Source organism: Eumetopias jubatus, unplaced genomic scaffold (assembly GCF_037043125.1).
Source record: "Eumetopias jubatus isolate StellerSeaLion01/CBP00866 unplaced genomic scaffold, mEumJub1_p1.0 scaffold_9, whole genome shotgun sequence".
In the NCBI taxonomy this organism is placed as follows: domain Eukaryota; kingdom Metazoa; phylum Chordata; class Mammalia; order Carnivora; family Otariidae; genus Eumetopias; species Eumetopias jubatus.
Window position 1 is genome coordinate 129528544 of NW_028274815.1, and position 70418 is coordinate 129598961.

General features: G+C 52.0%; 2 protein-coding genes and 1 long non-coding RNA gene across 3 annotated transcripts in view; 2 read left to right on the top strand and 1 right to left on the bottom strand.

Annotated features, from left to right (window-relative positions):
• PEDS1 (plasmanylethanolamine desaturase 1) overlaps positions 1-2035 on the bottom strand; it is a 22532-nt gene extending 20497 nt beyond the window's left edge. The window contains exon 1 of the mRNA XM_028125196.1: positions 1821-2035. Coding sequence (XP_027980997.1) covers positions 1821-1944 — 124 coding nt within the window. The 5' untranslated portion in view covers positions 1945-2035. The remainder of the gene's footprint in view (positions 1-1820) is intronic.
• Positions 2036-25782: 23747 nt separating this feature from the next.
• Positions 25783-27777, top strand: CEBPB (CCAAT enhancer binding protein beta). The gene has a single exon (XM_028125229.2). It carries the CDS (start codon positions 26121-26123, stop codon positions 27159-27161), a length of 1041 nt encoding a protein of 346 aa, XP_027981030.1. The 5' UTR covers positions 25783-26120; the 3' UTR covers positions 27162-27777.
• Positions 27778-28498: 721 nt separating this feature from the next.
• Positions 28499-45584, top strand: LOC148163615 (uncharacterized). The gene is made up of 2 exons (XR_015769026.1): positions 28499-28793; positions 32558-45584. It is a non-coding gene; the product is annotated as an uncharacterized LOC148163615 (long non-coding RNA).
• The last annotated feature ends 24834 nt before the right edge of the window (positions 45585-70418 follow it).

Below are 70418 nucleotides of genomic sequence, written 5' to 3' on the forward strand. Positions count from 1 at the left end.
GCTCAGAATGCCTGAGTATGATTTGGTTGAAAGTGGGCAGGGTTTACCCAGGTGGGCAGAGCTGGACACCAAAGGAAGAGGCCTTTGAATCCTTACCCTCGAGTTTCAGGTGGTGAGTCTGACGACAAGAGAGGTAAAACACCTTACTCCAAGACTCACAGGAAATACCAGACTAATGGGGTAGCAATAGGGAGCGCCTACTGTATGCCAGGCACTGCATCAAAGTGGATGATCTCATTTCCTCTTCCCTCAAACACTAAGGAGCAGGTAAACTTTATGTCCATTTTAGAGGTGAGGAAACTGAGGCTCAGGGAGGGAAAGTGGCTTGGCCCAGGTCATACAGCAAGAAGCAGTGGGGATGCCAAACCCAGCCTATCCCAGGAAGTGCAGGAGGTTTTAGGTCTATAGGCTAGGTGCTTTGGGAACAAGCTAAAGAAACCATGGCATCATGCACCAGGTACCCAAGTCATAAAAAAAAAAAAAAAAAAATCACACCCAGAGCATGGAATTGCAAGTCCAGAAAGGGCCTCTGGTGACCCAGGACTCAACAAGAAAGCAAATGGCCCAAGGTCACACAGCCAGTGATGGCAGAGATGGTAATGCAAACCCAGGCCAGTCGGAGTAGAAAGCCAAACGTGGTAGTGGATCCATGCCCACCCCAGGCAAGGGCTGCGCATGGTGGCTGTCCCCTGGCAAAAGGAAAGATGTCAGAATGTTTGACAAACAAAGCTTGGTGTGATGGTGACATCCAGGCGGAGAGGCCTCCTGCAGCTCCCAGTCACCTGACTCGAGTTCTCCATGGCATTTCCTTAACCCCTGGGGACAGAGCGCCCAGGCAATGAGATTCCTTGGGCTCTACTGGAAGTCAGAGAAGAGTGGGAGAGCCGGTGCTTGCTGGAGCATAAATAGTAGGCACAGCAGGAAGGAGCCAGAGACCACTATCTAAGGGCAGAACAGGGGGTAAGGGTCTCTAAACTGTGGTCTGGTTTGGAGAATGAAGGGGGCTGATAATACATGCAATGGGAATGGGGCAAGGGCTGGGCTTGGGATTTGCATACGGGAGGAGCTTAAACTGGAAGATTTACAGTGCCCTCACCACTCGGGATACCGGAATAGAGGAACAGAGTAAGAGCTGAGGCTCCTCTTTGCTGGGGGAGTGGGTGGTCTGTGGCCACTGAAGCTGTAACTAGAATGGGGCTTGGGGGAAGGGCGGCGCCTGGGGCACTAGGTAGCTGGGGGTCCCTGAGTTGCGGTTCCTAGAGCAGGGAGGCTGACGTGCCCAGATTTTGGGGGTGAGGTCACTGTTTGCTGCCCAGGGCCCCGGCTGGGGCACAGATGGGGCCCTCGGGTGTGAATTCCGGATCTGGGGAACCTGGGATGGGATGTGACTTTTAAGAAGCGGGGGGGGGGGGGGTGGGGGTGGTGGTGGCGGGGGGGGGGAAGTGGCAGTGCATGCAGCTGACGGGTTGCCTGGGATGGGGGTCCCTAAGTCTAGGGCGCTCTTTGCAGCCGCGGATGCTTTGAGGCTAGGATCCGGATCTGGGGGTGCGATGGAAGCTCTCTATGTGGCCCGGGGAGCTGATACGGCAGTTCCTTGATATAGGGATTGTGCATCTAGAAAGCCCCATGGCTGGAGCTCTGGCTTGAGCTTGGAAGGGGCCCTGGGGTGGGGTCCCCGGACTTGGGGCGCTATTTGCAAGTTCAGAAGCCGAGGCTGGAGTTCTGCATCGGGGCCTGAGGCTGAGGTTCCGATCTGGGGAACCCGGGGTCGCTGTCCACAGCCCTGCTGCAGGCCCAGAGGGGGGGCCCGGAGATCTTACCTGGAGAATAGAGCGCGGCCAGTTCGCGGGCCCCGGCGTGCTGCGCGCCCCAGCGCCGGCAATACGCCGCCTCATCCTCGTCGAGTTCCGGCTGCTGACCCGGCCCATCCTCGGCGCCCGCCATGGCCACTCACCCGACCCGCCCGGTGCGCTCCGCTGGCGGCGGCAGGGCCGCGGAATCGCGGCGAGATCACGCCGCCCAATGACCGCTCAGCCCCCGGCACGGCGGAGGCGCAAGCGGGGGCCTCGCCCGGCCGCGCGTCACAGCCAATCGGGAAACGCGCCGCGGCCGCGCTGGCCAATCAGCGGCCGCCGAGCCGCAGCCAACCGCGGCTCCGGGGGGCAGGAACGCCCCTGGTTGCAGCTGGGCACGGAAGGGTGGGGTGGCGGCACGTCCCTCCCCGCAGCGATCCGCCCCCGACCCGGGCCCCCCGCCGGCCCCCCAGGAATAGCCGGCGCGGCACCGCCCACCTCGCGCTCGGTTTACCGTCCTGTGCAATGGGCCGAGGTCGTGCGCCGCCGGACCCAGAAACGCGTTTCTTCAGCACGCACTGTCAAGCGCCTCCTGTGTGCGAGGAGCGCGAGTGGAGGGCGCCGGGCCGGGGCCAGGGAGCCAGCGCTTGGTGGACACTTCGAACAGTGCTCCCTGGCTGGGGCCCCCCCTGCCTGGGCTAGCCTCTCGAGCCCTACCGCGTGCAGAGGTTACGAGGACCGTGCGTCCGCCTACTGTGTGCCAGCTGGTGTTGAGCGCCCGCGAGCCTGAGCCCCAGGACCTCCTGTTCTCTAGAGGGAGAGGACAGTAAACTGATGAGAATGACCTTAAGCGTCACTGTAAGATTTGGTGAGCGCTTAGTATCCGTCAGACCCCGGGCCAAGAGCGAGTCAACAGCCTTTCATTGACTCCTAATAACCGGTGATGTTGCCTCCTCAGAGTCCCCTCCTGACTTCTCTGCTCAGAGTTGCTCCCTCCTCCAGGCACTGTGACATCATCATGTTTGGTGTTCACAGCGCTTGTCATGGGCAATGAACTTGCAGTTCATGTGTCACCCAGCAGAAAACCAGTTCCTGAGGGCCGGGACGTGCTTTGTTCACAGCTGAATCCCCATGTCTGGATCAGCATAGGGCACATGGTAGAAACTCAGTAAACGCTTGCTGAAGTGAATTAAGGCTCAGCCCGATGCTTTCATTCAAATCCTTTGCGCATTTAATAATTGGATTGTTTGTCTTTTATTGTTGAATTGTAAGAGTTCTTTATGTGTTCTGGACACTGGACTCTTATCAGATATATGATTTGCAAATATTGTTTCTCATTTTGTTTTCACTTTTTGCATAATGTCCTTTGATGCACAAAAATGTTTTTTTAAAGAAATGTTTTTACTTTCGATGAAGTCCAGTTTTTGTGTTTTTTTCTTTCTTTGTGCCCTAGGTGTCATATTTCCTTGTTTTTTCTTTTCTTTTTTTTTTACAACTTCATGGTATTCCATTGTGTGTCACAGTGTTGGGGGATGGAGCCCCTGCTGGCTTTGCCTCAAGTCAGTATCATGTTGATCTGGATTGCTCCATTCATTTATTCATCAGATCTTTACTGAGAATTGCTGTGGGCCAGATACTGTGTGAAATGCTGATGGTACAGCAGCAAACAAGACATGTGAGGGCCCTGTCCTCAGAGTTGCAAGAGGGACAGACAAGAAACAGGTAAAAATAATTCATTTAGTTGCCTATTGGTTGTTTCCTGTCTTTAGATGTTGTAAACTTTTTATGTGATGTCAGTGTGGCCTGTGAAGGTAGATCAAGAGGACACACTCTTGAAGTGGGATCGCTGTGATAAAGGTTAAATGCCTTTGTCAGTTTGGTAGATATAGACAAACCATCATCAGGTAGGTGGATACCGGGATTAGAATCACATGCTAATATAGACTCCCACAGCTGTGTTCAAGAGTGCTTGCTCCCCACAGCCTTGCCAACAGAGTGTGGCTGTTTAAGTAGGATTAAAAATTCAGCCCTTCAGTTACACTAGCACATTTCAAGTCACCTGTGGCAGGGGGCAAGCGAACTGGACAGTACAGATGTAGAACATGTCCATCATCACAGAAAGTTCTGTGGGGCAGTTCTGGTAAAGAGTTGTGCAGTGACCTTGACTTTACATTTTAATAGGGTCTCTCTGGCTGTCTGCAAGGAATGAACTCAGGGGACCGTGCCGAGGCAGGACACCAGGAGGAGGTGACAGTGATGGCTCAGGTAGGAGCGGATGGAGGGTTAGACCGGGGTGATCGTGGATGTGGGGGAAGTGCTTGATTCTGGATGTGCTTTTGAAGGCAGAGCGGCGAGGCTTTGCTGGTCGATGAGATGGGGGGGTGAGGGAAATGGAAGTCGAGGATGACTTCCAGGTTCCTGGCCTGAGCCACTGGGAGGATGGGGGTGCTGTTGACTGAGCTGGGGGAGAACACAGTGGGAGCACGTTTGGGGAAGGGGGGAGACCAGCAGTTCTGTTTTGGGCATATTGCGTGTGAGATGCATGCTGGATGTTCCGAGCAGAGATGTCAAGTGGGTGTCGAGTTGTTTTTCTGGCCTTGAGAATGACATGCGCTTTTGGTCACCAAGTTAGAGCAAATCCAGAAAGGAGGGAAGAGGCAGAATCACACACCTAAGATGGGGATGGGTGGGCGGGGCAGAGGTCAAAGTCGGGGATGGGCAACGGAAGGAGCCCAGCCTTCGAAACTTGGAGTCTCACACCTCTGTTTCTGAGCCTATGTAGGTCCATTTTCCTTCGTTAAATGGAAAAAGAATGCTTCATAGGCTTTAGTAAGATTCACAGTGAACAGGTAGGCTACCTGGCAGGCAGGAGACACTGCAGAAATGTTCGTCGCCTCTCCTGTGTGTTACACTTGACTATGAAGGTGTTGGGATGAGATCCACACCCTCATCTGACCTTGAAGACCCTGCTGATCTGGGCCCTGCTGACTCTCCAGCCTTGTCTCCTGACATCTCCCACTGTCATCCTGCCACAGGGCCTTTGCACTCGCTGTACCTGCTTCCTGGTGAACGGTCTCCCTGGAGAGGCATGTGCCTGGCTCCTTCTCCTCCTTTAGGTCTCTCTTCTCTGGTTCCTCCTGGCTCTGAGACTCAGGCTGCAAAGCTGCCCATGATGGACACCCCCAAGGTGTCACAGTGTTGGGGGATGGAGCCCCTGCTGGCTTGCCTCAAGTTACGATCATGTTGATCTGGATTGCTCCATCCATTTATTCATCAGATCTTTACTGAGAATTGCTGTAGGCCAGATACTGTGCGAAATGCTGATGGTACAGCAGCAAAAAGATAATCTAATTTCAGGTAAGGACCAATGATGTGGAGAAGTGAAGCAGGCTGCAGAGATGGGTGGAGAATGACAGGGAGTGCTTTATCAGATGAGGAGCAGAGGTGTCAGGAAGGCCTCTCTGAGGCGGTGGCAATTAAGCAGGGACCTGAAGGAAGTGAGGATACCCAGAGAAGATGTGCAGAGGCCCTGAGGCAGGACCATACTTGGTGTGTGCTCAACGGACAGCAAGGAGGCTTATGTAGCTGGGGCAGAGGGTGAGAGGGAAAAAGGTGGGATCAGAGAGGTATGAAGGAGCCAGATCATTATGCATTACTTAGGCCAAATAAATGTTGAGTTAATGCGTGAATGAAAGAGGCAAACAGAGAGCTATGGGAATGCATACGTAATGGCTACCTACCTCAGGGTAAGAAATCAGGGATGGCTTCCTGGAGGAGGAGATACCTGAGCTGACAACTGAAGTAAAGTAAGAACTGGCTGGGGCAAGGGAGTCAGGTGAGGTATGAGGGTCTTCCAGACACAGGGAATAGCATGCGCACAGACCCAGGGGTGAGAGATTGTTTTACTCAATTGAAGAAAAAAAAAAAACAATTGGCGAGGCTGGACTATAGCAGGAGAGGAGAGTTGTAGAGAAAAGTAAGATCCATGGGGGCTTGGGCCATGCTTGGTGCCCTACATAGGACTCTGGACCTTTCCAAGGGCAGCACCAGGGTGCCCCGCAGAGCTGAAGATCCAATTGGTGCTTTGAGAAGCTCCCCCTAGCCGCTGAGAGGGGGTGGATTAGAACGGGGTGAACCTAGTGGGAAGGGCGATGAGTAAGAAGCGTCCACAGGGGTGATGGGTGAGGGGGCTGGAGGTCACGGGAGGCTGCGACAGGGGCTTGCGCCAGCGGGCTTCTTTCTCCCACCTCTTTATGCATCCTCTTCATCCATCTGAGTGCGCTTATGCTGGGTGCACGTTTTCAGCGTCTGCTCCGAGCTGGCCCCGTGCTGTGGGCTGAGGGACCTGTGGGGAACAGAGTCTCCTTCCTGAGAGATGTTCCTTAGTGACACACAGCGCCCTGTGTTGAGCAGAATGTTGAAGATCCTGCCTCAGGCATATTTACGTAGGCTCCGCACAACACAGATTGACTGCAAAAAGGAGCTCCACTCTAATTTTCATTTTTACAATTCATGTATTCGCCCAGCAAATATTTATTGAATTACAGGGCAGGGCCTGCTCTAGGTACTAGAAATGTTACAGGAAAGAAAGAAGACAAAAATCTCTGCCTCCTGGAGTTGACACCTGGGGGGTGGGAAGGGAGATGGACAATAATCACTAAGGACTAAACCATGCTGACATGCTAGGGGGTGACGGCTGCTTTGGAAAAACAACAACAACAACAAAGCCGGGTAAGGAGGATTGGAAGCTGGGAGGATGGAGGGCAGGTTGAGGAGTTAATGAGGGTAGCCAGGGAATGCCTCACTGAGAAGGTGATAAACTAAAGATAGAAGGTGAGCAGACTAAAGGAGGGGATGGAGGGAGCCCTACGAGACTGTAGGGGAATAGTGTTCCAGATAGAGCCAAAAGCCAGTGCAAAAGCCCTGAGGTGGGAAGGAGCCTTACTAGCTTTAATGATTGACTGAATGTATGGGCTGTTAAGAAAAAGTAGACTTGGGGCCCACAGGGACCTTAAAAGTTCCAGGTCATAGCCTGGCGGAAGGACCAAGGGTGTCAGAGTTTCCTGGCTGTGAGAAGAGTCTCAGAGACAAGGGGGGGCTGCAGTGCGGTCAGGATGCCAGCTATCCCGCTACCCCTGGAGGCTCTGTGTGCCCAGCCGGGCTGCTTGCTCCCTAAGTCAGTCTATGGGAACATCTCCTTCCCATTTCCCCTGTTCCCAGCAGGGCCTCCTACCCAGAAGGAAATGCCCCATGCTGTGCTCTGGCCTGCTCCAGGCTGTTTGCCAACACCCTGAAGGTACCTGCCTCCTGACCCTGCCACCACCACAGGGCATGGCTATGGACAGGAAGCCCTCCTTCCCTGGAGGGTCATGGCCAGACTACACTGACCAGTGGTGCATGCCTGTGCTATGGCACAACCATCCCCTAATTAAGCCTTCCTTTTTTTCTACATTTTAAAATGTTTTATTGTATGTGTGAGTCATGGGGATGGAGACATCTGCTTCTGGATTCCCATGCCCATTCCCCCTCCTTCGTGGAAACAATGCTCCGAATTTTTGGAGGAAATCTCTCTTGCCTGCTTTCTCAGCTTGTGGTTTGTATGGGATGGACTCCATTTCTTTAATATAAGCCAAGCGACTTTGTCCAGCCACCTGGGACATGGTGATTGGTTCGGAGATGGGTGTGTGACTTCAGATGGCCCAATCAGAGTGAATTTCAGGATCCTGCCATGGAATTTCATGGATCCAGGAATCCAAGCATCTTGGGACACAGATGCTTTCCCCCCATTGGATGTGAATGAGAAAGCAAGTCTCATCAGACTCTGCTGGCAGCATGAAGGGGTCATCTTTAGGGTGCATTCCCTGGAGCAGGCAGAGAGGAAAGACCAAGAGAAACCAGGTCCTTGGTGAGATCTTTGAGTGGCTGGATCAAGCCTTACCTGAAAGTGGTCCTCCCTTTCCAGTCAGACAGACATAGGTTTATGTCTCATCCCTACCACTTGTGTGCTGTGTGACCATGGGCAAATTATTTATTCTCACAGGATGTCAGTTTCCTAATGTGGAAAGTGGGGATAATAAGATTATGCCTGCTTTGCGAGGTCATTGTGAAGATAAGCTAATAAATACATTGTGGTTAGAAGAGTGCCTGGCAATACATTTTAGCTATTGTTATTGGCATTAAGTAAATACCCAGAGCAAACCTTACCTGAACTGTGTGTGATCATCTTCTGGACTTTACAGTTATAGGAAACCAATACATCCTCTGTTTTTATTTTACATCTTTCTTACTTGCAGAGTGTAGGGATCAAGATCAGGGTGCGATTGGGGAGAAACGGTGGGGGACTGGTGTTTGAAAGTGGCTATTTCTGTGTGCTGGATCTTTTAAGTACACTTGCTCTTTGGCCTCATTTTACAGGAAAAAAACCTGAGGCTCAGAAAAGTTAACTTGCCCCAAGATGAGTAAGATTTCATCAGGGAGAAAAGGTGAGGGACGGTATGTTTGGCAGCAGGTGTGGCAAGATCAAGGGCCATGAGGTGTGAATGTACTCGGTGTACTATTCAGGGAACAGGAGTAATTTGGAGTCCAGGGAATAAAAGATTAAAGCCATGTTTTAAAAACTAGAATAAAACATAGGTGAGTATGACAAGATCCTTTTAAAATCGTAATTTCTAAGATAACTTTAATTTTACAGAGAAGTTGCAAGGAGCAGTAAGCTTCCGTATCTCCTTCCCTCAGATCTCCCAATCATCAACATTTTGTAACACTTGATTTGTCATTTTCTCTCTGTGTGTATAAATTTTCTGAACCATTTTGAGAGTCAGTTATAGATGCGATGTCCTTTTACCCTTAAATACTTCAGTGTGTGTTTCCTAAGAATAAGGACATTCTCATACGTGGCCACAGGTTTGAAACAGGTTTCAAAATGAGGAAATTTAACGTTCGCAGAAGGTTATAATTTCTATTGTCCATATCCAAATACCACTAATTGCACCCATAATGACCTGAAATCTTTAGTGACTACCAAGGTCATTGTACCCCTTCCAAAGGGAAAAAATGTGTGCCTGCCCAAAGAGAAGAAAATCATGAACATCCATACATCTGCTTAAAGCATCTGTGCTTAGACTTCCTACTTGTAGGCTCTGTATATCTCAAGTAGTGGTTTTCAACTGGGGATGCTTTTGACCCCTATGGAACATTTGACAATGTCTTGAGACATTTGTGGTTGTCACAACTTGGGGGTGGTAATATGCTATTGTCATCTCATGGGTAGAGAAGCTAGGGATGCTGCTAAATGTCCTACCATGCACAGGACAGAGAATTCTCCGACCAAAATGTCAATAGTGCTGAGGTTGAGAAACTCTGATCTGCAAGTAAACTGGGGAGAGACACCTCCCTTTGCTGCCATCGGAGCACCCTGTGGGCTTCCAGTTCACCCCAGCAATTCTATTTCTCTCCAGCTATCCTGGAAAACCCCCACGCCTATAGGCGTAGGGAGGCCCAGCCAAGGCTGTTTACGATCGCTCCGAACTGGAACTAACCCACGTGTCCTATTAGGAGGAGACTGATAAAATAAAACTGTGGAGTCACGCTGTGGTCACAGCTCTTCCCTCAGCTCTGTTTGCATTTCTGTAAAACGGGGGTGGGGGTGTGGGATTGGAAGGATGCCAGTTATCTTGGGTCCGGCTGCTACTTTATGACTTGTGGGCATAACTGCTTCTGACTCATGCACAATTGACGCATTGGGATTATGTGCTCACCAGTCTCTGGGCTTTTATTTACAGGAGGCTGCTCGGGAATGTCTCTCCACTGGAATCAAGGGCAGGGCCTCTGCTGAGTCACCTCTGGCCCCTAGGACCCCAGCTCAGGGTCTAGTTCATTGGAAAAGCAGCTGCCGTTCCTTTGGTGCCAACTATATGCTGGGCCCAGTGCTCTCACATGGCATGAGCATACTTCTTCTCTTATCTGCATGTTATAAATGAGGACACTAAGGCTCAGAGAGGTCATGACACACAGCTGGGAAAGGCAGAATTGCGATTCAACCCAAGATGAATCAAATTCCAAAGTCTGGGCTATTTCTAGTCTGCTGCGACTTCTCTTACACGTGGTAGGTGCTCACAAAAATATGGGTGGCAGAGGGTGGACAATATATTCATTGGTTATAAACCCCGAGTTTAGCAGATAACACAGCTGCCCAGCTATATTAGCAACAGACTGCTGTTCCAGCCTCTCTTGCAGCAGTATAGGACATGTGACTAATTCTGGCGAATCGAATAAGAGCGGAAGCGGCACAAAACATTCTGGTTTGTGCCCTTAAAGAGACTGACTTCTGCTTCCTTTTCTCCACTTCCCACTGGCAGGAATGTAGATGTGATGGCAGTGTTAGAGTAGCCACATTGGGCCATGAGATGGAAGCTGCCAGTTGAAGATGGATGAGTTATAAGATAGAAAGAGTCTGGGTCCCGGGGCGCCTGGGTGGCTCAGTTGGTTGAGCATCTGACTCTTGATTTCGGCTCAGGTCATGATCTTAGGGTTGTGAGATGGAGCCCCATGTTGGGCTCTGTGCTCAGCGTGGTCTGCTTGAGACCCTCCCTCTCCCTCTGCCCTTCCCCCCACTTGTGCTCTCTAAACAAACAAACAAATAAATAAAATCTTTTTTTTAAGATTTTATTTTATTTATTTATTTGAGAGAGAGAATGAGAGACAGAGAGCACGAGAGGGAAGAGGGTCGGAGGGAGAAGCAGACTCCCTGCTGAGCGGGGAGCCCGATGTGGGACTCGATCTCGGGACTCCAGGATCATGACCTGAGCCGAAGGCAGTCGCTTAACCAACTGAGCCACCCAGGCGCCCATAAATAAAATCTTTAAAAAAAAAAAAGAAGAAAGAAAGAGTCTGGGTCCCTGATACCATAAAGCCACCATCCAACCCTGGACTGCTTTCCTTCAGATTAATGTAAGAGAGGAAGATAAATGATTTTCTTGTCTAGGAAACACTTGTTATTTGAGCCATTCTTGAACAGTGTGGATCTGGTATCTCACCAGTGTAGTTGTTAAGTGAGTGAACAGATGATTGAATGACAGAAGGAACGGTCAGACACAGGTCCGTACACGTATAAAAGTGTACAGACTGCCCTGTGCTGAGGTGGGAGCATCTGACCAAGTGTAGTGGAAAAATATGTGGCCAGAAGAGCCAGTTTCAGACCTGGCCCTTGTACTAACTTGCCGTAGGCTCCTGGGTAACCCATGTGCCCTCTGTGGGCCCCACCCTCCTCAGCTGTAAACGAGACTGAGCAAGTTCATGGAGTCTGTGCAATTTAAAGATTTTCACTGATCTTTGCAACTCCATTTCTAGAAATCCATTCCCAGAGAAATTCTCACCTCAGAGCTCATGACCACAGGTGCTAGGATATAGCTGCACCTTGGTCTGTGGAGGAGAAACTTGGAACTATCCTTAAAGGTAATGAGATAAACGATGGCACATTAATGCTCTGGGGCGCTGACAGCGGACTGTGTCCACCAAGGAATCTCTGGTGACACCTCCTGGCACAAAATGAAACTGCAGCCCAGCTTGGCAAGGCACTGGGAATTTCCAGAACCAGAGAGATTCAGGGTGGCTGTGAGTGTAGTGTGGGAAGCCACAGAGCAAGGAGAGATTTGGAAGGAAGGCACCAAGGTGAGGAGGCGGCCTGGGTTCGAATTCCAGCTTCACTACTTACTAGCTAGGTGAGCGTGGGCCGAGTTGGGACTTTTTCTGAGCCTCAGTTTCTTCTATAACATATGGACCCATGGGTCCACCTTATGGATGTCTCATGAGGATTTGATGAGAGAATTCATTTATTAGATTAGTTTTTTTTTTAATATTTATTTGGGACAGAGAGAGAGCACGTGAGCATGTGGGGGGAGGGGCAGAGGGAGAGAATCTCAAGCAGATGCCCCTCCGAGTGTATAGGGCTCAAATGACTGAGCCACCCAGGCACCCCCAAATCTCATTCCTTTTTTATGGCTGAGCAATATACCACCATGTGTCTATAACTTGACTAATTTCATGGTTTCTCCCTTTGTATTAAGACTTTAATCCATGTGAAGAGTCTGCCTTTGTTTGCAGTTTTGTTCGGGGCCAGTTTCCCAACAGCATCTCCTGGACCATCTCTCCTTTCCCAGGCAGGCTGTGGTTCCATGCACTGAGGTTCTTAGACAACTGTGGTCGGCTCCAGCCCCCCTGCGTTCCCTCGTTGGCTTGCGTCTCTGTGGGCCAGCACCCCACTGTTTTTATTATACTGGCATGTGCCTTTTTCGGCCTGTAGGGAAAGTCTCCTCTTTACTATTCTTTCTTAAGGTTGCGGCTGTCCGTGCCACCCTATCAAGTCCTCAGAACACCCTGTATCAATGAGTGCAATCCTTTCTCCCACAGGACAGGTGAGAAAATAGGCTTCAGGGAGGGGACGTGACTTGATGAAGTTTGCAGAGCTGACAAAATGCAGAGCTAGGACAAAAGCAGCCCTGGTCCCCAGCCCCCAGCTGCCTCTCCTATCTAAGCCCACCCGGTTTTAGCTTCAAGAAGGGGGAAAGGGCTGCAAAAGCCTACCACGCTGCTTACCTTCCAGTTTGCTCTCAGATCCCTTCCTTGTGGCAGGAAAGGAAACCACTGTGCATTTAAACAGAGAGACTTTCCAACGGGGAACTGGTGACAGGGATGGTGGAGGAGCCCAAAAGTCAAAAAAGAGGGTGTGAAAAAGCTCAGAAATTTGCATCAGAAGTCCTTGCCCCCTCTAAGCTGGAGGGAGCAAGGGAGGAGGAAATGTTACAGTAGCCCAGGGCTTGTGCCACTCAGCAAAACTGGAAACATATCTCTGGGATAGAACAGTGAACCACCATTAGTTGAGCATTTACTATGTGTCAGGATCTTCCACTGCTATTTTACGTGCATTCTATATACACAGGATGCCGCTCCTTCTGGCCTCTGCTCAGACCTCCTCAGAGACACCCTCTAATAATGCTGCCACCCACACAGATCCAACTTCTGCTTTATTTTCCTTTATAGTATTATCAATACCTGAAATTATCCCATACGCATGTTTGTCTGTTGTGTCCCCCCCACCTGCCCGGCCACTAGAGTGTCAGCCCCGTGAGGGCAGGACTCAGGGCTTGGTGTATTTTGGTGCCTGGATGAGATTCTCAATCAACCACATCACAGGTACTCGATGTTCCTCCAATAACTAATCTGGGGGCGCCTGGGTGGCTCCTTTGGTTAGGCATCTGACTCTTGGATTCGGTTCAGGTTGTGATCTCATGGGTCGTGGGATTGAGCCCCGCGTCAGGCTCTGTGCTTAGTGCAGAGTCTGCTTGAAATTCTCCCTCTCTCCCTCTCTCGCTCCCCCTGCATGCATGTGCACGTGCTCTCTTTCTCTCTCTCTAAATAAAATCTTAAAAAAAAAAAAAAAGGGAAAGAGATTTTGACACATGCTACAAGGTGGAGAGATCCTGAAAGTGTTATGCTAAGGGAAATAAACCAGACACGGAAGAACAATGATAGGCAGATTCGTATGGACAGAAAGTAGCATGGTGACTGCTAGAAGCTGGGGAGGGGGAGGACTGGGAGTTATTGTTTAATAGGGACAGAGTTTATGTTGGGAACGATGGAAAATTTTGGGTATTGACAGTGGTGATGGGTACAAGATACTGTGAATGTAATTGATACCACTGCATTGTACACTTACAAATGGTTAAAATGATAAATATTATATATATTTTACTCCAAAAAAGCACTCTCCCATTAGTAAAAGAATAGTCAGAAGGTCACTCTATGCCTAGAGGTGAGAAAGGACTTTTTAAATTAAGTCAGTTTCAAAAGCACAAGCATAAAGAACCTGATTCAGAAATGGTCAAGGAACCTGAATAGACATCTTCCCCCCCCTAAAAAAACAAAAAAACAAAAACCCTTCAGATGGCCAGTGTACACATGAAATGATGCTCAGTGTCATTAGGGAGACACAAGGGGTTACCACTTCGCACCGCATAGGATGGCTCTCATAAAAAAACAGAATGGAAAATAACCCGTTCCGGTGAGCATGTGGGGACACTGGAAACTTGCTCAGTGCTGGTGGGAATGCAAAACAGGGCAGCTTGTGTGGAAAGCAGTTTGGCGCTTCCTGGGAAAGTGAAAACATAGAATTACCATATGATCCGCAATTCCACTTCTAGGTTTATCCCTAAAAGAATTGAAAATGAACTCAGATTCTCATACACCTGTTCCCAGCAGCATCATTCACCACAACCAGAAGGCGAAAACAAAGCAGATATCCGTTGACAGGTGGATGGATGCACAAAATGTGGTTTATCTGAATGATAGGATATTATTTAGCCTTAAAAAGAAGTGGAATTCTGACACAGGCTACAACATGGATGAACCTTGAAGGCATTATCCAGGGGAAGCAAGCCAGACACAAAAGGACAAATATTGTACGGTTCCACTTATTTGAGGTACCCAGAGCATCACGTCCATAGAGACAGAAAGTGGAATAGAGGTTTCCAGAGGCTGGGGCAGGAGGACGACAGAGTTTCCATTTGGGGAGATGAGAAAGTTCCAGAGATGGATGGTGGTGATGGTTGCACAACTCTGTGATTATAGTTAATGTCACTGAATTGTACCCTTAAAAACCACTAAAATGGTAAATTTTATGTTATCTGTATTTTACCACAACAAAAAACCCCACAAATGTATAAAAGGCAAAAAACATTTTTTTTTGCATTACCCTGATAATATCAAAATTAAGGAATTCTGGCCAAAGGATACCACGGACAGAGTAAATAGGCAGGTGTCAAGAGTGTGAAGACATTGCAGTGTCTAAAATTGCCATGCTTAGAATATACAGGAAACTTGCAAATAGACAACAGCGGAAAAGACAGCATCCCCCAAGGAAAAGGGACAATGGATGTGGAGAGCAATTGACAGAAGAGGAAAACTACCAGCAAATGAAGCAGGCTCAAACTCATTAGTAATAGGATATGCGAATGAAAACAACCAGGAAATATCCCTTTACGCCTGTGAGGTTGGTAAAAAATCAAAAAGCTGGACAGCACCCAGATTCTGGTTTCAAAATACCATTCTCCTGTAAAAGGAACCAGGGCTGGGTTAAGACAAGTAGAAATGGAGCCTGGAACATCTTGTCCCAGAAATAAGGGAATGCCCAGAGAATGATGGGGACATGGTGGAAAGACCCAGGAGCCAGTAAAAGGTGACTTAGACTGGCCGAATCTGGGTCACTTTGAGCATCAAAATAAGTAACGGTAGTGATGGATTTATTACCCCTCGGATAACATAAAATCCACGGGTCTCTCCTGATATAAATGAATAAACAAATAAAGTGGGAGTATGGTGATTTTAAGATATGCCCACCAATTCTTTGACTTACTGTCTTATCTCCATTCTTGTCAAGAGGTGGACTCTCATTCACTTTCGCTTGCGTGGGGGCTGGACTCAGTGATCCCATTCGGATGGGTAGAATATGGCAGAATCTATGCTGTGTCAGAGAACAAGGTCAGTAAAAGGCAGGTATTTCCTTTCTCCTTGCCATTCTCTGCCATAACTCTCTCTAGGGGAAGACAGCTTCCGTGTCATGGGGACACTCAGGCATCCGGACAAACAGGGCCACGTGTTGGGGGACCGAGGAATCCCTTAGCAGCCCTGTGAGTGAGTCATCTTGGAAGCAGGTGCCTCTGTGCTGAGCTGTCCCACACAAGTCACTAGCCACCCATGGCTGTTTAGTGCTGGCTATGGCCAGTCCAAATCGGAATGTGCTGTGAGAAATACACACTGAAAAAGAGATGTCAGATACATCAATAATTTTTCATATTGAGAACGTGTTGAAATGCGATTTGAGTTCCATTGAATTAAATACAGTATATTACAAAAATGAATTTTGCCCCTATCTCTTTCTACTTTTTAAACTGTGCCTGCTGGAGAACTAAAAGTTAAGCATGTGGTTCTCATGTACGGCTCACATTATATTCCTCCTGGCTGCCGATGCCCCAGCACCTTTGAGCTTTCAGATAATGGCAGCCCCAGCTGACAGCTTGACCTCCTGAGACACCCCAAGCCAGAACCTTCCAGTCAAACTCCAGATGAAAAGATGATTATTGCCTTAATCTGCTATGTTTTGGGGTCATTTATTACGTAGCAATAGACTGAGGCAGACATCATATGTGATGTTAAAACGTGAAAATCAGTGAGACTGTGAAAAGTTAGTGAACTTTGGAGGATTAACAAAATAGTTAGGTGGTTTAAAAATATCTCCCCACAAGCTACTTCGCATTATAAAGAGAAAATACAGTAACTTCACAGCGGTGAGACCTGGCTGACATCATCTTGACCACGTGATCAATATTGACATCACTAGTAAGGGGTCAATGGCTCTTGGGTGTCTCCCGATGGCAAGCACTGAGGAGGACAAACATACCACCACTTGGGCGGTTCCTGACAAAGGTGCAGAGCCTGAGTCTAACCATGAGTAACTTCAGACAGAGCCATAGGAGGGACATTCTGCAAAATAACCAGTCTGTCCTCTTCAAAAGTGTCAAGGTCATGAATAAGAAAGACTGAGGAATCGTTCCCAATTAAGAAAGCCAGGACAACTAAATACTGTGAGTGCAGACCCCAGCACACCTCACCCCTAAACACTTCAGCGTGCCTATCATCAGCTAGAGTTCAATCTTTGTTTCTGTCTTGAAAACATATGCAGTGAAATGCACAAATCTTAGGTGTACTTTTGATTATTTTTGGTAAGTGCATCTACCTGTGTTGCCCAAACTCTTTCCAAGATAGAGAACATTAAGTGGGTTTGAATCGAGTCCCTCAGAGAGAAATGTTCAAGTCCTGACTCTTGGTAATTGTGAATGTGACCTGATTTGGAAATAGGGTCTTGCAGATGTAACCGAGTTAAGATAAGATCATCCAGGATTAGGGTGGACCCTAAATCTAATGACTGGCGTCTTTATGAGAGAAAGGAGAAGGAGATTTGGACACGGGCACACATAGGGGGAAGAAGGCCATGCAGAGACAGACACAGAGATTGGAGGGATGCAGCGTCAAGCCCAGGAATGCCAAGAATTGCTGGTAACCACCATTAGTTGGAAGAGGCAAGGAAGGATTCTTCCCCAGAGCCTTCGGAAGGAGCGTGGCCCTGATTTCAGACTTCAGACTTGGAACATGTTGTTTTAACCCACATAGTTCGTGGTGGCGTTTTATCATGGCAGCCCTAGGAAACTAATACAGAACATTACCATCACCCCAGAAAGTACCCTCGTGTTTCCCCATTCGAGCCTGCCCATCCCCCAGTTTGAGGCAGCCACTGTTCTGCTGTTTCCTGCCATAGATGAATTTTGCCTATTTTTCTAAAGCTTCATATACAAGGAAGCATGCAGGGCATATTCTTTTGTGTCTGGTGTCTTTCACTCCGTGCACAATTTCGTAGGTGGTTCCAGCTTGTTTGCATCTACCAGTAGCTGGTTTGCCTCTGATTAAAGTCAGTTTGCTTGAGGGGGAGGCAAATTTTGAAGTTGGGGAGGGGAATGGGCAACTTATCTTCAAAGCTGGCCTTGGGGCCCCCTGTCCTGGCCTCTGTGACCTCTCAGCTTTCCAACCTGTGGGGGCTTTCCCAGCTTAGACAGGCACTGGGGAGGTTGGAGGCCGGGCTCTCCTGCCACCTGGTGGCGATTTTGGATAGTGCACCCACAGATGCCTGGCAAAGGCCTAGTGGGGTGAGGAGATTGTGGGTCAGGCAAGTGGTTGGGCCCCCAAATCACTGAGCACCTACTCAGCACCTGCATCATTTCACTGTGTGTGTGTGTGTGTACGTGACCTAGATTAGGCTGACCTTAAGGGGCTGCTGGGAGAGGCCGATTACCCGAAACTAACTCCAGTAGGGGCAGAATGAGATTCTAGAGGCACAAACTGTGGGGAGTGCAGAGGAAACAGGGAGTCATTTGCCTTGGGCGCTCAGGGCAAGTTTCTCCAGGCATCGTCTCAGCTGCAGGTGGAAGGGAAGGGTGTTGAAGTAGAGGGAACAGCACAAGCAAAAGTGTGGAGACAGGACCAGGCAATGTATGACTTTCTAAACTCAAACAGATAATAAGGTAACACATATCCGTCGTGAACGTTTTAAAGTTAGAAAAAAAAAATGTAGGTCCTCCTCCCACTTCCCACGTCAGTCCCCAGCCCTCTTCCCGTGGAAGACTCACTTTAGTGGCTCCCGCCAGTAGGATGAATGGTGGTGTCGGTTTTGGACGTAAGCCTAAAGAAGGCCTCGCATTTTTCATGTTTGCGCTCCGGGGAAGCCAGCTGCCGTACGAGAGGTGTGGTTACTGCGCTGGGGGGACCACGTGGGGAGGGAGAGACTACATAGCGGGGAACCGCAGGACCGAGGACGAAGCGGGCAGACATATGCTCCAGCTGACCATCAACCCATCGGGCCATCTGGCTGAGACGTCACACACGGGGGTAAAGGAGCCAGCTCGGACGTTCCAGCCAGCAGCCAGCACCAGGCAGAGACAAGTTGCCCAGATTTCTGATCCACAGGATTGGGAGCAAACCAAATGGCAGTTGTATTAGGCCACTAAGTTCTGGGGTGGGTCATCACACAACATATTCAGAGCACCCCGGGCCCTAGGCTGCCCCTGGTCGCCGGTTTCTTGTGGCCCTTTCATTGGGAGAAACCTTCTGAAACACACACATGAGTGAAGTCCTGCATCTCCTCTCAGTTCTGTGGGGGTTTGCACACCACACATTCTGGCCTGCACTTGGCTTTTTCCTCTTAATGATAGATCTTGGCTCCAGATGTGTGTTGTTCAGTACGGTACCCACTAAGCACAGGAGGCTATTTACATTTAACTTAAATGGAATAAAATACAAAATTCATTTCCTCCATCACACTAGCCTCAATTGCTTACTGGCCATGGGTGGCTAGTAGGTCCCATATGACACAGCACAGATGTCGAACATCGCCATCATCCCAGAAAGTTCTATGAGACGGTGTGGGTCTAGATCCTCTCCCTCAGCCTCTTCTTCATCCCTCATTCTCAGCAGCGGCATAGTATTCCCCGGTGATGGTAGTCACTGATGCTGTCCACAGGCTCCTGCTATTGCCATGTCCATTTTTCTTTGTGCAGCTGTATCTTTGTAGTATAAATGCCCAGCATTTCTGGGCTCAATGATGTTTCTGGGCCAAACTACAACTAGAGGTTCTACCACTTCACACGGCCACTAGAAGTTTGTAAGAGTGTTTGCCTTCCCGCACCATGGGCACCTCTCCGTGTTGACATAATGAAGATCTGCCTTGTCCTTTTTTTTTTCTTTTAAAGATTTTATTTATTTATTTGACAGAGAGAGAGAGAGAGAGAGAGAGAGAGAGAGCACAAGCAGGGGGAGTGGCAGGCAGAGGCAGAGGGAGAAACAGACTCCCCGCAGAGCAGGGGGAGCCCGATGTGGGACTTGATCCCAGGACCCTGGGATCATGACCTGAGCTGAAGGCAGTTGCTTAACCACTGAGCCACCCAGGCGCCCCCCCCTTTTTCTTAAATTGTAAAATTCAGATAACATGAAATTTACCATCTTATTTGTAAATGTACAGTTCATTACGTATATTCATACTGTACTACAGCCATCACCACCATCCGTCTCCAGAAGCTTCTCATCATCCCAGATGGAAACTCTGTCCCCATTAAACAGCTCCCCACTCCCTTCTCCCCTGGCCCCTGGCATCCACCATGTTACTTTCTGTCTTTGTGAATTTGACTGCTCTTGGGACCTCATCTAAGTGGAATCATATGGTATTTGTCCTTTTGTGCGTGGTTTATTTCACTTAGTATCGCATCCTCAAGGCTCATCCATGTTGTGGTATATCTGAATTTCCTTCCCTTTAAAGGCTGAATAATTGTCGTATGTATAGACCATATTTTGTTTATCCATTTATACATCGATGGACACTTGGGTTGCTTCCACATTTTTGGCCCTTGTGAATAATGCTGCTGTGAGCATGGGTGTGAATGTATAACGTCAAAACCCTGCTTTCAGTTCTTTTGGGTATACAGCTAGAAGTGGAATTACCGGATCATATGGTAGTTCATATTTTTAATTTTTTGAGGAACTGCCATACTGTTTCCCAACAGTGGCTGCACCAGTTTGCATTCCCACCAACATTTTCTCTGTATCTTCACCAACACTTATTTCCTATTTTTCTTGAGAGTAGCCATCCTAGTGGGTGTGGGGTGGTCTCTCATGGTGGTTTGGATTTGTATCTCCCTAACGATCAGTGACTGAGCATCTTTTCACGTGCTTATTAGCCATTCACATACCTTCTTTGGAGAAATGTCTATTCAAGTCCTTCCCCTATTTTTAATTGTGTTGTTTCTCTGTTGTTGAGTTGTGGGAGTTCCTTACATGTTCTGGATATTAACGTATCAGATACATGATTTACGAGTATTTTCTCCCATTCCTTAGGGCTGACTTTCCACTCTCTTGATTTTTCCCTTGGCCGCACAGAAGTTTTTAATTTTGACATCACCTGATTTATCTACTTCTTTCTTTTGGGGGCTGGTGCTTCTGGTAGTCACATACCTTATCCCTTTAAATGGCTACGGAGCGGTCCATATGAAGTGTGGCTGTCTTATAACTGGATCTATCAGCAAATCCTGAAAGTTCTACTTTCAAAACAGATTCAGAATCTGACCCCTTCTCTCACCACCTCCACGGCCACCCTGCTGCTGGAGTCTCCCATCAGCTGCTTGCATGGACTGCGGTTACCTTCTCCCTGGGCTCCTCGCTTCCTCTTGGCTGCTAGTAGCGTCCACCCTCCTCGACTTGCAGCCAGAGGGATTCCGTTAGAACCCAAGTCAGATCCTGTTCCTCTTCTGCTCAGAACTCTCCATGGCTCCCAGCTAACGTGGAGTAAAAGCCAAAGTCTATTCAGTGCCCCACAAAGCCCTGGGGGATATGGCCCCGACTATTTCTTGGTTTCTTTTTTTAAAAAATATTTATTTATTTGAGAGATAGAGACCACAAGTAGGGGGAGGGGCAGAGGGAGAGGGACAAGCAGACTCCTGCTGAGCGGGGAGCCCAATGCGTGGGCTCCAAGATCATGACCCGGGACCCAAGATCATGCCCTGAACCGAAGTCAGACGCTTAACCGACTGAGCCATCCAGGCACCCCTGGCCCTCGTGATTTCTGAAATAATTTCCTCCTACTGTCCACCTACTCCACCCACAGCAACTGCACGGGCCAGGCATGCTCCTACGTGAGGACCTTTGCACCTACCGTTCCCCCTTCCTCTGACCACTCTAGTCTAAAGTCAAAAATCCACGCCAGCCCCCCACGCCCTCTCCCGCATTCCTCATTCCCCTCCTCTGCTGTATTTTTCTCCAGGGCGTTTACCGGGATCTAACACAATGTATACGTTACTCATTTATCTTGTTTCTTGTTTGTCTTCTCCAAGGAGAATGTCAACAGGCATCACTCTGTCTTGTTCGTGAATATGTTTCTATAGCATGAGCCACCATAGATGCCAAAAACTATTTGATGAATGACTAAGTGAAAACGAGCACCTTTTGTCTGTAGACATTGGTTCGTTGGACATTTTTACTTCTTTCAGTAGCCTCTCCTGTCCTGTGACTATCTCTCATAGCCATAGTGCCCACCTCTGTATCCCAAAGCAAGAGGATTCACTTAAATCACTCTTGCATTCCCAGAGCCCACCACATGGTGGCAGCATATGAACAGACAAGTTTCATGAGCCAGCCCTGAGCATCTCCCAGGACTCCAAAACCCTGGATCCCAGGATATTTGGCTTGGCAGCTCTCAGGGATCTAATTTCAGCCCCAGTTGGTAGATGGGGAAAGTGAAGCTTTAAAGAGGAGGCGTAGTGGGGAAAATCTTGGAATCAGGGACCTGGCTTTTCAGTCTGGCTCTTTTACTGGTTCCCTGTGATCTAGGGGAAGGTCCTAACCCTCTCTGGACCTGTTTCCCATTAGCCTACTTTGTGAGGCTTCCATGACTTACCAGGGTCAGGCCCTCTGGGGGGACTAAGGGGATGCATTCCCATGTGTCACAGTGGGCCAGTGGGAGGGGAACTGCTGGCTCAGAATGCCCCAAGACAGAGGGGTATTATTATCCCGTTCTGTAGACCAGGGCCTGAGGTCTAGAGGACACACTGGAGTGTCCCAGCCAGGAGGGTACAGAACAGGAACCAAAGCCCGCCCCCTGCAGGCCCCCCATTCCAGATCCACTAGAGACCGGCTCCATGGACCATCTCTGCTGGTTCCTCTTTCAGCCTTTTGTTTCTACCTGCAGGCTGATTTCTACCTCCTGCGAACACCTTTGACCATTCTCCATCAAAGGAGCGACATTGGGGCCCCCTTTGGGCAAGTTGCCTCGGTTTTCTGCTCCTGAAAATGGGGCCAAGGAGAAGCTGCAGAGGCTGGGAGAAGGGATTTTTTGAAAGCAGTTTGGGGGCAGAGGACGGTGTGCATCCGGGTAGGAAAGAGCCTGTTCCTCCACAGCCCCCGCCTGGTTCCTGCCCACACTTACAGCCACAGAGGCCCAGCCCACGGATTCTGGTTTTAAAAGAGAAGCTGAAAATTGGAATTTTGATGTGAAGTCTCCTGATTTTTAAATGTTGGCAATAAGTTCATTAGGGAAAAAAACCACACACACAACAAAGCAAAATGCCAGGGGGTCACACTGAACACATCTGCGGGTTGGATTTGACTCCTGGCTGCCTTGTTTGAGACCCTTCCTCACCCCAGGCTCTGACAGACACCTAGGGGGGGACGGTAGCCGGTAGGGGGCATTGTGGGTGGTGTCAGGTGGAACCCGGCTTCTGGGCTCTCCCTGGTGCAGGACCACGGGGCGTGCTGGTAGCCTCTGAGCCCTAGTCGTTGCGGGCCCATCAGACCCTCGTTGGAGGGGAGGCTGAGCGTTCATGGTGCAGCAGTAGGCAGGGCCTGTTGAGCAATGAGGCTTGTAAACACAAGGGCTTACGTCACCCAAGCACGCAGCCTCTGGGGGCACCTGGGGTGGCGGCAGATTTCTCCGTCAGGCCAGCGTGGGGAATCTTGAGCAGGGAAGCAAAAGGCTCAGTGTCTGGTGGGTGAAGTCCATCCTGGGGCCAGCAGAACAAGACCCTGATGGGGTGAGTCTGGTCCTTGGGGGCTGGTCACCAGGATCGGGTTGCCCCTCGACTCACTGTGTGACCCCGGGGCACCGTCCTCTGGAACTCAGTTCTTCCGTTCAGAAAATGGGGTTCACATAACCCAGACCCGTTATGACTTATTACCAGCCCAAAGGGTGAAGGTGAGCCTGGAAAGACTAGTCCTTTCCACCCCTTAAATGTGACCTTGGCCTCAGTTTCCTCATTTGTAAAGTGGAGATAATGGGATCTGTTTCCTACAAGTTATCAAGAGGATTAAATGAGTTAATACACGCGGAGAGCTTAAAATGTGGTTCAGAGAGGGTGGAAGACGTGCTTGAGGACACACAGCAAATCCTCTAATTCGCTTCAGACCCCCCAGGTCTCACTGCAATCTCCTCAGAACCCTGATAGGTGTGTGTGTGTGTGTGCATGTGCATGCTTGCATGTGGGGGGGGCGTGCGCACGTGCATGCTTGCATGTGGGGGGGCACGTGCACGTGCATGCTTGCATGTGGGGGGCGCACGCGCACGTGCATGCTTGCATGTGGGGGGGCGCGTGCACGTGCATGCTTGCATGTGGTTGGGGGGCGGGCTGCTGAGGCTCAGAGAGGGATGCCATCCTGCCTGGGGTGACCTCACTTTCTCCGCCTCCTCCATACATTGAGCATCTTCCCTGTGTCAGGCACTGTTCTAGGCACTGGGGCACAGCAATGAACAAAACAAGAATCCCTGCCCTGGTGGGGGTGACATGGGGAGGGGGCAGTGGGGACAGAAAACCACATGCATAGGGGAGGTAATTTTGATTGTAAAGAGAATACGGGAATGTGAAAGAAGCGACTGAGGATCTGGGACTTCCAACGGGGAGGTTAGGGAGGGCTTCTTGGAGGTCACCTTTGGGCTGAGCCCTGAGGAGTTGCCTTGGGCAGAGCTAGGGGACCAGTGTTCTTGGTCCAGAGGGAACAGCAGATGCATTCACCACTGGTAACTTTTGATCATGCCCAGCCGCGGAGGCCCAGTATTTGTGGGCCAGCCCTCGTAGAACGGGCAGTTTTTTGGGGAGGGTGGGGGGAGACTGAGGTAGACTGGACAAGTAGGGTAATGGTAGCTGGTGACAGGCTGGTAAGGAAATTCACTCGCAGGTGGGGCCAGGAGGGCCTCTTGGAGGTGGTGTGAGTGTCCCATTTTGCTGAGCTCTGAGCGTCCTACTTTGCAGCTTGGAAGGCCTGGCTGAGTGGCCCTGGGGCCTCAGATCTCTCCATGGCCCAGCGGCTGCTGGGAAGGCCCGGAAAGCCAGCAGGCCGGGTCAGTGTTTCATCCTGTTCTTCCCTGCTCCCCTCCACCCCCAAGGGCGCTTGGAGATGTCATTTCTCCAGCTCTCTGGGGCGGAGGTCACCCCAGCTCAGCAGATAACACTGAAGGTTGAGCAATGCCTGCCTGCCCGCCAGGGCCAGGGCCGGGGTCAGTGGGCCGGGGGTTATCCCCAGGCAGGCTGGGAGCTCCTGCCTGGGCGGCCTGGACCAGGAGTGGCAGAGGGGTGGGCCCAAGGATCTGCCCAAATGGCCTGGGAATGGGGCTGGAGAGGGCAAGGGGCCCCTTGAGCCTACACAGCCCACTGTTCCAATCCAGGATGGGCCATGGCCTGTTTTCCCATCTGTGTACCGGGAGTAGCAGAAACATCCTCCTGCCGGGGTGGAAAAGGGAACCCTGGGTCCAGCCCCACCCTCAATACAAAGTGGGGACTTGGTAACAATGGGGGAAGTCCCTTCTCCTCCTGCATAGCTCTCAGTGTCATCCCCACCCCAGCCTCAGAAAAAGGGTTTTGGCCTCAGGTTGGCAAATAGGTCTTAGGGTGCCCTGACAAGAACTCTTCTTTTGAGACTACTGGGGGACATGAAGCCGTGTGACCTTGGGTGTCTTATGCCCGCCGCCCCCCCCCCCCCCGGGTTCTTTGTACCCTGTGTAGGGGATGGTTTCTTTCTGTTGTGCCTCCCAGAGTGGACTTAAAAATGAAGCCTTATGTTTGGGAGTCTGGTGGAGACAGTATTACAGTTAATGATAACTGTAACGGCACCTTCATGGCTGGAGCTTGGAGAAGTAAAGTGACTCGCCCAAGGTCGCATAATGTGGTAGAGTCTAGCACCCCCGCCCCCTTCCACCTCCCTGGGCCCAGGTCAGGGTCGGGTGGGGCCAGAGAAGACCCAGGTGTGGTCTAAGGGGGCGGGCAGGTCCGGTGGGCGGGGCTAGAGGAGGAGCGCAGTCGCCGCCCCAGAGGCCCGGGTGGAGTGCTCCCTTGAACTGACCTCCATCCCTCCCCCGCCGACTGGGGTCCTTGTATTGGACGTGGCTTTACGAGCGGAGTCTCCACCAGCGTGGAATCCCCTCCTTCCGAGAGCTGGGGATGGGGGCAAGTTTGGGGGCGGAGCCGCGCCCGGAGAAGGGCCGTGGAGACCGGTCACCTCTCCAGGAGCCAGAGCCGAGGACTGGGGTCTCCGGCACGGGGAGCGCCTACTCTGTGGGGCGTCCGGGCTGGGCGCCGCCGATCCTGAAGCCACCGCCTCCTCCAGCAGGGGGCGGGCGGCGGCCGTGTTTTGGGTGGGGGAAGGCGATCGCGTTGCCCCCTCCCCGGATTCCACCCCCTTCCAGTACAGCCTCCAGCCCAGAGGGGGCGGTCCGGGGGCGGGGTCGCGCCTCCCCTTCTCGCTCCCAATCCCGGGGCCGCCGGGTGGGGGTGGGCAGGGGGCGTAAGGCCGCCCCCCGCGACCCGCGGACCCCCGAGGGCGCACTCCTGGTCTCGGGTCTGGCCGCCGTGCCCCGCCGACGCCCTCCCGGGGGTCTCGGGCCGCCACACCGCGTCCCGGCGGCGGCGGGAGGGGCCGGGGCGGCTGCCAGCGTGACGCAGCCGTTGCCATGGGCCGCCTTTATAAATAACCGGGCTCAGGAGAAACTTTAGCGAGTCAGAGCCGCGCACGGGACCGGGAAGAGGACCCACGCGAGGGTCCAGCCGTCAGCCCCCGCACTAGTAGCGGCCACCCCGGCGGCAGCGGCAGCAGCAGCAGCGACACAGCGGCGACAGTCCGGAGCCAGGAGGCCGCGCCACCTGCGGGCCGGCCGGAGCGGGCAGCCCCAGGCCCCCTCCCCGGGCACCCGCGTTCATGCAACGCCTGGTGGCCTGGGACCCAGCATGTCTGCCCCTGCCGCCGCCGCCTGCCTTTAAATCCATGGAAGTGGCCAACTTCTACTACGAGGCGGACTGCTTGGCTGCTGCGTACGCCGGCAAGGCGGCCCCCGCGGCGCCCCCCGCGGCCAGACCCGGGCCGCGCCCCCCCGCCGGCGAGCTGGGTAGCATCGGCGACCACGAGCGCGCCATCGACTTCAGCCCGTACCTGGAGCCGCTGGGCGCGCCGCAGGCCCCGGCGCCGGCCACAGCCACGGACACCTTTGAAGCGGCTCCGCCCGCGCCCGCCCCCGCGCCCGCCTCCTCCGGGCAGCACCACGACTTCCTCTCCGACCTCTTCTCCGACGACTACGGGGGCAAGAACTGCAAGAAGGCGTCGGAGTACGGCTACGTGAGCCTGGGGCGCCTGGGGGCCGCTAAGGGCGCGCTGCACCCCGGCTGCTTCGCGCCCCTGCACCCGCCGCCCCCGCCGCCGCCGCCGCAGCCCGCCGAGCTCAAGGCGGAGCCGGGCTTCGAGCCCGCGGACTGCAAGCGGAAGGAGGAGGCCGGAGCGCCGGGCGGCGGTGCCGCAGGCATGGCGGCTGGCTTCCCGTACGCGCTGCGCGCCTACCTCGGCTACCAGGCGGTGCCGAGCGGCAGCAGCGGAAGCCTGTCCACGTCCTCGTCGTCCAGCCCGCCCGGCACGCCGAGCCCCGCCGACGCCAAGGCGCCCCCGGCCGCCTGCTATGCGGGGGCGGCGCCGGCGCCCTCGCAGGTCAAGAGCAAGGCCAAGAAGACGGTGGACAAGCACAGCGACGAGTACAAGATCCGGCGCGAGCGCAACAACATCGCGGTGCGCAAGAGCCGCGACAAGGCCAAGATGCGTAACCTGGAGACGCAGCACAAGGTCCTGGAGCTCACGGCCGAGAACGAGCGGCTCCAGAAGAAGGTGGAGCAGCTGTCGCGCGAGCTCAGCACCCTGCGGAACTTGTTCAAGCAGCTGCCCGAGCCCCTGCTCGCCTCCTCCGGCCACTGCTAGCGCGGCCCCCGCGCGCGTCCCCCTGCCGGCCGGCCTCCGCGCCGCTGGGCGCGCCGCGGCCGCGGAGACTCCGGGAAGCGCCCGCGCTCCCGCCCCCGCCCCTGGTGGCGCCGGCAAAACTTTGGCACTGGGGCACTTGGCAGCGCGGGGAGCTCGTCGGTAATTTTAATATTTTATTATATATATCTATATCTATATTTTTGTCCAAACCAACCGCACATGCAAATGGGGCGCCCGCCCGTGGTGTTATTTAAAGAAGAAATGTCTATGTGTACAGATGAATGATAAACTCTCTGCGTCTCCCTCTGCCTCCTGTGCAGGCGCCGGCGGGCGGGCCGGTTTCGAAGTTGATGCAATCGGTTTAAACATGGCTGAACGCGTGTGTACACGGGACTGACGCAACCCACGTGTAACTGTCAGCCGGGCCCTGAGTAATCGCTTAAAGATGTTCCTACGGGGTTGTTGCTGTTGCTGTTGTGTTGTTGTTGTTTTTTGGTCTTTTTTTTTTTTGTATTATAAAAAATTATCTATTTCTATGAGAAAAGAGGCGTCTGTATATTTGGAAATCTTTTCCGTTTCAAGCATTAAGAACACTTTTAATAAACTTTTTTTTTTTTGAGAATGGTTAAAAGCCTTTTGGGGGCAGTAGTTGGCTTTTGATTTTTTTTCTTTATTTTTGGTTTATATGATTTTATATTGCTTTCCTGGTGTGGGGGGGTTGTTGTGTGTTGGGGGGGTTCTATTATTTTTGGCTTTTTTGGTGGTTGGGTGGGGTGTTAACAGCTGTTTCTTTCTTTTTTCCCCCCCCCTCCTCTGCTACTCCCTCCAGGGTCTGTGCTTGGAGATGGGGGTGCCAGGCTTGTAGGGGGCAGGCAGAGGTGTGCTGGGTCAGGCTCTCAGAGTGACTCAGCGCCCCTGGGTGCTGGGGAGGAGTGACTGGGAACCCTGCTTGGGGAGAGGTGTAGGGCGGCCTGAGTGCCAGGCTTGGCTTTAGAGGGGCCTGCAGTCTGGGACCTCTGTACAGTGTTTGGGGATCGGGCCAGCAGGCCAGATTATGTAGGAGGAGGGGGTATGGGTCTTGGTCCTGCTGAGCCCAAGTTGGGGCAGATTCTTTTTGGTAAGTGTAGTTGGGCGGGCTGTTTAAAAAAATGCTTTGTGTGTGTATATATTTATTTTAAGAGGAGCCTGGGTGTGTGGGCGAGCTTGTGTTTGTGTGTCCCTGGCCTGCCAGAGGGGAGAAGCTGGGCCAGGTGGAGGGAGGTGGGGGAAGGGTTCCTGCATTTCCATTCCCTTTTCTTCCCGGGGGCGGGGGGGGGGGGGGTGGTGGAGGGGTGGGAGGTTTACCACTTGTAACTCCTTAGCCCAAGTGTGGACACCAAGGTCCAGCCTCACCTGCTTGTTCGTGATGGCAGGGCCTGGTTTGAACTTGGGACTGCTGTCTCTGATACCCTGGGACAGAAGGGACCCCTGGTGAGGCTTCTGCTTCCCTGCCTCCTGATACCCTCCCGCCCCCCTGCACTGCACCCCCACGGCCATTCCAGCCCTGGACAGCATTCCTGAGAGCTGAGGATGGACACGGAGGGGTTAGCGTGGATACACGTTCGGCGTCCCGCGGTGCCTGGCACACAGGAGGTATTATATAAGCGTTTGCTCTTGTTATTATTTTTTGCTGGGAGGTTCCTGGCATTTGGCAACCAGTCTTCAGTGCAGCGAGAGTGTGGCGGGTACCTGCCAGGGGTCGGGTGTCCAGTAAGTCCTGGACCTAACCCATCTCATGTAAGCCTCCCAACAACCTTTGCACAGGTGGGTACTATTATAAGGCTGGGTTTTAGAACTGTGGAGCAGCCTTTTGTCACATCCCTAAGGGTACGAAGGTGGTTTGGAATTCAGGGGTGGGGTCAGATGGGAGCTTCATAGATTGGTTTGCCAAGGGCCTGGGGCAGCCTGGGGTCTTGGGAGCAGCTGCTGGTGTGGTGGTTTTAGAAGAGGAAAGGCTCCCCCCCCCCTTTTCCCTCTGGAGGCCTGGGTGTGCTTTCTCTGTGGGAGCCCCGGGTATCCGGGACAGAGACAAACAATTCCCACATCATGGAGCTAAGCGTCAAGGCAAACTACTTCCCCAGCGCCCCCCCCCCCCAAACCCTAGCATCTTTTGTTTGTGGCACTGGGGCTGTCTTTCCGGGGGTGGGGTGGGGGGGAGGTCATGATTTAGGAATGAATCTTCCCAATCCCCGCTCTCCTCTTTGTCACTCAGAGTTGGCCGGGTGGCTGCCGCTACACCCAGAGGAGGTGAGAGGGAAGCAGCCTAGCCACACAGTGACCCCCAAACCTCCTTTTCTTGAGCCCTGTCTTGCAAGCCAGCGTTGAGTACAGCCCTTTACACGCTCACATCCGGATTTAATCTACGGAAGCACTCCAGGGAAGGTGTTGTACCCATTTTATAAGAGTAAACTGCGGCCCCCAAAAGTGAGGTTAGCGCTCAAGGAATGGGGTGAAGCCAGTTCCAAAGTTAGGTCCGACCCCCAGGTCTCTGGGGAAAGCTTGGGGTCGAGAACCTGTTTTGTGATCCTAGCTCCTGCCCTCAATCCTGGGCCCTCCCTGGATGACTCCTTGCCTGGCCTCAAGTTCAGGTACCCCAAATGCCAGAGTTCAGTGACTTGCACACAGTTTCACAATTTGGAAGCAAGAGAAAGGGGATTTGACCCTGAGCCCATCTGAAGAAAGCTGGGAAAAAGTTAACAGGTTGAGGGCTCTGCTGGTGGTCTGGGTGGCCTGGTGTGGGAGCACTGAGGACAGAGCTGTGCCCAAACGACTCTGGGAGATGTCATAGGTGGGGGAACAGCCACCCCATGATCACAAGGCTAGGAGGGCTAAAGGCTTGCAGGGAGGAGGGAGGAAGCCATTCACAAGTCAGGAAAAAAGAGAGTAGGCTGGGGGAAGGAGCACTGGGGTGGGGGTGGGGGGCAGGAGGCCAGAGAAGAGCCTTGAGGAATAGTAACAACAGCGTGTGTGAGTTCAGTGCTTACGATGGGCAAAGCGCCACTCCGAGGCCTTGGTTCAGATGGACTTGCTGGATCCTTCTGTCTGCCCAACAAGGCTGGTCACGTTAACCACAGACCCATTTAGTGGGGTTGACCACTGAGGCTAGCTGGGAACCCCAACCAGTGTTTGCGAGAGTTGACAAAACACATTCATACCTCCTAATCTTAGGCAGTTGTCCCATGGCCTGGTGATTTCTACCAAGGAGAAAAGTGGGCGTCCAGAGTGAAAGCTGGAAACACTGCTGGGTGCTTGCCAGTTGAATCAGCCCAGCCCCCTCTTGAAGGCTGCGGCTTTTGTTAGGGGCATTTTCCTGCCAAGCAGACAGGCTCAGAGAGGGGAAGGGACCTGTCCAAGGTGGCACAACTGGGGATGGTGGGAGCTGGGGTAGGAAAGAGAAGGGAGACTCCCCCGTGGAAACACTTAAAGGTGTCCTCCAACCCCCGGAGTGCCTGGGATGGTTTTGTCCTTGTTTCTGAGACATTTATTTGTCCAGTTACTTTTCCCATTTATTTGGCAAGCATTTGCTGAGCACCTGCTAGGTGCCAGGCCCGATGCTCTGTGCTGGGGACGTGGTGACCAAGACAGAGGGGACAATTTAGGGAGAGAGGCAGACACTAAGTGCCCAATAACCAGAATGAGGTAATGACAGGTGGGGACAAGGGCTCCGAAGGAAGGGAAGTGGGGCAGGGAGGGGCTGGGAGGTCCAGGAAGGCCTCCCCTAGGAGGTGGTGTTCGAGCAGACACCTGAGCCAGGGGAGGTGTGAGGGAGACAGGCCTTGGTTTATTGGGCATGCACACGCTGTGCTGGGTGTTACCATGTTTTATGTGGCTTTTATTCTTACAATAACCCAATGACTTGAGTGCTGTTTATCTTTCCACTTCCTCAGTTGGGGAAACTGAGGCACAGAGAGACGAAGTCACTGGCCCAACAGCTGATGAGTGACTTGCGTGAGAGTTGAATTCATGTCTTACCTTTGAACCTGAGAAGCCTTCTCTTCCTGTCTCTGCCCATGGCCCCAAATTTCTCATTTGCTCTGTTTTCCTGCCCTCCTCTCCCTGCCCCTTTCCTGGCCTGGCTGACCTGCTGGGTGACCCCTGAAGGAGTCCCAGCAGCTCCAGCTGTCCGTTTGGCTGCCACTCCTTGGAGGTTTTCAGCCTTGTATTGGCTGTGGCCATGGGCAGGGGGGCAGTGAGGGAGGCTGGGGGCTGCTGGGGAGACTAGAGCTTCTGGGGCCCCCACCTGTCCGAGTTCGAGCCCCTCCTGGGTGTCCTCTGAGACCCAAGAGTTAGTTAGGAGTCCTGTTGTACAGAGTGGGGACCTGAGGCTCTGAGAGGGGACATTACTTACCCAGAAAACAGAATAGATATTAGAAGCCATGCCTGTGTGAGCCCCAGACTTAGCTGTCTCGTCTGCTTATCACTGCACTCTGGGGGGACAGATGGGCAAACCTCGATTTTACAGCGTTTGAGGGGTAAGATGCTCGGGCCAAAAAAAAAAAAAAAAAAAAAAGCTCTGTGCTTTGTCCCTTACTTGCTGGATGACTCTGGGCAAGATACTTGACTTCTCTGGGCCTGGGTGTATATTCACGTATTTAGTCAGGATCAAGCAAGCACCTACTGTGGGCCCAGGATGGGCTCTGGGCTCCTGGAGTTGACATTCTGGCATGGGAGAAAGAGGAAAATGAAGGGGGCTGTGTGTGTGGTAGAGGGTGACAAGGGGAGGGTGTTGAGAGAGCATTCCAGGCAGAAGGAGCAGCAAATGCAAAGGCCCTGGGACAGGACAGAGCTCAGTGTTTTAGGGAAAGAGCGAGGAGCTGGCGTGGCTAAGGTTGAGGCTGCCAGGGATGACACGGCGAGAGGAGAACAGAGGGATGGCAGGGTCCTTCATGCAGAACTGTGGAGGCCAGCGTGAGGCTGACGGAGGTGGTTTTGAGGAGGAATCAGGGGGTGTCCCTGGCAGGGCCTGGCACCTGGAAAGCCCTTGACGAGTTTGTTGATGGGACAGAACAGGCCGCTTGGCCTCAGGAGGAGGCAAAGTGCAGTGGGTGAAGGGCACAGGGAGGCTGCCTGCCGGGGCCCAGGAGATCTCGTGGGTGAGCAGCCTCTGACCCAGGGCCTGGAGCCGCAGCGAGCTGTTTGCCAGGCAGGAATGAGGGGAGGGCATGCCGGGAGGGGTACCAGAGGAGCAGAGGCGGGGAGCCAAGAGGAGGAGAGTTCCTTGGGAAGCTGTGACTGCGGAGGAGAGGGCACCAGGGGGGAGGAAGGCCAGGCTGGCGAGGGAAGTAGGGCCCAGCCTCCCTGAGGCCTCGGGGGTGGGTGTGTTGGGGAGTAGGCAGGAGGCTGGACCCCAGGAGAAGTGTTTTCTTTTTATCTGATTTCCCAAGCAATGCATGATCCTGGTGGGAGGATTGGAGAATGCAGAGCATCAATGAAGGAAGGAGACGGGAAACACCCATGATTCCACTGCCCGGAAATAAACCCCACTGACACTTGCTATGTGGCCTTGGACAAGTCACTTTACCTCTCTTCGCCTCAGTTTCTGTGTTCGTAAAACGGAATGATAGTACCTGCCTCATAAGGTCGTTGTGAGGATTACACGCGTGAGTCCGTGCGACATACCTAGAGCAGTGCCAGCACCAGTGAGTAGTATTATTAACAATCTCATTACCGTTTTGGTTAAGAGCTCCAGCGCTGGAATCTGGCTGCCTGCATTCTAGTTCTGAATCCCCCATTTCCTGGCCGTGTGATTTGGGGCAAGTGACTGCATCTTGGTGTCCCTCAGTTCCCAGCTCTGTGCTAAGAAGGTGATAAAGTTCCTCGTGGTGTTTTGTAAAGATTTGACAGGTAAATTCATGCAGGGCAATGGTAGGGTTGTGTATGCCAGTTCGTTCTTTGCAGAATTTTCACTTCATGTGTATTTTTTTCTTCATTGTAGCTAACATTGTCTATTTGATAGTTGCTTCCTTCCTTCTTCCTTAGCAATGGGACCCTCTATTGTGGGGGGCAAGTGATAAAAGACTGCATTTCCCAGAATCTCTTGCAGCTAGGGATGACTAATGAATATAAAGAGAAGTTGTAGGTGAGGTTTCCAGGAAAGCTCTTTAGGGGGTGCTGATTCAGCTATGAGGTACGTTTCCTTTTGCCTCCTTCCTCTGCACCCTCTCCACCCGCCGCCCCCAACTTCTTCCTACTTTCTGCCTGGAACTCAGATAGGATGGCTGGAGCTTCAGGGGCCATCTTGAACCATGTGGCAAACACTGAAGCATGGAAGCCACCTACTGAGGGTTATGAAACCGGAAGATAAAAAGCACTTGGGTTCTTGATGGTAGTGCAACAGCCACGCCAGTCTTTGCCTGCCTTACTCTGGACTTATTTATATGATATGAAAAATAGAAATAAAAAAATCTGACAGAGGTCTCTGTGCTTCTGGCTCCTTGCTCCTGGCAGCTGAAGCTACTTCTAACTGATACATTTGCCCAGGTGGAATCTCCTCTGCTGACCCCAGCAAGGACAAATCGTGACCCCGCACCCTCCATATGCAAACCACCGAGGAGGTCCTCAGTTTGGAAATGGAGAGGGTCAGTCCCCGCTGCAGAGCTCACAGAGTATGTGGCAGCTGTGCTGGGAGCCGACACCCCACACCACCCTGAATAACCCTTCCGCCTCATGCTGCCACCACCACCTGCTCCCCTGAGCCCTCAGCCTGCCAGGCCTGGGAGGCACCTTTGCTAGCCTGCCTGGGGCCAGCGCAGCTGGGATCTCTATGGGGTGAGTCTGTAGGCCAGGGAGCCAGGCTGGGGGGAGCTTTTATTTTTATAGCTGTCACCAGATCCCTGCCTCACAGGCCCTAGACCTGGAGCCCTGGTGAGGACGGAGGAGGTCAGGGAGGAGGAAAGCTCCTCAGGGAAACTGGTGGGTGGGGATCAGTAGGCCCTGGAAAAGAGAACCCTGGGGCAGGAGTTGGGACTTGCCTGGACTCTTTGACTCAAGCCAGGCCTCAGTCCTCATGCTAAACGGGGCTGGTCATCGAGCATGCCTTGCTGATGCTCCTGGGGGCTGGCGAGGGACATACAGATAATGGGGACCCTTTCTTTCCTTTCGTCTTGAAACTCAGGTGCAGAGCATTAGCTTAATCCCGCCTTTCCGTTCTGAAGATGCGGTGGCTACCAGTCCTTGCAAAGCATGCATTGCATTTCTGTTTTATTTCCCCTCTGCATCTCAGCTCCCCACATCCATTTCCTGTAGCCCCCACTCCACTGTGGTTGATATCTGTCCTTATGTACGTGCATCTTATTGTTTTATGTCTCTTCACTGAAATATGCATACACAGGAGAGTGCACACAATATAGGCAGATGGCTTGGTGGGTTTTCCCTGCATAGACCCATGGGCGGAACCAGCACCGAGATCAAGAAACAGACCATTCCACCAGAATGGTGGTCCCCAGAAACCCCTTGTGCCCCTTCTAGTTAGAGGACACTCCCATCACCACCTAAGTAGAGAAAGGAGGAATCATTATCTTGATTACCAACAGCAAACATTAGTTTTGCCTGTTTCTTTTTTATAGATGGAGAGAGAGGGGGGCAGAGAGAGAATCCTAAGCAGGCTCCACACCCAGCACAGAGCTGGACGCGAGGCTCGATCCCACAACCATGAGATTATGACCTGAGCCAAAATCAAAAGTCGGACGCTTAACTGACTGAGCTACCCAGGCAGCCCTAGGGTTGCCTGTTTCTGCACTTTATATAGATGGAATCACAGGATATACATTCATTTGTGTCCGATTTCTTTTACTCAGTGTTGTAACTGTAACATTCGTCCAAATTGCACGTATCAGGATTTGTTCCTTTTTGTCACTGACTAGAATCCTACTGCATGGATGTACTACAATATGTTTACCCATTTTATTACTGAGAGACACTTAGGTTGTTTCTAGCTTTTGGCTCTTTAGAATTGGGCTGTGATGAACATTCTAGAATACATGTCTTTTGGTGAACATAGGCGCACATTTCAGTTGGGCGTATACCTAGGAATGCTTGCTGAGTCATAGGGAATGCTGTGAGGACGTATTTTAATTCCTGTTAGTGCTATTTAACCCTAGGTTTTATTCTATTTCTTACTTTTTTTTTTGATTTAAAATTTTTTTCTTAGTCAGTTTGGGCCACTGTAACACAGTGCATAAGCTGGGTGGCTTATAACCAACAGAATTTTATCTCTCACAGTTCTGAAGGCTGAGAAATCCAAGATCAATCGGTAGCAGATTTGGTGTCTGGTGAGGACCTGCTTTCTGATTCATAGATGCTGTGTCCTCACGTGGTGAAGGGGTGAGGGAGCTCCCTGGGGTCCCTTTTATAAGGGCACAAATCTATTCATGAACTAACCCTCACATTAGGTTATTTCAACATATGAATTTGGAGGACACAAACATTCAGTCTCTAGCATTTTTGTTTTGAAAAAGATGTCACATGTATAGAAATGTTACAAAAACAGTGCAAAGAACACTTCCCCCCCTGAATTATTTAAGAATAGTGGTGCCTGGGTGGCTCAGTAGGTTAAGCATCCAACTCTCGATTTTGACTCAGGTCATGATCTCAGGGTTGTGAGATCATGCCCCGCTCTGGGCTCTGTGCTCAGCGGGGAGTCTGCTTGGAATTCTCTCTCCCCATCTCTCCCTCTCTAAAATTAAAAAAATAAAATAATTAAAAAAATAAATTGCTGACCTGTTGCCTTATCACTCCTTAATACTTTGACATATATATATTTCCTACAAACAGGGCCATTTTCTATATAACCACAATATAAATATCAAAATCAGGAAATTAACATGGCACATTACTGCCATCTCCTTGGACCCATTCAACTTTCACCAGCTGCCCTAACCATGTTCGGTAAAAGGGTCCAGTTTAAATCACACGTTACATTTAGTTGCCATGTCTCTTTAGTCTCCTTTGATCTAGAACAGCTCCTCAGTGTTTCCTTGACGTTCGTGACCTTGACATTTTTGAGAAAGGCCAGCTATTTTGTGGCATGTCCCTCAATTGGGGTCTGTTGTTTCCTCGTGGTTAGGCTCAGGTTATGCATCCTTGGCAGGTAAATCACAGACCTGATGCTGTGCTATTCTCTTTGTCACATCATCAGTGGTGTTCTCCCCCCTCCCCCCGGTTTTATCGAAATATAATTGACGTATAACATCATATAAGTTTAAGGAGTACATCATGACTTGATAGGTGTATATATTATGAAATGATCACCGCAGTAAGTTTAGTAAACATCCATCACCTCATGTGGTTATGGTTTTTCCCCCTTGTGATGACAATGATGGTGTTCACTTTGATTACTTGACTGAAGAGAGATCTGCCAGACTTCACATCTGTAAAGTTACTCCCACCCTTTGCAATAATAAGTGTTGGGGGTAGGTTGGGAGCCCCTTCTAGCTGGCGTCTGTGCCCTTCTGACATGTCCCCCTCATTCTTTGAGTACTTCCTTACTTTCTGGCATGCAGTGCTGCAGGTGCTCCACCTCATCTGGTGCCTTCCCTGCCCAGCCCTGGAATCAGCATTTCTCCAAGGAGCCCTGGCTCCTTCCAGTGGGGAATGGTCTCAGCACAGAGTGTCCTCATCACTGCCAGAGTGTCACTGCTCCAAAACCCTCTCTAAGACTGTGTGTCTGTATGTACATGGACATAAACTTCTATCTGTGTCATTTCTGTATCTGGTTATCTGTCTTCTGTGTATCAACTGTGTAGAACACTATGAGCTGACATGGATAATTCTGCTTCTAATCCAGCACCACAGAGTTTATTCTAATTTTCTCCCTTTCCATGTTTGGAACTATCTTTCCCAACAGTGAGAAGAATATTAGCTTTCATTTTTCTTAATTTTTATTTATTTATTTATTTTAGAGGGAAAGCGAGCGTGTGAGAGAGAGAGAGAGCACGAACATATGCGGGGTGGGGGGAGGGGCAGAGGGAGAAGCAGACTCCCCGCTGAGCAGGGAGCCCGATGCGGGGCTCGATCCCAGGACCCTGAGATCATGACCTGAGCCGAAGGCAGACTCTTAACCAACTGAGCCACCCAGACGCCCCAGCTTACATTATTCTTAATTTATGTACTTATCTCATCAATCCCCTTATGTAACCAATTTCCTTTTTCTGCACCTCACTCCCTGCCCTGCCCACTCCCTCCCACCCCAGTGGGATGCCCTCCTCACTCTGCTCTGGCCCCCAAACGGTGCCACGTTTCTTGTGTATGATCTGAGTTCAACTACCCCATGGAATTTACGCATTTTGATTTTAATTTTTTATTTAATTTGAATATATAATACCTACTCATTGTCTGAAATTCAAAAGGTATGAAAGTGTTTACAGGGAAAAGTCAGTCTTCCTCCCCCATGGCCCTCACATTCCCTTCCCTTCCCAAGGGCTTTTCTTGTCGCCGGTGGTCTGTGCGCGCATATGCAGGTACAGACCCACACGTGATGGTCACTACATCACACATTGTAGCACTGTCCATACTGGTCTATACTTTGCTTTTTTCATTCAACAATGTATCTTGGAGGTTGCTCATATTGGTACTGTAGAGCTGCCTCATTCTTTTTTTTTTAAGATTTTATTTATTTATTTGAGAGAGACAGAATGAGAGAGAGGGAGCAAGAGAGGGAAGAAGGTCAGAGGGAGAAGCAGACGCCGAGCCCGATGTGGGACTCGATCCCGGGACTCCAGGATCATGACCTGACCTGAAGGCAGTCACTTAACCAACTGAGCCACCCAGGTGCCCCTCTTTTTTGTTATTTTATTTTTAATTTTTTTGCCTCACTTTTATTTTGTTCAAAGATTTATTTATTTGAGAGAGAGAGAGAGAGAGAGAGAGCAAGCAGGGGGGGATGGGGCACAGGAAGAGGGAGAGAGAAACTCAAGCAGACTCCCCACTGAGCGCAGAGCCTGACATGGGGCTCCATGACCTGAGCCAAAACCAAGAGTTAGACACTTAACTACTTGGTGTAAAGGAAGCCCTTGATAACAAAAGGGTCCCCTCACATCAGGGTCCCCAGGCTTTTGTGGCATAAGTTTCTACCTCAGGCTTAGGTTTAGGGACACAGTCCTGCTAAGTGAGAGGGAGGGGGCTGGCCCGGACAGGACCAGGGGGTCTGGGGACTTGGGCTGGGGTTCTTAGGTCCCAAGAAGAGTTGTGACCAGGCTTTTGATTCAGTAATATTTGAAGGAAAAATGCTAATGTAGATGGGAACTGGTGTTTGGTCCTTCATCACTCATTCATTCATTCATGTTCATCTTCACAGCTTGTGACTTTAGGCAAGTAACTTCACTTTTCTGTGCTCGTGTTCCCTCTTCTGCAACATGGGGATGGTGACAACAGAACCTGTCGCCCAGGGTGTGGTGAGATTGAATGATGATGCATGCACAATGCTCGAATACTGCCTGGCACATAGTACATGCATAATAATATCAATTATCCTCACAGTTCATTTTTTTTTCAACAAATCATTTATTGAGAATCTGCTACATCCCAGGCTTTGTTATCTCTACCTGGAATTGGAAGCATGTGGAACCTCAGATTCTGTAAAACCAGAACCCAGAAAAGATGATGGGCCCGCAGCGTGTAACCACCCTCACCCAGCAATCTGGCTGCAGGGGATGGTTTAAGATCCCCGACTCCCTGCACTTTTCAGGCCAGGGATCCTGACACCCCTGTAAGCCCTGTTGCTCAGCTCCCCAGAGGTTGGGACAGCCTCAGACCTTCTCCAGCAGTGCTGATGGGAACCCTTGCGGGCTCAGAACAAAAACAGACTTGTACTTTTTACAAGAAGGACTCTCCTTTTTAAGGTGCTGCTGAAGGTCCAAGCAGCCTTTTCTCTGCTGCCAATTGAGCTCTGGGATAAAGTTGGCTTTGGGGCACCTGGGTGGCTCCGTCAGTGAAGCACCTGCCTTTGGCTCAGGTCATGATCCCAGGGTCCTGGGATCGAGTCCCGCATCGGGCTCCTTGCTCAGCAGGGAGCCTGCTTCTCTGCCTGTCTCTGCCTCCTCACCCCTGCTCATGCTCGCTCTCTCTCTCTTGCTCTCTCTCTGATAAATAAATAAATAAAATCTACGATAGTTGGCCAGGGGCTCACCACTGCCTGCTATCATTAGTGTAGTGTGAACCAGGTCTTCTCCATCTCGACACCACTGGCATTTAGGACGGGATCATTCTTTGTTTTTTTAGGATGTCTTTATATGGGGGTTGGCAGCGGAGGAAGGAGAGAGAGTCTCAAGGAGACTCTGCACTCAGCGGGGCTCAATCTCATGACCTCAAGATTATGACCTGAGCTGAAACCAAGAGTCGGATGCCTGACCGACTGTACCACTCAGGCGCCCCGGGACAGGATCAGTCTTTGTCTCGGGACACTGTTGTGCATTGCAGGTTCCCTGCCTTTATGCACCCGGCGTCAGTAGCACCCCGCAGCCCCTAGATGTGACAACCAAATATGTCTCCAGACATTGTCAAGTGTCCCCTGGGGATGCAAAGTCACCCTCAGTTGAAAATCCCTGGTGTGGAGCATCCAACAGCTGGGCAGAGCTGAGTGGCTTGCCCTGTGACATTGGGGAAGCCCTCTGCACTCTCAGGGCCTCAGGTCCCCATCACTTACTTAGGGGATCAGGCTGAGCTAGCATCAGGGGGCCTCCAGCCTGGTCTCCCTAGAGTTCTGGCTCCTATGCATTCCTGTCTCTCTTGGCACCCTGGTTGCAAGTTCTAGGAGGCAGAGCTCATGAGGATTGGGGCCCAGGGGACAGGTCTGGATGGGGCCAGCCCCCTGTTTGTTCTTTACCCCATGCCTGGCCCTCCCTCCAGATGCAGGAGAGATGGTAAGTACAAATCCAGGCTGTGTCTCATTGAATCCTTGTAATAACAGCTTGGTGAGGTGGGAGCTTTTATTTTCCCCATTTTCCAGCAGCGAAATCACAACTGTGTGCCACCTGACTTGGCACACCAGAATACAGTATCACTTCTAGGAGGTCCATGCAAAGATGCATGACCTGAAGCTAGCGATGTGGAAGCATCAGGCAAATCCAGAGTGAAGGGCAAACTACAAAGAGGCTGGCCTGTCATCCTCAAAAGTGCCAAAGACAAGAAAGTCCATGAAAGACTGAGGAGCTGTTGAAAGAGCCTAATACAACCGAAGGAAGTGAGGTGTGGTCCTGGACCAGAAAGAAATTGTAAAGACCTTTTGGGGGACAATCGTGGAATGTGGAACGTGGCATGTGGGTTTGATGGTGGTGTCATATCGATGATAAGTGTCGTGAGTTTGTGTACTGTGTGTGTGTAGTGGGGGAGGGGGGGTTGGGAGATCCATGCCGGAGGGTTCAGGGATCAAAGGACATCACGTCTACAACTGACTCTCCATCATTCAGGACAAGAGAGAAACATAAACAGAGGGAGAAATGATGAAGTGGGACAGAATGTAAATAATCTGGGCAAAGGATATCCCAGAGTTCCTTATAACTCCTGTAATTTTTCTGTAAGTTCAGAAGTTGTGCGACAGTTGAAAAGCGAATCAAAACATCTGACCTCCAATAAACCCGAGAGAAATGAAAATATATGTCCACAAAAAAGACCTGCAAGCATATTCACGGCAGTTTTATTTATAATAGCCCCAAGCTGGAAATAGCCCAAACGTCTTTCAGCACACGAGAAGATCAACAAATCGTAGGACATCTATAATGGAATAGTACTCAGCAGGGCCGCGGAGCGGGCTATGGGTTCCCGCACACGACGGGCGAATCGAGAGCATTACGCCGAGGGACGGAAGCCAGACACAAAAGACCACGTACGGTGTGACTGCTCTGATAGGAAGTTCCGGGCCAGCTCAGATGAATCTAGAAGTCACAACAGTGGTTCCTTCTGTGGGTAGAGGAGTTCCACTGCTCGGGAAGGGGCATGTGGAAGAACCTTTGCTGCATGTGGCTGCTGCAAAGGTTCTGTCTTGTCCTGGGTGGGGGTGATATGGATTTATATACATGTAAGTGAATATTCATTGAGATAAAAACTGACCAAGACAGATTCCCTTTCTGTACTTGACATATGTTAAACTCAAAATCAGAGTGAAAAAAGAAAAAAAAAAAATGGAAGATGCACATCCAACACAGGGGAATGAGGTGGACAGGGAGGGGAAATGGGGTTGAAAGGAATAAATAAAACCGGGGAGGGGGCTGGCATGGCAATGAGGACAGCGTGTTCGGAATTGAGGCGCTGGAGGGGCACCTCGGTGGCTCAGTGTGTTAAGCGTTTGCTTTCATCTCAGGTCATGATCCCCTGAGTCCTGGGATGGAGCCCCGAGTTCGGCTCCCTGCTCAACGGGGAGGCTGCTTCTCTCTCTCCCTCTGCCCCCCCGCCTCAAATAAATAAGTAAAATCCTAAAAAAAAAAAAAAAAAGGAAAGGAATTGAGGAGCTGGATAACTCGGGCCTTCATACCTGAGGTTCTAAAGGAAACACCACAAAGGACAAAAGGGCTAAGAAAGGGGGATTACCCTGCCTGGGGTCACACAGCTGGTGGGTCGCAGAGGCAGGATGTGAACTTGGGGCTGGGTGACCCTGGGGAGTGCTCCTTACCCAGTGCTCTGGCCTGGACTCACTGGGCTGGACAGCCCTGTTTGGCTCCCAGAGGCTTCCCCGGGGCCTGGTGGGGATGGCGAAACCACCACCTGATGAAGGCCCTTCCAGCCCAGAGCTCGAGATTCCAAGTGGGGTGATCAGGCAGTGGGACAGAGGACGGCCTGGGCAGCAGATCGCATCCCCAGAGCCTTGCTCCCCGGTCCGGGGCCGCCCTGCCAACCTTGCCTGCCTCCTGTTGTCCTTTGCCTTCCTTCGTGGCCGGTGTGTGGGCTCTGGGGCTCCACACCCTTGGGTGTGAATCTTGGTTCTTCCTTCATCTGCCTATGTGACCTGGGGTGAGTGGCTCCCCACTGTGGGCCTCAGTTTCCACTTCTAGAGCCTGCCCACAAGAGCATGTGCCTAATAGCATTGGTGGACAGTGTGCTCAAAACTTGACATGATGCCTTCACGTCTTAAGTACTCAAAAAGGGCAACTGCTCTTGTTGTTTATTATTGCTATGTGTGGGAAGGGGGGAGCCTCTGTTGCCCTCAGGCCTCGCAAACACCTACATGTTAAGACAGCTAAATTTTGATTTAAAACAATGCTAGCTAGCATGGGATGGAAACTTCTGGAGAAAGGAGCTTTCAGACTTCCTGGAGGTTACTTAGAAAACACTCTTAATTTCCATTCTGGGTTTTGAAAAAGTTCTTGGTGAGCTAAGGCAGGTCTGGGGCGGGTTTCCTGGATGGTGACACACACGGCACTCATGCTCAGAAGGGGCCCGCACGTGGTTTAATGCTCTGCTGCTGAGCCTTGAAATTCTTCACGATTTCAGGGCGAGGGTCTTGGCATTTCATGTGGCTGGTCCTGGGCAGGACTGTGGCATCTGGCGAGGTTGCTCAGTACTTTCACCTTGGTTGTGTTTGGATGTTCAGGAACATTCTTTAACCTTGCGGGCCTCAGTTCTTCCATCTGGGAAGTGGGAAGAAGTGCTCTGTGCCAGGCCATAGGGAGATGAGAAGAACCCAGATCTCCTGGTACCCAGCTACCATTGTTGGCTGAGCAAAGCTGAACCTTGGGGAAATAGGGACTTGGCAGGCCTTAGTGTGTGCCCCTGGAGCACACAGTAGTTGCTTCGTAGGTACCAGCTGCTCTTTGATCCCCAGGCTGGCCTGTCTTTTTGCCTTTTGCACCGTTAAATTTTGATTTTAAAACAATGCTGGTGGGGCACCTGGGCGGCTCAGTCGGTTGTGTCTGCCTTCCGCTCAGGTCATGATCCCAAGGTCCTGGGATCTCCCCGCTCAGTGGAGAGCCTGCTTCTCCCTCTCCCTCTGCGTGTGCCTGTCCCCCCCACCCTCCCCCCCAACTCGTGCTCTCTCTCTCTATCTCAAATAAATAAATAAAATATTAAAAAAAACAACGCTAGTAATACACACCTCCGTTTTCTTAAAACATTTCCAATCAGGCTGGGTTGTCTTGGACAACCCACCCTGGGGACAGCCCCTTTATTCATGGTTTTATGATTTGAGGGTGCCAACTTGCAGTAGTCACCTATGCCTTAATGCTGTCCTTTTTATTTATTTATTTTTATTGTCCTTTTATTTATTTATTTATTTATTTATACTTTTTCTTTTTTATTATTTTATGATTATTTTAAAAGATTCCATTTTAATTTTTAAGTAATCTCTATGCCTGACATGGGGCTCGAACTCACAACCCTGAGATCAGGTGCCCCTCTGTTACACTTTTTAAAATGTAAACTTTCCATGGAAGCATAACCTGGGTCCAGAGGAGCTGCTGTGTTTTCAGCCACCCAGCCCACCCCATGCGCCCTCATGGAGCACTTCTTCTTGTGGCCTTTCACTGCTGCCTGTTTTCCGGCCCATCTCTGGCTCCTCGTTTCTGAGTCTCTGCGCATCAGTCCCGTCTGCAAGCGGGCGCCCATGATACCCCAGGATGGCCACATGCTTGGTGCCCAGGAAGGAAATGGTTCGTAAAAGAACTGATGGAAACAAGAGGAAAAAATGGCAAAAACGATGACAACAGCGCCCAGGTCTGCATCATCGAGGGGTCTGTCAAGGGGGGTTGGGGTCGATGGGAGTTTCTTGTGAAACTTGTAAAAGCACAGAGTGTTTGGTATCGGCAGGGACTAAGCCCCACGTTTTCCGGAAGAGAACGGTGACACTGTGGATGTCCCAGGGCCCTCGGGAGGGGCCGGTGGGATGGCACTGGGGGAGCGCCCGCTGAGAGAAGGTGATACTGAAGCAGAGACGTGGAAGAGGAAAGGGAGAGGGCCTTGGGGGTATCTGGGGAAAGAGGGACTGGCGAGTGTGAGACCCTGAGGTGGGACCACGCTTCTCTGTTCAGGGAGCGGCAGGGAGGCCAGGGCGCGTGAGGGGGCTGGAGGGTGGTGTGTGGATGTGGGTCGTGGGCAGGGGGCTTCTGAGCACAGGAGGGATATGATTTGACTGCCTCTGAGGGTTCGCAGGGGGTGACAGCCAGGGAGAAGAGGGAGCACAGAGACCGAACTGGTGGAAAGTGCTGAGCCCGGGGTCTGGTGCACAGGAGATACGCAATAAACATCCTGTTACGGGAGAGAGTATGCTGAGGCTGTGGATGGAGTGACCTGCTAAGCTTTAATGGGTGATGTCTGAGGGGTCCTGTCTGGTAGACCCCGCCTCCCACCGTGGAGGGCTTGGTGCCCCTGGACGAGCTGGGGGCAGGGAAGGAGCCCCCCCCCCACACCTCGCAGTGGGACAGGATCGGCAGGTGAGTGGGAGGAGGAGGCCGGGCCAGGGCTGGCAGGGAGCCAGGGAGCCAGCGTGCAGACTGGGAGGACAGGCTGGGGCTGGTCGTCCTGGGGAGAGAGGCAGGAAGCAGGACCCGGCCCTGAGTGGAGCTTCCTTGCTTCCCAGCCCGTCTCCAGTGTGGACTTTGCGGAAATCCACGCCCTGCCTTGGTGGTTTCTGCCCTGGGGCTTCTATCTTGGCCCCTCTGCTCCTCTCACCGCCTCCCTACCCCTCCAGAGCTGGGGCTCCAGCCAGACGTCCTCACCATGTCCAGGGTGCCCCTGCTCACACCTACAGCCCAGCCTTCTTGCCTCCCACCTGTACCTTTTCTCGGTCTCCCCCATCCCTCCAACTTGCCAGTGCACCTTTGACTCTTTCCTTTCCCTTCTTACCAGGTTCATGCCTACCCACTCCTTAATTCTCAGATGAGAGGGTCCTCGGGGGGGCCTTCCCTGATCTCCCATCTCTCCCCTCCATTCCCATGCACAGCCAGGACCCCCGTTTGGAGTCTATATGTGTGTGATTATCTGTCTAATGTCAGTCTCTCCCAGGGGCGCTGAGCTCCTGGGGCAGGAACAGGTCTGTCGTGTTGCTAGCACTTGGAACAGCACCTGGCACATGGTAGGATGGAGGATGGAGGATGGGTGGTTGGCGAAACAGAGAGAGATGGATGGACAAATGGGTGGATGGACTTGGACTGGTAGGCGTGGGCTGGGTGATGGCATGAGCAAGGAACAGGTGGAGGAGGGACGAGTGGGTGGGTGCATGGGTAAGCAATGGCTAGGTGACAGGAGACTGGACTAAGGTGGGTGGAATGCAACAGAAAACTCCTGGCCTAAGAGTCAAGAGACCTGGGCTCAAGTTCAGCCTTGCTGCCCTATTAACATCAAGGCCTGTGGAGTCGTAGGCGTGTCCTGTTGCCCCTCTTTGCATCTGTTTCCCTGTCTTTCGGTTTTTCTGCTTTGTTTTTATTTATAAAATAAATAAACATCCTGTATTTTTGTGGCTTTTATTTTATTTCTTTTTTATTTTTTTAAAGATTTTATTTATTCATTTGACAGAGAGAGAGCGGAGAGTCGGGGGGAGAGAGAGAGAGAGAGAGAAGCAGGCTCCCCGCTGAGCAGGGAGCCCGATGCGGGGCTCGATCCCAGGACCCTGGGATCATGACCTGAGCCGAAGGCAGACGTTTAACGGCTGAGCCACCCAGGCATCCCTGTTGTGGCTTTTATTTCACTGCGTAGACCCTTTCCTACCCACCCCCCCACCAAGTTTTTCTAGAGCCACACCACATGAATAGAACATAAGGGAGCAGCTGAGAGGGGGGCAGGGCATCGCCCCAAGAGTCCAATGAGCCAGGAACAGAGCATGAAAACCCAGCCGGACAGTCACAGTCCCTGGATATGTGAGTCCCTCCGCTCCAGGAGTGTTTGCTAAAAATGCAGATTGCAGGGTCCCAGCACCTAAGCTTCCACTTAAGGTGCTTTGGAGCAGACCCAGAAATCTGCAGTTTTAACAAGCCCCTCTCCAGGATTTTGAGCTCATTTCTAGGTAAGCCTCACTGCACCTTCCAGGATGACTAGATCCTACAGGTCAGCAGCCTGGTGTATACATGTGCGTGCCTGTGTGTGTGCTGTGGGGGATGGGGGCTGCTGTGACAGTTTCTTTTGGGGGGGGGGAGGGAACCAGACTGGAAACAACCGGGATGTCCATTGGTGGAGCTGGTTAAGTACGTTGCTGCTGGCCCACTCCCTGGAGGACCCAGCAGGCATTAGAAATAAGGAAGAAGAAGATCCTGATAAGGCAAAGATCTCCAAGATATGGTTCGGTGAAAAAGCAGGTGCAGAATTGTGCTTGTTGTTTCAGCCCCTGTGTTAAAACATTCATAGAAGAAGAGGACTATGGATATGCATGGACAGTTCTGGAAGGACACACAAGAACTAGGCCAGGGGTGGCCTCTGGGAAAGGACTCGGGGGACCAGGAGCAGGAAGGATACCCTTGGTTATGTCTGAATCCCTCCCTGAGGCTGGGGCTGGAATTAGGACCCTAACTAGCTGTGTGACCTGAAGCCCCTCTCTGAGCCTCAGTTTCCCCTCGTGTAGATGGGCTGTAAAGCTTCTAGCCTGGGCCTAGCCAGCACGGAGGGCCCAGGCAACTTGATCCTGCTTCGGCTTCCATTTCCTGGGACACTCCTGGTTGGGCCTCACCTTCTAGCAACCCCACTGGGCCCAGGGAGGGTGGGTCCCCGGGGAGGGGGCGGCCCAGTCCAGGGTGGGGCTGAGCTGGAAAAACCGGCAGGGTTGGAGCCGTGTGTGCAGGCACCATCCTCACTCCTCTGCCTGGAGGCTGCCCAGGGACACTCACACCCACCTGGTGCCCCCAAGGGGCTGGGACCAGAAGAGCAGCCCCCCACCCCTCCACCAAGCTTCAAGCTGGAGACCAGGGGAAAGGGGAGAATGACTGGCCCCGGGCCAGGGTTGGGGGACAAGGAGACAGAGAAACAGGGAGACACAGAGAGAGAGAGGGAGGGAGACAGAGAGAGACAGCTAGGAAGTGAAAAAGACAGGAAAGAGAGAGAGAGAAAAGAAGGAAAGACGGGGAGACAGGAAGGGAGAGGGCAGGAGAGAGTGGAAGAGGAAGACGCGTATACGCACATGCACACGCACACACGCACGGAGCCAGATTCGGGCTGAGAGAAGCAAAGAAATCAGCGAGGAGGAAGGAGGCAGCGGAGCTCCCCAGGTCTGGATCTGGGCGGGGTGGGGGCTGGGCGCACTGGCCAGGTGCCTGGGGCCGGCCAAGGTGCGGAGTGCCAGGGAGGGGGGGTGTGGGCCAGGGGCCCAGGCTGCTGAAGCCACATCCCCAGCAGGGCATTTTCCACACCTCTGGGGTGTAGCTGCAGGCCTGACCAGTCCGAGGAAGCAGCTCAGGGCCCCTTACTTCTTGGCCCTCCCGTCCTCCCTTGGGACCTTGTACCTGGAGGCTGCCTCCCCAGGGGGCCCTCTCAGAGCAGCCCTGGGAAGGCCTGAGGTGAAACCGGGCTAATTAGTGCTCAGAACTGAGATAATCGCTGTCTGGAATGTTCCCTAGGAGGTCCAGGTGGGGGCAGACAGCCAGGGGCCACAGGGTACCTGGGATTGGCCCAGCCGGGCCTCTGCCTGCTGGCTATTAGAGCCCTGTGTATTGGAAGTAAGGAGACCCAGGAGGCCTGGATCCTCAGGTTTTAGGACCTGTAGTTGCTCAGGTCCCTCCATGCTATCCTGTACAGCAGATCCACCGGACTCCAGTCTGATCACATCTGCCACAGCTCCTGCCTAAAGCCTTTTATGGCTCCCATGGCATAAGCTATAATCTGAGCTCCTCACCTTGGCCTCATCTCCTCACCACCCACCTGCCCATCTGTTCATGCTCCTGCCTCGTCACTGTGGCCCTCCCTTTCCGCTCTCTTACCCTCAACATTCCATACTTGGCCCACCTCGGGACCTTTGCACATGCTGTATCCCCTTCTAGCCTCCTCTTCCTTCACCTCTTCTCAGAGCTCTCCCTACACATCCTTCAGGCATTAGCTCTAAGTCACCTCACTGGGGAGGCCTCCCTGGTACACTCCCAAGCAGTGCCCCACATCTCTCCTTCCAATGCTCAGCACTACCCCTTCTCTTAATGGTATTCCTTACTTGATACCTGCTTCCTCCGTGCAAGTGAGGCTCCCTGAGGACAGGTGCCAGGTCTGCTTGGTCACCACTGTGTCCCACAGGACCTGACACACAGCAGGTATTCCACAAGCAAGCCACTGACCACCAAGAAGCAGCCTGGACACTTTTTTTTTTTCTTCTTTTTTTGCTGTGTGGATTCCTCCTGGAAAGGGACCCCGCTGACCCCTGGGTCTCCCTTCTCCATTCCCCGTCCCTCTTCCAGCCCCAGCCCCAACCCCAGGAAATCCTGCCTCTGAGTCTTGACACTCCACAGGGCGGCCCTGGCCATGGTGTTGTAATGAATCACTGGCCAGAATCTGGTCTTGATTATCTCTAGGCTGGGCATGGCCTGCCTGTCTCATGGGGGCTGGGACCACAGGCCACTGTATCAGGGGCCCCAGGTATCCTGCTGGGCCTCTTGCCTCTGGCTACAGATAACAGCACAGGGCCTGGTGGCCTCACCTCAGCTGCAGGCACCTGCACCAGGGACATGCTGAGTGGCCTCAGGGAAGTTCCTGCCTCTCTCTGGGTTGTGGGGGTCACACGGGGTGGTGTCTTGCCCCATAGGAAAGAGTGAGGAACTCGGTAGAAATGGGGTCTGTGACTCAGACAATTATTACATATGGATGTAATAATTACGCCGACTTCTCAAGGAGGCTGAAATGAGAAGTGATTGGTGACATATGGCTAGATTCTCACGTGTTCCCAACCGGGGGTTGTGGCGGGGGGGAGTCCTGCCCCAAGGTCCCCTGGATGCCTGAGATTTACAAGTGTCCTGGGCCCATCGAGGTGGGACAGAAAGTACTGGCACATGAGGGTGTGAGCCATTTTTAGGGCATTGATCCTACCATGTTTCAGTTTCCTCATTGTGAAGCAGGGGCAATAAGAGTTTCTACTTAAAAGGGATGTGCTTAAGTCAGAGCCTCTCTGTGAAGGGCTTGGAATAGCGCCTTACTCGTAGGAAGTGAAAAATAACTACCATTACTCTCACCTCCTAGAGTCTTGCCTCACCCTGTCCCCACCTCTCTGTGCTTTCTACCCCCACCACCATTCAAGCTTGGGTGATTCACCTGAGTGATTACAATAGCCTCCAAATGATCTCTGCTCCCAGTCTCAGCCCTAGGTCTATTCTTTGCGTGCTGCCAGATGGAGCCTTAAAAAACGTAAGCTGGATCACCATCCTCCCTTGCTCAACAGTCTCCCATGACTCCTGCTGCCCTCAGAATAAGGATTAGCCTCCTCATCACCACCTGCTGTTGCTGCATAATGGCCGACCCGTGTCTCCTAATCTGTTACTCTCACTCTCATTCACTCTGCTAGAGAGTTACCTTGGTTTCCTTTTAGTAAATCTGGCTCCTGCCTGCCTCAGGGCCTTTGCACATGCTGCGTCCCCTACTGAAATGCTTTCCTCACTGCTCCTGACCTAGGTAGTGCCCAGACCTCAGATCAGGGACCTCCTGAAGTGGGCACTGTGATGACCCACCCAGATACCCTTACACTGGACCCTGCAGTCATCTCTCAGCTGCCATGCAATGTTGGCAGCTATGGGTGCCTAGCTAGAGCTGCTTTCTGGAGCTCTCACTGAACAGGAGATGCCCCACCTGTGTGGTCCTCTTACCCCCAGACAAACAGGTGGACGGAAACAACCAATGACTGATTAAACTAGAGAAACAAAGCCCAGCCCCCTTATTTCAAGGTGGGATCCTCTCTGTAGCACTCTTCATGCTCCAGAACTCCCCATGAGATTAGGCTAAAGCTAGACTTCGGTTGAGACCATATCCTAGCTTTGTGCTTACCACATGTCCTGTTTCACTCTCTCTTTTTCTCCCCAAAGCATTCCTTAGTGAATCACATGCATTCCAGTCTCTGTTTCGGGCTCTGCTTCTGGGCATCCCGACCTACGACACCTCCTCAGGGAAGCTTTTCTTGACCCCCCCTTTCTGGTCTCATCTTCATGGATCTTTCTTGGCAGCCCTCATTATGGCCATATTTCTACACTTTCTCAGATGTTTATTCGATTGGGGTCTGTCCCCTACCCCAGAATGCAAGGCAGAGATCATATTGGCTCTGTTCTCTGCTGCATCCCCAGTGCCTGTTAACCGGGCTTGCCACATAGTAGGTGCTCAATAAATACCTGCTGAATGACTGAATGAGGAATGCCTGGGTGAGCTGGAGGTTAGGGGGCGCTGGGCATCATCGAGGCCCCAGGTGCTTCCCATCTCTTCCCAGCCCAGCTCCTCACAGCTCCATGATGGTGCCAAAGCTCCTGCCATCTCTGTCACACAGCCATGGCCCAGGCAGGAAAAGGCCCTCATGTGCTCTCTTGAGAATGAAGCAACTATTCCCAGAAGTCCCTTGGCAGACTTCCCCATCTCACTGGCCACAGACGCATTCCAGATCTCGCCTCAGCCAATCACTGCAAGGGGAGAGAGAGGGCCATATTTGACTTGAGCCAATTAGCATTCACCCCCGGGGTGGTGGGCGGAGTTTGCCCTTGCCGGCGGGGGGGGGGGGGGCGGGGAGGAGGGGGGGGAGCGGGAATCCATCTGGGGCCAGGTCTGGCCGTGAGCTGCAGACCCCTGAACGGGCGGCCTCTTTCATGTGGATCCCCTACCTGCCCTGCCTCCCTGGGGAGCCCTTGGGTGGTGGTGTGAGAAGGGAGGTGGGGTTGGGTGAGTGTTCAAGCAAATTAGGTGGCCAGACACCTTCCCTCAGTAAATGTTTATGGCCAGTGAGGGAGAGGAGGTGGGCGGGCCCAGAGGGTGAGCCTGTAGGGGAGAGACAGAGACTTGCTGGAGAGATGGAGAGACACTGAGGGAGAGACAGAGACACAGCAGAGAGACAAAGGGAGCCACACTTCGAGGGTTGGTCTGAGAGACACAGGGAAGAAGAGAGACAGGGAGGTAAAGAGGGGAGAAAGAGAGAGAGAGAGAGACTTGGCCAGGAAGGCTTTTGCCATCAGCACCTTGAGTGGTTGGAGGACTTGTCCTGGCGGAAGCAACATCCTTGTCCCCTTCTCATCGGCTTGATGTCCGGGGCAATCTTGTGTCCAGCCTGAGCCTTGTGTCCTCTGCTGGACAAGATAAATGACCCTCCTTCACAGGACTGTCCTGGGGTCCCCAACACACGGGGATTATCATTGGCCAGTGGTCTTCTTTGGCCTGTAAATGGCCTGGAGTGTTGGGAATTGTCACCCCAGTGATGGGCCCAGAGTCACAGCAGGAAGGCAGGAGGGATCCCGGCCACGGGTGTGATTCCAAAGCCCCTGTCCTGTCTGCACCCCACATAGCTGGGTTGGGCAGTGAGGGGAGGGGGGGATTTCCTGGCTGTCAGGCACCCCTAGGGGTAGTGCTGACCAGTAACTACAATCTTGGGAATAATAATAATCATAATGGCTGCCATGTTCTAAGGGCTTCCCAGGTGCCAAACACCAACCCCACGAGGGAAGCACTGTTTAATTCCATTTAGTTTGTAATGCCCATTTTACAGATGAGGAAACAGCCTCAGGGAGCCCCAGTGACTTCCTAATGACAGAACTGGGTTTTGAAGTCAGGCAGGCCAGGGTCTGAGTCCCTGCTCCACACCTGACAGGCTGGGTGACCTGGGGCAGTCACTCCCTCTCTCTGAGCCTCATTTTTCACATTGTAAAATAGGAAAGTAACAGTTTAAAGGTTGATATAAGGGTTTTTAAAAAAGATTTATTCATTTATTTGGGAGAGAGAGAGAGCACAATCAGGAAGAGGGGCAGAGGGAGAGGGAGAGAGGATCCTTGAGGCAGATGCCCTGCTGAGCACAGAGCCCGACACGAGGCAAGATCTCACAACCCCAAGATCATGACCTGAGCCGAAACCAAGAGTTGGATGCTCAACCCACTGAGCCACCCAGGTGCCCCAGTTGATATGAGGATTAAATGGGACGATGTACAGAAAGTGCTCAGCACAGGGCCAGATAAAGAGTAAGTGCTCAGTACTTGTTAAAAGGTATGTTGGATAATAGTATTAAAGTGATTTAAAAATAATTCCTTTAATTGCTCCCCTTTATTCAGAGGAAGAGCTGAGGTTCAGAAGGGGAAGTGACTTGCCCAGTGTCACCAGCTGAGTAGAGCAGCTAGATTTTAACCCAGTGGGTCTGAGGCCAGTGTTCACTCCCAGCCCTCTGTGCCACCATGATGCTCAGCCCTGGATGGCCTGTTTGGGACTCAATCCTTGTGGGTCAAGAAGAAGATGCCTGTGGCCTGGCCTGATATCCCTCTGGCCTGGCACCAGCCATGATCACCCACTGGGGCGATTGCAAAACCCCACTCCCTTCACTAGCCGATAAAGGGTGCCCATTGCAAAACTCAGCGGAGAAATTATTAAGTGTTGTGTCATCCTGCGGCCAGGCCCTGGGTGCCCCTTTCCTGCCCAGAGGCCTGGGTGGGGCCGACTCTTCACTCTCTCCCTTCACAACCCTGAGCCCGGGAGACGCTGGGGTGGGGGTCAGCATGGGGCTTTCGGGGAGTGGACAGAGAATAGACCCAGCCACCAGTCCACCCATAACCCCCCACTCTCAGGAAATGGGAGTTCTGTCCTTTCGGGTGCTCAGGCCCAAGACTTGGGGTGACTTGTTCATGTCTTGCCCCACATCTAATGATTGGTCAGAAATCTTGTCAGTTCTACTTTTAAAATACACCCAGAAGCCAACCAGGTTCCCCCCTTCCACTTGCACACGGGATTCAAAGCACTTCCCCTCTGATCGTGCTGCTCCTACCTTAACTCAGTGCATTCTCCACATGTAGTCAAAGGGATCCTGTTCGAGCCAAATGGATCCTAAGTCAGATTTTGTCTCTGCTTAGAACCCTCCATGGCTCCCATCTCAGAGCACGTGCTGAAGTCCTTACAAGGGCCACATGACCCTGCCTCATCTGGCCCCATTGCCTTCCCGACCTCATCCCCACCATTCTTTCTCCCTTGCTCACTTTGCTCCAGCCACAGTGGCCTCCTTGCTATTCCTCTAACACACCCCAGGGCCTTTGCACTTGCTGCTCCATCTGCCTGGAATGCTCTTCCCCATTTCCTTCATGCAGCTGGATCTCTCACTTTATTCAGGTCTCATCTCAGTGTCACCACCTAGGAGAGGCCTTCCATGGCTACCCTGTTAAAATGTCACCCTCCACCGTCACCTTCATCCCCTCAATCCTTCTTCCTGACTTGTCATTATTATACATTTGTTTATTTGTTTAACGTCTGTCTTCTTCCTTTGATTGTCCTCTTACTCGGGGCAGGGACACTTGTCTGTTTTGTTCACCAGGCTCCACTGGCACTCAGCCTGGGCCTGGCACCTAGTAGGTGCTCCAAGAGAGTGGCTGAATCTGTGAATGGTGGGCAGGAGGGGCCACAGCAGCCCAGATCATGTCTCAGCAAACCTCACCAGCCCCCTTCCTCTGGCTGGTGGCTTGAGGATGGTGCCCGGAGCATGCAGGTTGCAGCTGGAGGGGGCTCCCTGCTGGCCCAACTCCCCCCCAAACCCTCTACCTAGCTCCATGATGGCACTCGCCATGAGTGCTGTTTTGCTTCCATAATTATCCACCTTCCTCTGCCCAGACTCGGAGCTCTCTGAGGACAGGAACTTGTCTGCCTCAGTGGCACTGCTGTCCCCAGGGCCTAGCACCGGGCCTGGCACCCTGCGGGGTGGGTCAGTGGCTGGCAGATCTGCGTTTGCCTCACATGCCCCATTTACAGGGCCAGTCACGGCCAGGAGGGGGTTAAGAGGAGACTCAGTGCCTGGACCTGCAAAGTCAGGGAGAGAAGGGGGCCCACTCAGGCCTTAATTATAACACATCCCATAATGACACGGTGTTATAATAGGCACACAAAATGTACTAATCTGATATTATATCTGGGCTTTTTACAATAGATACAATCAGCCGGCCACAGTTTGCTAACTCATTCTCGACCTATCTCCACACTCCACCTAAGATTATTATCAGCTTCCTTAATTAAGTGGAAGGCAAAGCTCTGCAGGCGATGCTCACAGCCCCAGCACCAACGAGTCCGGCCTGGCCCTCCCATAAGCTGGGATAATCGTTACTCCCACATGGGGTGAGGCTTGTGCCGCCTTCTCCATCCCAACCCCCTGTCCCAGGCTGGGGTGTGATGGGCCTGTTCAAGGCCTAGTGAGCCACAAACACGAATCGCCAAGGACTCAAACTGGTGGTCCGTGGACTGGGTCAGCCTTGAGGTGCATTGGGTTTGGCCTGTGCGGTGCTTTTGCTGAAAGTCAAATGAGTGGCCAACACTGAAAAATTGGGACATTGTATACAAACATCCAGATTTCTGGCTTCTCTTGAGAGATGGGAAGATCCGGGAACCCTGGGCTCACAAGAACTGTGTGCTGGAGTGGAAAGGCTGTCTCCACAGGAAGGAAATGGCCACATTTGCCCCCCACCTGCTTCACTTTTGTGTCCCTGCCTGGCTCCTGTAGGCAGCTGAGTTTGCAACCCCTGCTCTAGGGTTAGAGGTCAGTTACCTGTGTGTAAGATGGGAAACTGACTCTCAGAAAAGGCAAGTGACTTAACCGATATTGCACAGTGAGGCTGGAACTCCGGTCACCACTTGTTAAAAGACCTTTAACAAGTCTTTACTGAGCACCCACTGTATACCAGGCAGTGGGGACACAGAGAGACCACGATTGGCAGAGTCCTGCCCTCTGGGGGTGACGGTCTTCCATGTCAGCCGTATTGTCACCTTTATTGCTGGGAAACAGTGTCTGTTGGAGACGGGTCCTTTCTTATCCCCTTGGGGTAGCTGTTGGCCCCCATCCCAGGACAGGGACTAGAGGCAGCCATCTTGGAAGGAAGCCCTTGGCAAAGGCTCCCAAAACAGGCTGCCGCTACTCCCCATCCGGGAGGGGTGGGCAGGGGCGGGGGGAGGGAGTGAGGAGGGTGGGAGTGGAGATGAGGGCAGGGAGTGAGCAGAGAAGGCACGGTACAGCCAGATAGGGCATGAGAACTTTTCTGCCCTGCTTGAACCAAAGGTGAATCAACTGGGCTTCTCCCACTGCCCTTGTAAAGGCAAGAAGTGGCGGGACAAGGTCGCTGGAATACTCAAGTTCACCACTTGCTAGTCCAGAGAAAAGGCATTTGCTCAGCCAGCAGAGGACAAATTGCTCCCCACCCCCACAGCACCACCTCTGGTCAGGAGGAGAAACTGCAGCCTGGAACCCCTAGCCCTAGTCCCTCGGCATTGGAGGCAGGTAGGGTCCCACTGACCCCAGGGCCACAAGGGCTGTCACAGACCTGCTGGCCTTGCAGGATCCACATCTGAAGAGCATTAAGCAGCCCGCGCGGGCTCTGTGGCCGGCTCCCCACTGATGCGGGGGGGGGGGCGGGCGGGGGGGGGATGAATAACAGTCCCAGCCATCATGTGCGTTTGCTAAAAATAAACTTGACATACTTTTGCATTGGGAAACAATGTAGATTCCAAACATTCTCAAAGGGCAGAGAGGGGGAAAAAAAAGGAAGAATGGAAATCAGGTTTTCGAGCTTAGTAATTAATTAGCCTGTAAACAAATGACTCACACTCCTTCTTGGCTATTTTTCTTTCCGTTTTGCGTGGATTTTTGCAGGGGCCCGGGGAAGGAGGCCAAGTGAGCCAGGCTGATAGGCAAGACTGGGCCCACATATGTGTACCTGGGGTGGAGGGTGTCGAGGACTTGGCCAGTTGGAGAGTGAGAGGAAGAGCCTCAGGTGAAGGGAATGGCATGCGCGGCAGCCCTGAGAACCAAAAGAGCTTGTCATGTTGGAGGAACAGTGAGGAGACCCATGTGGCTCAAGTAGAGTGGACAGAGTGCTGAGGCCAGAGGGGACTGGCCACATCACACAGAGCCGGGTAGGCTGTATTAGGGCATCTAGACTTGATCCCGAAGACAGTGGGAGCCATGGAGGGGTTTTGAGCTAAGAAGGAACATTATCTGATTTATACAATGATGTCATTTTCAAAATGGATGAACAGAAAAATAAACTCTAAATGTTCTCTGTTGTTTGGATGCTTCTGGTATTTAGATTTTCCAAGTAAATGATTATTTAGTGGTTTATATTTCTTAGGGGATTATATGTTTAATGTCTGTCTCCTCTCTGTAGAGCATCAGCCCCATGATATCAGATACTTTGTTGGTCTTATTTACTTCTGTTGTCCCTAGTGCTGAGACCACTGCTTGGGAACACAATAAATGTCAAGTGACTGTACCCTCTCTGCAAGTTTGGTGGCCTCATTCCATTTCATAGAGGAGGAGCAGAAGGCAGGGAGTCCTCCATGGCCACCTTGGGATGATCCCAGGAAAAGGCAGGTTTTATTTAGTTCAAAATAAGGAGAAGTTTTATGGCTGAAAAATCTATTTTGTGAGGGACTGAGCTCCCCAGGAGTGGGGGCATTCAACTAGAGACCACACTAGCAGCCTTCCAGTACCCCTCTCTGATTTGAGACAAACTCTGTGCTGGCTCATAGATGCCACCTGACAATCCATGAGGTTGGCATGTTGTCATATCCATCGCGCATATGGGGAGAAATGGAGGCCCAGAGAGGAGTTGTAACATGCCCAAGGGCACATGGTTACAAGTGGGGAGGCCCAGGTGGAATCCAGGTCTGACTATAAAGACTGTACTCTTAACTCCTTTTCTGAGCCATAGACTTTGATTTAAAACCCTGCTCTACCACTTAGATGCTGTGTGACTTTGGGTGAGTCACTTTACTTTTCTGATCTTCAGTGTTTTGCTACACTAAATGGAGATGTGGATAGTGTAGGTATCCATATCCTACACTATCTGGGTCTGAGTGGATAACGGTTGGCACATGGGTGCTCAAAACATGTGCACCCCTCCTCTCTCTGCTGGGGTCCTTCTGCCTTTGGTCCTCCTGGGCCATTGACCTCCTTTAGGCCAGCAACTCCGTGGAGCCCACTCTCCAGCCTCTACCCGCCCACTGGGTGTTGATTCACCCATGAGCTTCTTGCCCTCTGCCTGTGTTTTCTTCCTCCTTTTCTTGGTAAACCCACTGCCTTCTGTGATTGCCAAAGCTTCTCTCAGGGAGCAGGCAGGCAGTGGGGGGACCCCATCATCCCACAGAATGTCTCTGCTTCTTCTGCATTCCTCCTACCCTCACCACACCCAGCTGAGGTCAGCAGGCACGAGGCCTGGACCAGGGACACAGGTCACAGTTGGGGGCTTAATTAATCATCATGGAGCAGGTGGGGCTCTGGCTGGTCCAGGGTCCCCTGTGGGAGGGCCGTGCCGGTGGGGAGATGGGGGGGTGTCAAAGGTAAAAGTCTAGGAAAGATGGCACTCACAGCCCATGGTGGACAAATACGTGGAAGAACCCACCTGAGTGCTAAGGGGGCATGCACTTATGGGGGCAGGGGTGGCAGAGGTGGGCGGGAGTCTTGGAGAAGCCTTCATGGAGGAGGTGTGTCTGGAACCAGGTATGCAGAGGGGAGATGGAGGGCATGGGCTCTGGGGCCAGCTCACCTGGGCTTGAATCTCAGCTTTGCCCCTTTCCCGTTATGTGAATTGGTCAATTTCACCTCTCTCTCTGCGTCTCGGTTTCCTTGTTTGGAAAACGAGCTCATCATAGCAGCCCCCCCCTCGTCCCCCCCCCCCCCCAGAGTGTGCTTAGGACTAAGTGAGATGATGCAGATAAAATGTCCAGTGCAGGGCGGGGAAAACAGCTAATGCTCAGTACATGACAGCTATCATTTTTATTCTTCCTATCAGCATAGTGGAAATACTAGAATTTCAGCCTCAGGCCTGGGTGAAAATCTCACTTTTCCACACCTCCATATTTTGGAGGAGGCCTCCTCACCACAACCTTGGTTTCCTCACACAGAGATGGAGATGCTTTGACTTTGCAGGGTTTATCATGAGGCCGAAGCATATGAATCCATGCAAGTACTTAGCACAGTGGCTGGCAGAGAGTAGGCACTCAAAAAACAGTGATCAGCCTTCCATGGCCTTACGGATTCATGGTTAAAAGCAGGGTTGGAGTGTTGGCTGGGTCCGAGTCCTGGCTTTGTAGCCCCTGCTTGCTGTGGGGATTAGGACCAGAGGCCTAACGTACCCATTCTGGTGCCTGCACACAGTAGGTGTGGTTCTGCCACTTTCACAATAAGGAAACTGAGGCTCAGGGAGGTCAAACCACTGGCCCGTGGTGGGACCCCCCAGTCTGCTTGGCTCTAGAGACTGTCTTTTTTTGAGGGTGGGGGAGGGGTGGGGGAGGGCTTTGGGCGCATGCATTGCTGGGGAGATATCCCACTCAGGGCCCCTTAGGTCCACCATGGACACTGAGGTAACAGCTTTTTAATGACTAAAGCAAGCAGTGAAGGCAGTGACTCTTGGCACGAGCTTCTGGGATCCAGCAGTGTGTTCCCAGGGCCCCTGTCCTAGGCTGGGGACTTGGGGGGTGGCTTTGCTCTTGGGGCAGGGGGTAGCCTCTACCGGGCCCACCCTGAGCCTTTCTCTTTCCACCCAATCGGCTCTGTAGCACTCTGCCTATTTCTTTTTCTTTTCTTCTTCCTTTTTTTTTGTTTTGTTTTGTTAATATTGGGTACTTTGGACCATTCTTTTCTGTGCCGAATCTGAATCTTCTTCTGATGTTTGGAGAATTCCCTGCCCTACGAGCAGTTTCCATCTCCCACAAAGGAGGGTGAGACGATGAGACTCGGTTTCCAGCCTCTCTTGACACGTGACTCGGCTCAGCCAATCAGAGGCGCTGTCCTGTGGGGCGTCCACTCTGGCTCGGTCCAGAGGCCTCGGTTCCACGCCGGTCGTGTGGCTTCCTGCTCAGAATCCTCCGTGTCTCCTCATTGCCCTCAGGATAAAACCCCAACTCCCCCTCATGTCCCATGAGGACCTCACCTCCTCTGTCCTTCACCTCCTCACTCCTGCAGCCACATGCGCCTCCCTCAGCTAAACTCAACACGCTGAACTCATACCTGCTGCAGGGCCTATATGTTTGTTGTTCCTTCTGTTGTTCTATCTCCGTTGCACAGGTGAGGAAATGGGGCTGAAGGGACCTGTGCAGGGTGCAAGGGGAATTGGAACTCAGGGTGGCCTGGCCTCCGCCCAGGCAGAGGCCCCTTCCTCCAGGGAGACCCGACAGCTCACCTTGGGAGAGGCCCACCTCTGCTCGCCTCAGCTCAGCCTAACTGATGCATCTTCAGGGGCAGTGGAGTGGGTGTGGGGGGCCATATTGGAAATTGATTCTCGTGGAGGGGAAAACACTTGTTTATGTATAAAGCACACACACACACAAGCCATAAACACATATGCAGTGTATCTGTGGCATTAAAATTTCTTAGGGGGGCTAGTTAGGAAACAGGTGTCTAAGAATGCTCCTTGGGAGGGGGGTGAACAGCAGCAACAACAACCAGTTGAGAAACATTAGTTTAACTCAACTCAGCTTAAACCCACCTGAACTTGATTTGACTCAACTCCTCAAGTCAACTCAACTCAACCAAACTCAACTGGCTCAGTTCGGCGTACCTCAGCTCGGTGTAGCTCACTCAGTTTACAACAGCTCTGTGCCCCTCGGTTCAGTTTAGTGCAATCCAGTGAAGGATGCAAACTGAACTCGAGTCAACCTAACTCAACTTAACTCACCTTATCTCAACTAGTTGTTCACCTCTGTTCAGCTCAGCTTAATTCACCTCAACTCACCTCAGTCCCACCCACGTCAATTCAGCTCGAGTCAGTCCCACTCAGTGTCACGCTCACCCCAGCCTAGCTCACCTCCTGTCCTCAACCCACCCCATCTAAACTTGATTTAACTCCACTCAGCTCGACTTGACTCCACTTTGCCACCTCAACCCAACTTAAACATTCATCCTCTTTGTCACCTCCCCTCCCCAGACCTCCCCCAGGTCTTGCAGGAGAGGGATGCCTCAGACCTTGTTCCTGCCCCCAACATGCTCCCAGTCTAGCTGGGGACTCTGACACATCCATCTCTTCAACAGGTGCTGTCATGGAGGAAGCCCAGGGCGCTAAGTGAGCAGCCCTAGGGATCCCTGGATGACTTCCCATAGGAGGAGGATCCAGCTCAGGCAGAAGAGTGGGAGGAAGGACATTCTGGGCAAAAGAACAGCATGTGCAGAGGGCCTGAGGCAAGATGGACAGAACATTCAGAGGACTGGAAGTGGCTCCAGCTAGAGGGCAGAGTGGGGGATGAGGGTGGACAAGAGGTGGCTTGGGACAGTGCAGTCCCCTCGTGGCGATGCTGGCCTGGGGACAGTGGGCAGCCACCGCAGTGCTGAGCCGAGGAGAAATGTGGTTGAAAGGATCCCTCTGGTTGCTGGGAAGAAAGAGAGCCGAGAGGTGGGACGGGACGTATTGGGCAGTGCCCGAGCTGAGAAATTCAGCGTTGGGTGTTGGCGGGGGCGGCGGGGGGTGGGGGTGGGGGGCAAGCAGGTGGGGAGCTTAAAGAATTTAGGAAATGAATCATAAAAAAAATGACCAGGAATCAAGCTTACTCTGGAGCAGGCCTTGTCTACTTGTCTTAAATATCTGGCTAATGTGGTGCCTGGGTGGCTCAGTTGGTTAATCGTCTACCTTCACCTCAGGTCACGATCCCGGAGTCCTGCGATCGAGCCCCGTGTCAGCCTCCCTGCTCCGCGGGGAGCCTGCTTCTCCCTCTTCCTCTGCTCCCCCGCTCATGCTTGCTCTCTCTCAAGTAAATAAATAAAATCTTTTAAAAAAGATATATGAACTAATTTAATCCTCACAACAATTCATGAGGTAGGTATTACTAATCACCCTATTTTACAGATGAGGAAACAGGCTCAAAGAGGCCAAGACATTTGCCCACGGCACACGGCTCCTAAGGGGCAGAACTCAGGCGATGATGCTCCAGAGACCTCAGGAGCAGCTGCGAGTTCCCTTCAGAATTCCCAGGGCAGGTGCTGCCTACAGGTCTCCACTCCACATAACAGGTGCTCGGGAAAACCCTTGTTCCAGGAGTTTATGGGACTTATATCATCGCTGTCATTTGATTGGGAATGCCCCACCCCCTTTCAAAGGAAGACTGTGATCTTTGTCATTTCACAGGAGAGGAAATTGAGGCCCAGGGTCACAGAGGCAGGAAGTGGTGAGGCCAGGATTTGAACCTCAAGTAGGAAAGTGTTCTACAAATAGGCATGGTGATCCTCGTTAGGATCTTCAGCCATTTGAATTTTAATTCAACCTTCATGTATGCACTGAGCGGGCCCTGCATACCGCACCGGGGAGAGGATCTTACCCTTGTCCCCTCCCTGCTCAGAATACCCCCAAGGCTGCCCCCGGTCCTGAGGATGCAGTCCAGGCTCCTCACTACCCGCAAGGCCATGCCTGATCTGCTCCCCACCCTGCGCGCTTCTCTGACCTCCCCTCCCACATTCTCCCTTTCTCGCTCTCTGCTCCGGTCTCCTCCAACACGTTTCCCACCTCAGGGCCCCCTTTGCACATGCAGCTCCCCTGCCTGGAACTCTCTTTCCACGGCGACTCCATCTTACCCCTTGGTTTTCAGCTCTCATGTCGCCTCCTTAGAGTAGGGTTTCTTGATCATTTGAGCTCAATTCTCCCCCGTCATGTTACCCATCACATCACCTTTTCTTTTCCTTTCTTTTTTTTTTCTTTTTCTTTTTCTTTTTTTTTTTTCTCTTCTCTTCTTTTCCTTTTCTTTCCTTTTCTTTTCGTATTTTGCTCCCTTGCTGGAGTTTTATTTATTTTTTTTATCATCTATCTACCTCCTCTAGTGGGCTGAGCTCTTGTGGGCAGGGACCATGTTTGTTTTGTTCACTGCTGTACTGCCTGGCATATAGTAGGTGCTCCATAAACATGTGTGGAATGAATGAATGAGTGAAGGATGGATGGAAACGGTTGGAAAAATCTGGGTGCTGAGAGGAGGAGTAGAAGGCTCAGGGCCCGGGCTGGGGTCTGAGACCTCTTTTCCCTGGGTCTCCCTGCCCTGGGTGGGAGGGTGGGCGTGGGGGCACCGGGCAGGGCCGGGCGAGGCCTCCTCGCTCCTTACTGTTTTCATCCCCTTGGTAATTATGGGCTCAGACACTCCTCGATGCCTTCTCGGAATAATAGCCGGGCCTGTTATCAGCAGCATCTCCCCGACCTTCTCACAAACAGTCATTAATCAAGTCTCGCTGCCACCCTGCCCTCCCTCCCGGTGGAAACCGAGGCACAGAGAGGTGAGGCCACTTTCCCAGCATCACACAGCCAATTTGAGGAGGATGGGCTGTTTTGCCCCTAACCCTCTGGTGTGGGATAGGGTCTCCTTCCCCTTTCCACTTGGGGGGAGCCTCTGAGCCTGCCCTGGATGGGGGGCCCTGCCCCCAGTTCCCAGCCCCCAGCCTTCCTTGAAGCCCTGGGGGCCTTCCAAGGTGGCCTCTTAATCACTGCCGGTTAATTAAGGAGGTTAAACAACTCTGTGGGGCCCATGTGGGCCTGCCCAGGGGGAAGGTGGCAGGGCTGTCTTGCAGCGAGGCCCCCACTCCCCAGGCCTGGCAGGGCACTGTGCCGCCTCTGCCCTCCCCAGGGCCTGGGGGTCTCTGGGGAAGGTTCTATAGGACTCCACTGTTGGCGTGCGCCCCCTCCCCTTCTTCGGGTGGTGTGTGGGAGGTGCTGGCCTCACTTAATGAGGCTTCCACGGCTGCCAAGGAGAGCTGGAGGAGTTGAAACAGGTTCTGGGTGAGGTGAGTTTCATGGGCTGGGCAGAATCTGTGGCTCTTTGCCATGTGGGCGCTCCCTGGGGCAGTGGGGGGCAGGCGTGGGACCCCTTCCTCCTCCCTGCCCTCCCTCTGCCCCTATGGGGTGGGAGCAGAGGAGGCTTGGGAAGGGACAGTGAAGATGACAGTGGACGGTGGTCAGGACTCCCCTGCTCCCCACCATAAGCCTGTGGGAACCACACCAAATAGGACCACAGGGGCCAGGGGTCCTGAGCCATCGCTCATCTGCACTCTGATACGGACTTGGGCCCTGGTCTTCCTGAGAGATCGGCGGGGGGGGGGGGGGGGGCAAGTTTGGAGGTGACAGTCTCAGGCTCAAAGCTTTAGTTTAGGAATGGTCCATCCCAGACAGAGCTGTCTAACTTGCTGTGTGACTTTGGGCAACTTGCTTTCCTCCTCTGGGTCCTTGTATTTCTGGTTATACTGGTGGTGATGGGGTGGACAGAGTGATGACACATGGTCGTTCCTGCTGACTCTCTGGCTCTGGTGAGGCTGAGAACACCTCCTGAGGGGCACCCAGACCCACTTTCTCCAGGCCACACAAAGAGGTTTTTCAGTATGTCTCTGTTGGCCCTGGGGAACCTGAGACCCTGGACTCAGGCCAAGGAGGTTTGGGAGGAAGCTCTCAGGTGGTGCCTGGACACTCCCAGAGGCTGGGCTGTGGGTCCCAGGACCTGGAGGGCCGGCCCCCCTGCATTGCTGAACCCCCCACCCCGACCCCAGGGTCTACCGTGGGGCAGGCTCAGGCAAGGTTGGCTCAAGGCAGGACCCGCTGTGCTCCTGGATACCATGGGGGAGTGGGGCCCTACTGGCTCCTCGTGTCCCACAACTGTTATGGTTTTGTTTTTTTTTTATCACCTTTTTGGAAGTATAATTTACGTACAGTAAAATTCACCCTTTTTTGGCGTACAGTTCTGTGAAGTTTTACAAACTTATACAGTTACATAACCACTACCAAGAACAAGATACAGAGTACTTCCCTCACTCCAGAAAGTTCCCTGTGCCCATTTGTAGTAAATCCCCTTCCCCACCACCAGCTGCTCACGACCACTGATCTCCCCCAACTTTTTAGTTTAGAGATTTTCAAACTTACAGAAAAGTGCACAAACTGTACCACGAACTGCGGTAACTCTTCCACCCACCTTCTCCACCTGTCGGCCCTTGGCCCGGTGTGCGTTCTCCGCCTCCCTCCCTCTGCGTGACTTCTGCGGAACCGTTTGTAAGTTGCAGACGTCCTGACACTTTACCCTAAACACTTCAGGGAGCATCCCTGAAGAACAGGGCATTCTCTGGCACAGCGCACAGCCCCAATGCCGTTATCATACCTGAGAGATTTAGCTTTGACCCGTTCCTGTCACCCAATATCCAGCCCGTGTCCAAATTACTGAGATTGTTCCAAAGTGTCCCTAACAGTTGAGGCTTTTTTGCTCTTTGTTTTTTCCCGGTCCAGATTCCAATCATGGATCAGGCTCTGCCTTTGGTGGCAAGTCTTTTTGGTCTCCTCTTATCTGGAACATTCTCTCTGCCCTTGCTTGGTATGTAATGCACTCTTTCTTAAAGCTGCCCTCATGGTTCTCCATACCTGGAGCTCAAGGGCAGGTACCGGGGGGACGGAACGCTGGGGAAGAGGGCTGCTGACTTGGGGACGTGAGGTATCCTAAGGGTCTTTTCTTTCTTTCTTTTTTTTTTTTTTTAAGATTTTATTTATTTATTTGACAGAGAGTGAGACAGCGAGAGAGGGAACACAGCAGGGGGAGTGGGAGAGGGAGAAGCAGGCTTCCCCGCGGAGCAGGGAGCCCGATGCGGGGCTCGATCCCAGGACCCTGGCATCATGACCTGAGCCGAAGGCAGACGCTTAACGACTGAGCCACCCAGGCGCCCCAACCCAAGGGTCTTTTCTTAACAACTTTGTTTAGAAGGAGGGGGTTGGAGGGAGGGAAAGAGAAGGAGAGAGAGACAGACAGACTTGGGTTCATTGTTTCAACTTCCAATGATGCTGAAAAATTCAAAGAAAAAGTATAAATCGTCCAATTTGAATTGAGAGGGCTCTGTAGTCCCATGGTTGTGGCTCACATCCCAGCTCTCCTCCTGGAGCTGTGAGACCTTGGGCAGAAGACTTCCCCTCTTGGGCCTCAGTTTCTCTGTCCGTGAAATGAGGATAGTATACCAGTCTGTCCACCTCCCTCCCACTGTCTTGAGAATTCAATGAATGAACTCATGTAGCATATAAATAAGAGCAACCCTGGTTGTTAACAATCTGATGACAGTCTTCCCAGACATTTCTCTCTATACCTATCTACCTGCATGGAAATATTATAGTATATAAGTTGGGTCACCTCCTTTTCCCCTTAATAGTTTATCAAAGCATTTTCCCACATTCAAAAATGTAGCACTCTTCCATCATTTAACCGATTTTAACTTTTATTAATGTTTGTCTACAGATAATACCTTCACAGGGCACCAAATGCACAGGTACCAGAAGCCTACAGTTAAAAGTCTGTCTTCCTCCTGCCCCCGTCCCCTCAGTCTCTCCTGGGACGTTTTATTTGGCTTTCCAGAAAGGTTCTACGCGTATACAAACAAAAACATAGATTTTCTTTCTTTTTCTGTTCCTACAGATACATATTAGACGACAGTACCCATGTTTCTGGGCCTTGTTTTTTCACTTAACAGTAGATCTTGGAGATGGTCCACATCAGTGCGTAAGGAATGCCCTTCCTTTTTTAAAAAAGTAGTCCCTTGTGGAAACGACCAGGATTTAATGACCCAGTTCTTATTGATGGCCATTGAGGTACTTACAGGCTTTCGCCACTCGAAATTGCAACAGAGAGCCTTGTGCAAGCGTCTTTGTGTCCATGTGCAAGTCTGTAGCATATATTCCTAGAAGTCGAACTGCTGGGTCAGGGGTCATGTGTATTTTGAGCTTTGCTCTGCCATCATCAGTAATGGCTACACAGATCCTGGTGTGTGTAACTGTCCCTTCTTGGTGCACATTTAGGTGGCTCCAAGTTGTCTTTCCTATAAACAACGCCACAATGAACATCTTTGTGCAGCTGTCTTTGTGTGCGGGAGCAGCCAGCTTACGGGGAATTCCCAGGAATCAGGACGGATCGACAGGAAGTGCTGAGCAGAGAAAATTGAACCAAAGGGGCCTGTGGCTATGGCTGGTGGTGTGAGTGGCTGCCGGTGGGACCCTCATAGTAACATAGTAACAGGCTCCTCTAAACCCGGTTAAGACACTCTGCTTGGGGCCAGCCTGGGAGGCGGTTAGAAATGCAGAGTCTTGGGCCCCACCCCAGCTCTGTTGAGTCAGGACCTCCATTTGGCTGGCACAGACAATTTGGAGAAATGCCCTAAAACAAACCCAGAGACCCCAAGACCTGTTCCTGGACGAAATGGTCTAGCCTTGGCTCTGGGGCAGATCTGAGGCCAAACCTGGCTTCCCCACCCACTGGCTGTGTGACTGGGGCTGAGCTGGGTGACCTCCCTGCCTCAATTTCCTCATCTTTAAATAGGAACAAAAGTAGCCCTCACCTCCCTGGGGTGCTTGTGAGAATCAGATGTGCTCACTCACAGAGAAGTGTTCCGCATAGTAAGTGCTCACTAAATGCTGTCATTGTTCGGGAGATGCACATTAGGTAAGATGTGGGAGTTGGATCTCGCTGTCTCCGCCATCACCACTCCCTCTGTCTCTCTTGGTCCCCATCTGTCTCTCCTTCTGTTTTGGACTCTGTCTCCCTGTCTCTCACTGTCTCTGACTCTCTGTTTTTCTCTCTCGTGAGGCCATATGAGCTTTATAAGCATCTGTGAAAATGCTAAAAGCCTGGAAAAATGAAGCTAGAATACAAAGAGGAAAATGCAGGCTGAAAAGGAGCAGTACCATGAGGGCAAAACCATACCATTACACAAGCTCAGAAATATTAATGGCAAAAAATGCACTTTTCCAGTGTGACGTGGGGCCCTTTCCGTCTGGGTGGTGGGCTGTGGTGGGGGCCTGCCAGGACCGACAGCCTGGCCCGTGGTTGCCTCTCTTTCCTATTTCTTTGGACCCAGTGCAGCCTTGGACCTGGGGAGAGCAGAATGATGAAGAGCAAAGATTCTAGCCCCAGATGGCCACGGAGGGCCTTCTTCTGTCATATCCTCGCTGCGGGACCCTGGGTAGGCAGAGTCAGTTTGTGATTTGTGTTCTTCCAACTCATTTACAGAGCACCTGCTACATCAGGCCCTGGGATGCAACAGCGTACGAGATAGACAAAAGCCCTGCTTCATGCCACTGAGATCACAGGGGTATGCATATGGCAGATAATGCAGACATGAGTGAACAAATATGCAGGACAATTTTAGAGAGTGCTAAGTTATCTGACTAAAATAAAATATGGTTATATAACAGAGAAAGATAGGGGTGGAGTTACTTTGCCCTGGGGGTAAGGGTCTGGGAAGGCTGCTCTGACCTTAATTCAGGGACCAGACTGATGAAAAGGATCTGGGCATAGAAAGTTCCGGGAGAAGGACACTCCAGAAGAGGGAATAGCAAGGGCAAAGGCCCTGAGGCAGGAACAAGCTTGGGGGCCAGGCAGATTGGAAGCTTTCAGAGGAGGAAAAGATCTCGGGAACAGGACAGTCTTTGCTGAGTGTTTCAAACAAGTCACTTGCCCTCTCTGATCCTCTCTTCCCCCTTTGTAAAATGCTAAAATCCAGTAGTGGGCCAGAATCTCTCTATATCAGGGAATGATTGGAGTTTGGGAGGATTTGTCTTGAAACTGGGCACAGCAGGACCACTCTTTGTACTTGGATTATTTGGGGTGGTCTTTGGGGGTGACAATGGAGGTTATTTGGGGCTGAAAGCCATGCCCCAGTCTCACCGTGGCTCAGCCCCTGATTTCAGGAGTTAATAGCCGGAAGCAGTCGGCATAATGCCTGGCACAGAGCAAGTAGGCAGGAATGGGGAGGGCATTCCAGGTGGGAGGAAAGGCGTGGAGACGGGAATGTTTAAGGCGTGTTAGGGAAGAGTGAGGAGACCAGCTTGGCTGGTGGGGAGGGGTGAGGGAGGAGGCTGGAAAGACAGGTTGAGGCCCGGGATGAGACCTTGAATGGCATGCAGAAGGAGGGTGGGCCTTAGCTTGTAGGCAGTGGGGAGCCATTGTACGTTCTAGAGCAGGAGAAGCCACAGAAATGGTTTTTGTTTTTGGTTTGGTTTTCAATGAAATATTTTAGACAATCAAAAAAGTAAGAAGGGTAATAAAATAAGCTTCTGCGCAGCCGTCACTCAGCTTACAAAGAAAACACCCCAGTGTCGTTGGCAACCTCAGAAATCCCTCCCCAGTCGTCTCTCTCCTAAAAGTTGCTGCAACCCCGGATTTGGTGTTCAGGATCCCATGCGTGTCTTGGTTCTTCTGTTGTTTGTTCGCTGGAGGTATTCAGTACACACCGTCAAACGCAAAAAAAATCTTACTTATACACTCTGATAGCTCATGGGATCACCACCTGCATCCAGTTATAGACCGATTCTAGTATTTGGTCTTGCTGTTCTTGAACTTCAGATGCGTGGAATCCTTCCGTATGTATTGTTTGGTATCTGGCACTTTCACTCAATATTAGGCCCATGAGTTCTCTCAATGTTTTGCGTCCATGGTTCTTTTCCTTTTCCCTGCTATGTTGTAGTCCACTGTTTAAACAGACCACAGTTCCCTTAATCACCTGTCTACGGAGATGGACATTCCTTCCAGTTTCCGGTATTTTGAGTAGTGCTGCTGAGAATGTTCTTGTGCATATCTTTTGGTGGGCATAAGAACACACTTCTTTTAGTCTCTGTTCTAGAAGAGAATTGCAAGATGATGCGGTATTTGCGTATTTAGTTTTTATAGCTGTGGCCAGTTTCCCAAAGTCGTTGTGCCACTACTTTATACTTTTACACACACACGCGCGCGCACACACACACACACACACACACACATCCCTGAGGGTTCGGGGGCCCTGATTCTGTTGTGGGTGTGATGGTACAGATGGTGTCTCTTGTACATTTGCTTCTGCAACTTGCTTTTTTTTTTCCATTCCAAGTCCTGTTCCAGAGCTCCATGCCTGGTGGTGTAGCAGCTTGGATGCATCTATTTGTTCCCAGTGTAGGATCTGTCATGTAAACAAACTGCAGTGATCTCCCAGCTCCTGTGCATGCGTATGTAGCTTGTTCCTCTGGGATTCTTTTTCTGGATTTTCATGATCATCTCCTATGTGTTGGGTCAGGCCAGCGAGGATGGGCGTTGGGGAGCTATTGCATCCATCCTGGTGGGAGATGAGGTCGAGCGGCCGCTGGTACAGATGGATTTGAGGGACATTTAGGGAACCTGATTGTGGGGGGAGGAGGAAGGAAATAAGACCCAGGACCGGGACGCTGGGGGCCAGAAGCCCATGGTTGAATCCCTCATCCCACTTTCTGGCTGGGTGACCTTGGGCACTTGATTTTGTTGTCACAGCCTCGGTTTTCCGATCTGTACTTTGGGATCATTCACCCGGTATGGCAGGGTGGTTGTGAGGGTTGGGCGAGTAGGGACATTCGTGGACTAGGCAGGGTTTGAATCCGTTTATTAGCTGGCTGACTTTAGGCAGCCTCATCCTTTCCTCTCCTCATCTGTAAAATGGGGATAACTATACTACCTGCCTCCTGGTGGATTTGTGACAATGCAATGAGATCCCATACATAAAGCATTTATTACACGATCCAGAACAGAGAGCTACGCATTATCATTGCTGTCGTTACTGCCTTCTCTTTCCTTCCCTCAGAAGGTGGGTGCCGGGAGGGCATGGCCTGGCCTTTAGCCCCCCTCTTCCTCCCGGGGGTCATCAGAAATCTGTGGAGTCTCACTACACACCACGGCTGCGTCCCGGGTGGGTGAGCTGGGTGAGCCCAGCTCCTGCCAGAGCCTCGGTCTTCTCCTATAATATGGGGCTCGTGGCAGGGCCTGCCTGACCAGGAGGTTCCTGCTGGGCTTATGATCTAGAAAAGGGAAAGAGCTCTAGAGTGGGTAGGTGGGGCCTTGTGAGGGGGCGATGTTTTCCTAACAAAGCTGTGGATGCAATCTTGGGGGGCCTCCTGGAGATGGGGTGGGTGGGGGCGCTTCTGACTGAGCCCCTTTGGAAAGGGGGCATGGGGGTGGTGAGAAGAGAGAGGAAGGGCACTATGGCTCTGCTGACCCCCCAAGGGAAGGTTTTAGCAGCAGGGATGTCCAAGCTCCTTGCTGCGGGGTGGGGACCACAGGCCACAGTGAGAGGGAAGCTGGCGTCCTGGTTCCCGACCTGTCTCTGATGTCCATGTGCTGTGTGGCCCTGGGTGCCGGGTGTACCTTCTCTGTGCCTCGGTTTCCTTTGCCGTGAGTGTCTCAGGTAGGCCTCACTCCCTCATCCGCTGGATTTCCCGGCCCCCG

Bases quoted from the DNA above. Each gene is read 5' to 3' on its own strand.
- CEBPB (XM_028125229.2), top strand. From the start codon at position 26,121: ATGCAACGCCTGGTGGCCTGGGACCCAGCATGTCTGCCCCTGCCGCCG.